Consider the following 72,089-nt stretch of genomic DNA (forward strand, 5'->3'; position numbering starts at 1 on the left):
CACTCTTTTGCCCTTTATGTATCTGTAAAAACTCTTTGGATTTTCCTTTCCCTTCTCTGCCAAGACAATCTCATGTCCCCTTTTTGCCCTCCTGATTTCTCTCATAACTCTACTCCGACAAGCCCTATATTCTTCAAGGGATCCACTTGATCCCAGCTGCCTATGCATGGTTATATGCCCCCTTCTTCCTTTTGACCATGGCCTCAATATCCCGAGTCATCCAGGGTTCCCTACTTCTATCAGTCTTACCCTTCACTCGAAGAGGAATGTGCTCACCCTGAACCCTAATTAACACCCTTTTGAAAGACTCCCACTTACCAGCTCCTAAATGTAAACAGGCTCCCCCAATCAACTTTTGAAAGTTCCTGCCTGATACCATCAAAATTGGCCTTGCCCCAATTTAGAATTTTAACTTTTGGGCCAGAACTATCATTCTCCACGGCTATCTCAAAACTAATGGAATTATGGTCACTGGTCCTCAAGTGATCTCTCACTATCACTTCCGTCACCTGCCCTTCCTTATTCCCCAAGAGGAGGTTAGATTTTGCCCCCTCTCTAATTGGGCCACCCACATATTGAATGAGGAATTCTTCCTGAATACACTCGACAAATTTCTCTCCATCCAAACCCCTAGTGCTGTGGATTACCCCTTTTTGGGCATCTTTTCTTTCACTGGCTAACACTTTCCTGACAGTTAAATCATTCCCAAGAAGGAAATTATTTCCTGCCACTGCTGGTTCATGTTCAGTTCCTACTGTAACAGGGCCTAAAACAAAGCCAGACTCTAGATGGGCCTACCGGAAAAGTACAAACACAGATCCTCCTCCCAGTCCACTGATCAGTGCTTTTGCTTTTATGGAGGACTTTGGGAGTAGGTTTAGGTTTCCTTCTGAAATTAAAGATTAAGTCACCCCTGTGTCCAGGAGCAGTACAATGGACTTGCTCATATTTTTGGGATGGACATGGGACAGGACAAAACTCCGGAAGCTCTCTGGGGGTTTGTCTGGCTCAGACTCAGATAGTGTCATGCCATCCAAAGGGTAAGTTTCTGTAGTGAGAGTCCTTGCCAGCTCTGTTTCATTACCCAATGAGGTGTCCTTCAGGGGACTCATCATATGGAGCTCTATTAGACCAACAGGCTTCTCCTGCAATTCCAGCACTCATGCCTGGAATGGGCTATTTTATTACAATGAGAACACAGTGGCCCCCAGGCGTTCCCTTTGCAGGCCACAGGGAGACTTCTTGCATTCTCTTCTGTGTTTTCTTTTCAAGGTGAGGACCTTTCCTATCAGGATCACACTGCTTAGCTTTCCGATGATCATGGGTGTGATTCGGAAAGGGTTCGTCTGAGATTCCAGGACCATGAGTGAGATCAGAGTTATCTGCTGTATCTCTTGGCTGTGAGGACTCTCTACTCCCTTAAGTGCATCAGCAGGTCTCAGGGTCAGCAATATTTGAACTCCTTCAACATTACCAACTCACACAACCCCTTAGAAGTGCATGTGACTCTTAGCAATATTATTCATCGATCGAGCGTGATTTGATTCAGTTGTTAAAACTCGATGTAGGTTTGTATGAGCTTCTTACAAGTGATCCAGAATTGTTGGTGATATACCTCTGAGATTGATCCATGGGCATTTAGAATATCAGCTTTGGTGTGCTCAAAATTCCTGGATACATTAGGAGGCAGCATGGAGCAGACCAATTGGGTTCTCCCTGACAGCTACCCTTGAGTTGATAATGCCCACACCTCTGATGGCTATTTTAACTGCCCAGCTGTCCTCTCAAAAGGAGCAAAAAATGACTCCACATCACTCTCTTCGAATCTGGGGATGAGTCAAGCATATTTGAAGGCCTGAGGTGCTGGTCCTGGGTTAGGGCGATAGGGGTTATGCAATCGGATAGAGAGAGATTACCCCTCACAGCTTCTAATTCTCGGGTCCCTCTTTCTCTTTGAGCTGCTCGCTCAATTTCCAATTTTTGAAGCTGGAATTCTCTCTCCCTTTCTCCTCCCCCTATTTCCTTGCTCTCTCTCTCTTGCTCTCTCTCTCTCTTTCCCTTTGACTTTCCTTTCCCACATCTCGCCACTCGTTTTCTCTCTTTCCCACTCCTGAATTCTAGCTGTAATTTGGGCTTTACCAGCTGAAATTATCTGGGAGAAGTTATGGCTGATTTATATATATAAAACTGCTCTACCTGTAACGTGAGATCCAAATATACCCCCAACATTGTTCGCACACCATTACGCTTTCCTGGGCAATTTTAACTGGTACTTCCTAGCTACAATTTTCAATTGTTTGGTGATAAGGGCTCCATCCAAAGTTTCACCATTCAAATTCCCTTGCTGGATAAAGATCTGGGCAGCAAATTTGCCATTTTCTTAGTGTGAGGGAAAAGGAATTTGCTGTGGTAAGTAGTTTGATCTTTAAAATTCATTCCACCATTGAATTTGGACACTGATCAAGTTCGAAATGGGCATTCCCGGACTTGAGCTGCCAATTTCTGTTACAAGTAGAAGGGGGCTTCACTTAAATGGTTTAGCCTTGACATCTCCTCTCACCAGTCATCCGTAAACAGGAAAGTGTTCTGATTTTGATTTCCCCCTTTATTAATGGTGATTTGTTTCCCAAAGCTCTGAGGTTTGGGTGCGGTCACATTCTCTATAAAAAGACCCACAGCAAACTCAAGTTAGGATAAACCTAGAGGGTTAGTTTATTACATCCACTCAAACCATGGGAAGAGTGTGTGCAATGTCTTCCTCCACCCTCACTTTTTGGAATTCTCACAGTCAAAAAAAGGATACAGAAAAGAAAGAGGCACAGAGAAAAGTCCACCGAGAAAATAAGAATTATTGTTTCAAGTGAGCACATTAGTCAGGTCTGGCTAAAGTAATGTAAATAGCTTTGTATACTCCTCTTGGAAGTTGGTCTTCTGTTGCCCACTGGGTGGTTAGTGTCCCTTCAGAGATAAGAAGGGGACAGCTTGTTCTTATTGTTTGAGTCATAGGCAACCAAAGCTTCAGTCGTTTTAAAGCTGTCCAATGTTTAAAAATTCATAACTTACCCATGATGCTAGAAATACACTTCATAAAAATATATCGTCTGGTCTTTTCAACATCTTGGCACTGTCTATTGCTGCTTCTTTCTACCTGCAATCTCAACAAAGTGCTGGCAAGTTTAAAGTGATCACCTTATACCAATACAGATTTATCTTCTATAAAACATGTCCAAAGTTTTAGCTTTGATTGTATCAACAAAACAATTGATAACAAGTTGGGTCGCATGGAGTTCAGTGGCAAACTTCCTGTGTTCAGCGGCAAAGCCTTAATCTTAACGGAAAAATAACCTTGTACTTGTAACCACATTGCGTGGAATGAATTTGTGGTCAATTGTACCTTGACATGCTATAGTTCCACAGAGGTAATGTACTTTGTTCTGGGAAAGAACAAATGGGAAACTTGATTTGCAGAGCGTCAGTCCATGTCACAGAACTGAGGATCTTTAAAATTAATCTTCTACTAATTAAACTTTTAACTTACCATGACCTGTCCTGAGGGCAATGGGTTAGTGTATTGTATTGGTCTGCTCAATAGGTCAACTCATTGATCTAAGAGGAGAGAAATTCTCCCCTTGGAGATTACAGGGCTCGAGAGTGTCTGAATTGTGAGAGGAGGTTATCACTGCCAAGTAGGAAAATCTGGATGGATCAGCAGATCTTTCCTTGTCTGATATTTTCATTTGTAAACTGGACTGAACAGATTTTATTAGTGTCACAAGGTGGAGGGAATCTGATTGAAATGCTGGCAATGTAAAGGGTTTTGTTATCTTCTTTCATTGACTCATATCCACTCATCAGTGTAGCTGGCAGAATCAGCGATGACCTATTTCCGTGCTTTGTAACTGAGAGACAGTGAGTGGGGAAAGTTTCAAAGAGGTACAAGAGGAAGTGAGAGGAATTTAAGAGCTTTGTAACTGTGAGACCCGGAGTTTGCCAATCAGATTGACCTGGAGTCTGATAATTCAATGTCCTGATCATGGATCTACATCAGCAACTATTGTGTGGCAAGTTCAAGAACAGGGAAATCACTTGCTGAATGGTGATAGTGATTGTAGTAGGGTAGAAGGGAGCGGTGAGAATCTGAGGATGGAGAAAAGGAGAACTTTCCAAGTGGCAGCGGTGGGGGGGGGGGGGGGGGGGGGGGGGGGGGGGGCTGGCGGGAGAGTCGAAGAGGTACAAGTAGAAGTGAGAGAAATTTAAGTTCTACCACTAAGAAGTAGCAAGTGTAAGGATCCTTCCTGTTTATTTCCTGCCAATTCCCATATTTCCGCTATCTTTTATTTTTGCCGTTACATTTTCGATCCATGGATGATTTATGGACATGTGTCTTCAAGGCAGCCTGTATCTTTAATATAAGCAGAAGAAAGCAATGACCTTTGCCTTTAATTAAAGCATAGGATTTCACAGAGATCACTGTGCTAGTTCATAGATCATAGAATTTACAGTGCAGAAGAAGGCCATTCAAACCATCAAGTCTGCACCGGCCCCTGGAAAGAGCACCCCACCCAAGTTCAACACATCCACCCTATCCCAATAACCCAGTAACCCCACCCAACACTAAGGGCAATCCTGGACACTAAGGGCAATTTATCATGGCCAATCCACCTAACCTGCACATCATTGGACTGTGGGAGGAAACCGGAGCACCCGGAGGAAACCCACGCACACACGGGGAGGATGTGCAGACTCCACACAGACAGTGACCCAAGCCGGAATCGAACCTGGGACCCTGGAGCTGTGAAGCCATTGTGCTATCCACAATGCTACCGTGCTGCCTCATACTGGAGTTGTAGATTGAACGGCACCAATAACAGAAATTGGCTGGGTCTCAGCTTGATTTATTTGGCTGATGGCCAATGAATTGACCGGTAACAGGTGGTAATTGGATCAAATCCCACTGGAACGTTTTTCAGAGCTTTAAGGGTTGTGTTTGGTTACAGTTTTAGGCTTTGCAGCCCCAGAAAGTGGCCTGTTATCCTTTGCTTTCTGTTTTATTTCCAGAAAGGCTGTGTTTCTGAACTGGCAAGGAGCCTGGATGAATCTGTGTATCGGCAGAGTCCAGAACCGACCAATTCGCTCGGCAGCAAGGTAGAGGCCTGAATGCGAATCTTGAGCTGAAGGCCCAGTTTGATGAGAAATAAGTCTCCAGAAAGCCTGATGCTTGTGAGTATTATCTAATCCACAGGGACCTGGAATGAATGAATGACTCCACAAAGAAGACCATTAACGGCTGTAAAACAGACTTTAATCAGCAAACGTGCCATGTAGAAGTGTGCTAAAGGACCACCATCCAAAGCAAAAACTTATCTTTTGCTGTTCATCCTTATTATTATTCACACTTTCCCCCCTCTGTGTTGGTCTGTCTTGTGTGCGTGGGTAGAAGGTGGGACAGTTAAAGTGGGTAGCAGGTATTAGCTTGTTGTTATCCAGTTATGTTTACCGAATATTCCATTGATAGGTCTCGGTATAAGTAAACAGTAATTGCGTTTAAATTTACAAACCTAGTGACTGTGATTATTGGGCAGCCAGGCCCAAGGATTTGGGGTATTTTTATAAGAATTATTTGTGAATTCAGTTGTGACTCTGGGGCATGTGGGGCTGGAATTGACCGACACTAGCCCAGGGTGCCGTAACACAAGTGACTCAAATTACACCATTTACTCTGAGTAAAAATCCCCAACATCTTACCTGTAACGATTAAAACTCCGAAAAAGCTACTAATATCCGGAAGCTCAGCCACAATCACCTGCACTGTTCAAGATCTCACCAATTCCCAGGTCTCACTCAGCCCTTTACCGGCTGCTTCCCCCACTCTGCATGCTGCTGTTGCTGGGCCCTGCAGAGATTATTGATCCCCCATTCACTCCATTCCCCTATCTCCTTGTTCACTGAGCCATGATTCCTGGGCTCTCCCTCCATCCCAAATCTCCTCAGTTTCCAATGCAATGTAATCCCATTAAATAACAAAAGAATTGAGCAGGTTTTTTTTTTCTTTTGAAGTACTTTTATATCCAGAAAATGTTGATTCAATTTCATTATATTTCAAATAGAATCTGTCACAGAATTTCAGAAGAAAAGTGCTACTCTCTGAAATGCTTCCAGTGTTGAGTACAGCACTGGTTCGGTTCAATCATCCCTCTTTCAACACAACCCCAATTGTTTACATGCCCATTTTCCTCAGAGCCTCCTGATTTCCATCCTGCTCCCAGCCCCGACACCTGGGTTTAAGGAATCTCACCCATCAAGACAAACTGTCAGAAATATGCATCGCTAGGTTTCTGCATTTGATTTGTTCCTGTGATATGGGCATCACTGGCTAGGCCATCATGTTGTAGGAACACCTACAGTCTTGTGTGGAAGGCAGTTCCATGATCTTGACAGAGTGACAGTGAAGAAGCGGCGATCTAGTTCCAAGTCAGTATAATGTATGATTCTACAATTCTGCATTGATTACAGAAAGTTAATGTTGTAAAAGATCAAGCCAAGGAAATCTCTGCTGTCGTAACCTCAGACGCTCTTTGCCGAAGTAAGATTATACCATTTGGAATGAAGATTGCTCCATTTGCCTTTCATGGATGGACAAGCCAAGGTATTGCCAATTACACAAGTGTGTTGTGTATATTGATGATCTATCGGTCTACAGGAAAACTTGTGTTGTACACCCACATGCACAATTTAATAGATAATAAAAAGATAATGTGGTGATAAACTTGGCAAAGAGTATTTCCCAAGGCTGAATTCTCCCACTTTGGATATGTTGTTGGCCTAGTTCGAGTTTTACCCAGAAAATCTAAAGTTTAAGCAGTTATGTACTGGAGTGTGAATTGAAACTGCAGTAGGATGCTTAAGTAGGGCTCTGGTGACTGAGGGAGTTGAGTGATATCTTTGTAATTGAGCAGCTGCAGGATATTCTGAAGGGGGAGGGTGAGCAGCCAGGGATTCTGGTCCATTTCGGTACAAAGGACATAGGTAAGAAGAGGGGCGAGTCGTGAAAAAAGAATATAGGGAGCTAGGAATTAAATTTAAAAGATGGATCTTAAAAGGTAGCATTCTCAGGATTATACGCGGTGCCATGTGCTAATGAAAGCAGGAACAGGAGAATCATAGAATTTACAGTGCAGAAGGAGGCCATTCGGCCCATCAAGTCTGCACCGGCTTTTGGAAAGAGCACTCTACCCAAGGTCAACACCTCCATCCTATCCCCATAACCCAGTAACCCCACCCAACACTAAGAGCAATTTTGGACACGAAGGGCAATTTATCCTGGCCAATCCACCTAATCTGCACATCTTTGGACTGTGGGAGGAAACCGGAGTACCCGGAGGAAACCCACGCAGACACGGGAGGATGTGCAGACTCTACACAGACAGTGACCCAAACTGGAATCGAACCTGGGACCCTGGAGCTGTGAAGCAATTGTGCTATCCACAATGCTACCGTGCTGCCCAATGAGAATCAACCAGATGAATGTGTGGCTGGAGAGAAGGTGTAGTAGGGAGGGATCCGTATCCCTGAGACATTGGGACTGATTCAATGGAAGACGGGACCTGTACAAACTGCATGGACTGAATATCAGCAGAGCCGGAACCAATATCCTCACAGAGATATTTGGTAGTGCTATGGACGGTTAGAGTGGCAGGTATAAAAATTATAAGCAAAAAAGTAGAAAGTAAAATTGGAAGGCAGGGAAAACAAGGGCCAGCAACAAATAGGGCCATTGTGGGAGAGGCAGAAAGTCACAAAACATTTATGAAGCACTTAGATGAGCAATTGAAATGCCATAACATACAAGACCAAGTGTTGGAAAATGGGATTTGAATAGATAGGTGCTTGATGGCTGGCAGAGACATGATGGGCCAATGGGCCAGATGCTATGCTGTAAAACTCTATGGTTATGATTCTTCACAAAGGAAGATGCAAACAACATCCCATAAATGCAAGGGAATCTAAGGTGTAATGAGAACGGGGCATTAAAGAATGTTAGCATTACTAAAAATAAGTGCTGGAGAAATTGATTGGACTGAAATCTGATAAACCCCAGGGTCTGATAATCTACATCCCAGCATAGTAAAGGAGGTGGCCTTGGAAACAATAGATGTTTTATAGAATATAGAACAGTACAGCACAGAACAGGCCCTTCTGCCCTCGATGTTGTGCCGAGCAATGATCACCCTACTCAAACCCACGTATCCACCCTATACCCGTAACCCAACAACCCCCCCTTAACCTTACTTTTTAGGACACTACGGGCAATTTAGCACGGCCAATCCACCTAACCCGCACATCTTTGGACTGTGGGAGGAAACCGGAGCACCCGGAGGAAACCCACGCACACACGGGGAGGACGTGCAGACTCCACACAGACAGTGACCCAGCCGGGAATCGAACCTGGGACCCTGGAGCTGTGAAGCATTTATGCTAACCACCATGCTACCGTGCTGCCCTAATTTTTGTTTGCCATCTTCCAAAATTCTGTAGATTCTGGAACAGTCCTGGCAGATTGGAGCGTGATGAATATAACCCTGCCATTTAAAACGGCGGGAGGGGAGAACAGGGAAATTCAGACTAGTTAGCCTAACATCAGTTGTCTCTCATAAATGATGTGATAACAGGGCATTTAGAAAATATAACTGGGGATTAGACAATGTCAACATGGATTTTTGAAATTGTAACTAGTAGAATGGATAAGGGTGAACCAGTGGATGTAGCACATTGGATTTTCAGAAAGCTTTTGATAAAGTTCCACATAAGAATTTAGTGTGCACAATTAAAGCACATGGGATCGGGGGTAATATATTTGCATGATTAAGAATTGGTTAGCAAACAGGAAACAGAGACTAGGGATAAATGGGTGTATTTTGAAGAGGCAGGTGATGAATAGCGGGGTCCCGCAGGGGTCAATGTTTGGGCCCTAACTTTTCACAATGTACATCAATAATTAAATGGGGGAACCATATGTAATATTTCCAAGTTTTCTGATGATACTAAACTTGATGGGAATGTACGCGGTGAGGAAACTGTTACAAGGTTTCAAGCTGATTTCGGCAAGTGGATTGAGTGGACAAATACATGACAGATTCAGTATAATGTGGATAAATGAGAAATTATCCACTTTGGAAGGAGAACCAGAAGGGCAGAGTATTTTTTAAATTATAGATTGGGAGGTGTTGATGTACAAAGAGACTGGGGTGTCATTGTACTTCAGTCACTGAAAGCAAACGTGCAGGTGCAGCAAACACTTAGGAAGGCAAGTGGTATGTTGGCCTTCAGTATAAGAGGACAAGAGTGCAGAGGTAAGGATGTCTTAATGAAGCTGTTCAGGGCCTTGTTGAGACAACACATGGAGCATTGTGTGCAGTTTTGGTCGTCTTACCTAAGAAAATATATACCTGTCATAAAGGCAGTGCAGCAGAGGTTCACGGGACTGATTGTCAGGATGGCAGTATTAACATATGAGGAGAGATGGATTGGCCAGATCTGTGTTCATTGGAATTTAGAAGACTGACTGGGGATCTCCATGAAGCATATAAAATTATGACAGGGTTGGACAGATTGGATGTAGGGGATGTTGTTCCTTCCACCTGCGGGCTCCGGAACAAGGGCTCACAGTCTCAGGATTTGGTGTTGTCCATTTAGTACTGAGATGAGGAGTCAGAGGGTGGTAACACATTGGAATTGTCTGCCACAGATGGCAGTGGAGGCCAAGACGCTGAATATATTTAAGAAGGAAATAGATAGATTCTAAACTTTAAGGGTGCAAAGGGGTATGGGAAGAGTTTGGGAGTATGACATTAATCTAGCGGATCAGCCATGATCATATTGAATACTGGAGCAGAGTTGAAGGGCTGAATGGCCTCCTCCTGATTTTCCTATGGGTGGATACTAATATATTCATCCTGAATAACCTCATCTGGGCTAATTCCAGCCCTTTTTCTGGGCCATGGGCTAGGCAAGCCAGCTCCATGCATCCATGATTGGTATATACCCACCAATCACTATTGAGGGTCATCCTTAGGGAATAATAGTCAGAGCTCCCCATTATCCTTCCTGTACACCACTCTTTGGTTGTTACACCCATAGGTGACAATCTTATTCAGGTGTACCCATAAGATGCAATTCTCACATTCGCCTGCGTCCGGTGGGATGAATCACATGTATCCGGGGTATCGTAGGCTGATCGTCTGCTCTTCAATTGGTGTGGCCTCCGAAATCCAGGGTTGTTGGGACCATTCTGGGATGAGGAGTCGCAGAAAGAAAAGTAGTATGGAGTTCATTCTGGAGTGGAGTTTACGGTAGCATCCGTTATTCGTATTGCAACCCGATTCCCTTCACCCCCCCTTTTTTAAAAACCTCTCTTATAACCTTTCTGAATTATATATGTGTAACCGTCCCTTCCAGATTTTGCAATCCGTGTTAAATGGGGCGCTGTGGGTCGGGTGACTCCTGGGGTGGGGGTGAGTGCCACCCACAGGGGGGGGGGAAATGGGGATACACCAGTGGTTCCGAAATGTGTGAGGACTCTATCGCAGTACTGATCCTGTACTTGGGTGTGCTTGGCTGGCTGGGTGGCTTTCTGGGGAAGAAGTGAGGCAGCTTGGTTTAAATAGTATACGGCAGTAACCTAGCGGAACACTCGCAGGCAAAGCGGTCGAGCACATGTTTGAAAAGATGTACAACCGAATGGCGTTTAACGGTGATGAGGTGTAGTGGCACTCGGGTATGCCAGGTTGCTGGAGTGAGCATGACAGGGAGAGGTGAGGCAGCAAGAGTGTGCTTGGCTGGGATGTGGTACAGGGATAGGGATAGGGCGTGTGGGCGGGCCATGCGTACGCAGAGGTCCGCAAGAGGAAGCGTACAATGGCAGGTCCTACAGGATTCGTGGAATTCCAAAACAGAAAACAACATTGACTGTATGGCATGGAACCGGTGTTGACCCAGAGCGGAGACGAGATGTGTAATTGGACGGAATGAGCTTTATGGGAAGAGGGTGCGTCTGGTTGGGGTAGGCAATTTCAAAGGGAAAAGTTAATCTACTGAGATGAGGTGGGTGTCAACCTGGAACTGGGAAGAGATGTAACCGCACGTGGGTGTGATTGACCGGGGATAGTTGTATGGAGAAGAGGTGAAGCAACATTTTATGTTTCTGGTTGAGGTCGGTGTGGGCAGGTCAATTTCCAAGTGAAGTTAAGAGACTGACATGGGGCGGGTGTCAGTCGGAACAGGGAGGGGTGAGGCAACATTTAAGTATGCCGGATAGTCAGTCAATGTCAAAGGAAAAAATTGATGGCATTGGGTGGGTGCTGACCTGGAACAGGGAAGAGATGAGGCAGCACTTTATAAAAGCAAATTACTGCGGATGCTGGAATCTGAAACCAAAGAGATAATGCTGGGAAATCTCAGTAGGTCTGGCAGCATCTGTAGGGAGAGAAAAGAGCGAATGTTTCGAGTCCAGATGACGTTTGGCAAAGGGTCACTTGGACTCGAAATGTTCGCTCTTTTCTCTCCCTACAGATGCTTCCAGACCTGCTGAGATTTTCCAGCATTTTCTCTCCTGAGGCAGCACTTTGTTTGGCTGGAGTATTTGCACGGGGAAGAAGTGGGGTAGCACGAGAGTGCTTGGCCAGAGTGGCTTCATGGGGGAGAGGTGCGGTAGCGCAAGTGTGCTTGGCTGGCATGGTTTTAAAAGGAAGAGGCGCATCCCTCCTCTGGACACAACCTTCCAACGTGCTGTTTATTGAAGGTTTATGACACAGGATTACGTGGGGTGGATGAAACTCCTTTAGAGGCTCTGGTAATTAGGGTGGATACGTGGAGTGGGCAGAGTGGCTATTTACAATTGGGATGGGTGTGAGGAGTGGGCAGAGCGGTTATTTATAATTGGGGTGGGTGTGTGTGTAGTGGGCAGAGCGGTTATTTATAATTGGGGTGGGTGTGTGTGTAGTGGGCAGAGCGATTATTTATAATTGGGGTAGGTGCATGGAATGGGCAGAGTGGTTATTTACAATTGGGATGGGTTTGTGGAGTGGGCAGAGCGGTTATTTATAATTGGGGTGGGTGTGGGTGTAGTGGGCAGAGCGATTATTTATAATTGGGGTAGGTGCATGGAATGGGCAGAGTGGTTATTTACAATTGGGATGGGTGTGTGGAGTGGGCAGAGCGGTCATTTACAATTGGGTAGGTGCGTGGGGGGGGCAGAGTGGTTATTTACAATTGGGATGGGTGCGTGGGGGGGCAGAGTGGTTATTTACAAGTGGGATGGGTGCGTGGGGGGGCAGAACGGTTATTTACAATTGGGATGGGTGCGTGGGGGGGGGGACAGAGCGGTTATTTACAATTGGGATGGGTGCGTGGGGTGGGCAGAGTGGTCATTTACAATTGGGATGGGTGTGTGTGGGGGGGGGGGCAGAGCGGTTATTTACAATTGGGATGGGTGCGTGGGGGGGGCAGAGCGGTTATTTACAATTGGGATGGGTGTGTGGGGTGGGCAGAGTGGTTATTTACAATTGGGATGGGTGCGTGGGGGGGGGGCAGAGTGGTTATTTACAATTGGGTAGGTGCGTGGGGGGGGCAGAGCTGTTAATTACAATTGGGATGGGTGCGTGGGGGGGGGCAGAGTGGTTATTTACAATTGGGATGGGTGCGTGGAGTGGGCAGAGCGGTTATTTACAATTGGGTAGGTGCGTGGATTGGGCAGAACGGTTATTTACAATTGGGTAGGTGCGTGGGGTGGGCAGAGCAGTTATTTACAATTGGGTAGGTGCGTGGGGTGGGCAGAGCGGTTATTTACAATTGGGATGGGTGCGTGGGGGGGGGGCAGAGTGGTTATTTACAATTGGGATGGGTGCGTGGGGGGGGGGCAGAGTGGTTATTTACAATTGGGATGGGTGCGTGGGGGGGGAGAGTGGTTATTTACAATTGGGATGGGTGCGTGGGGGGGGGCAGAGTGGTTCTTTACAATTGGGATGGGTGCGTGGGGGGGGAGAGTGGTTATTTACAATTGGGATGGGTGCGTGGGGGGGGCAGAGTGGTTATTTACAATTGGGTAGGTGCGTGGGGTGGGCAGAGAAGTTATTTACAATTGGGATGGGTGCGTGGATTGGGCAGAGCGGTTATTTACAATTGGGTAGGTGCGTGGATTGGGCAGAGCGGTTATTTACAATAGGGCTGCGTGTTTCTCTGTTGTTTCCGCTTGCCTGTTATGGTTGTCGGGTTGTCAGGCCATGGCTGCGGCCTGTTGTGCAGCCTGGATGTTTTGTAACAACGCTTTTATGGCGTTCTCATGTGTGAATGCTGGGACTTAGGGCCCAGATAGATCTAACCCAAGTAGGGGTTGTATTCCTCTCATGGGTTGTCCAGTCATGAGTACGTGGGGCAGTGTCCGGTGGAACTGGACACGGAGTTCTGTACTATCATGAGTACGAAGAGCAGGACTTTATTCCAGGAGTGGTCATTTTGCTGAACGGTTTCCAACTCATGGCCGGGATTCTCTGGTCGCCGATGCCGAAATCGCGTTTGTAAATCGGCCGGAGAATCAACAGTCTCCGAAATCAGGGGCGGCGCATCTTCCTCGATGCGCTGCCCCCTCCAAAGAGGCGTAATTTAGGAGTCTGCTGCGCGCTGTATCGATGGCTTCTGGACGTTGCATGAGTTCCTCTCACCGATGCTTCGCTCCCAACCGGCCGAGTTCCCGACAGCGTGGGTCTCTCATGCTATTATTTGTCGGGACCTCGGCGTGGCGGCTGCGGACTCAGTCTAGCGCCACCACAGTCGGTGGAGAGCCAATCCGCGGGCAGGGTAACTTTGGCAGGGGCTGAGGGCACTGTTGTGGGGTGATCCAGGGGTCATGAGCCAGCCACAAGGGGAACCCCTAAGTGTGGCCAGATAGTGCAGGTGCAAGGCAAGTGAATAATGGGGATCCTGTAGATGTAGTGTATCTGGACTTCCAGAAGACACGAGATACATTTCTGTACAATAGGTTAATACACAAGGTTGTGGTGAATGTAATATGATAATTCACACTATGTCTTTGTAAGCGCAGTAGCGTTATCCGACCACTAGGGGAATAGCTCTGGGAATGCTCAGGAGCTTGTACAGGGCTCGACCCTTGGCTCCGCCCATGACTCCTCCCCCTAGTGCTGCTGCATAAATACCCTTGTCCAGAGTCAGCCTGCAGTTCACTGAGAGTTATCAATGGGTAACAGGCTGGCTCTGTAGTAAGTCGATTAAAGCCGATATTCATATCGGAAACACGTGTCTGGTGAATTGATGGTTCCATCAATTTAATCGACTTAAGAACAGTCAAGGTCAATCATGGAATCAGCCCTCAAGCCTTGACGCCTGGAACTCGACCCGCAGGATGCAGAGGCTAAAGAAATCTTCTCCCACTGGCTGCGGTGCTTCAAGGCCTACATGGCAGAAGCGAGCACAGCCGAAACGACAGAGGAACAGAAGTTGAGTCTACTGCACGCGAGGGTGAGCCACAGAATCTCTACACAACTAAACACGGCCTGTTCATATACTGTAGCGCTAGCAGTACTCGATAAGATATATGTGAGGCCCATTAACGAAGTTTACGCATGCCATGTGTTCACGACTCGCCGCCAGCGGCCTACAGAGTCACTCACCGAATTTCTAAGGGTACTCAATAATTTGTCCAATTACTGTAATTATCAAGCGGTTACCGCGGCTGAACACTGAGAACGTGCTGTACACAATGTTTTTGTAGTGGGCCTCAGGTCTAATTATGTGCGCCAACGACTGCTGGAAAAGGGGGCCCAAGACTTAGAAATGACTGTGGAAGCTGCGACCACGATAGAGGTCTCCTTCCGCAGCCTTAACTCGTTCCCCGCGGACCCCGCGACCCAATCATGGGCCCCTGACCAGCGACTCCCCCAGGCCTGTGCTACGCGGCCGCCCAGCCACCATGCTACCCCAACCAGCCACTATGCTGCTCCAGCCTGCCATTTCTGCGGCCAGAACCAGCACCCGCGGCAGCACTGCCCGGCCCGCAACGCGACCTGCAGCAGCTGCGGGTGGAAAGGCCCAAACTCTGCGCACCACTATTATTAGGCCTAGCCTTTCAATGTAACCTCAAGAGCCTCACCCTCAGCTTCAGAGGGCCTCTGCCCCACTCACTATCTGCAGCCTCGCTACGCTGCGAATACCCCCCCCCCCCTCCTCTCTTCGCCAATCTCACAAAGGACTGTAAACCCGTAGCCACTTGTAGCAGGTGGTATAGCCTGCAGGATAGGGTATTTATCAGAGCAGAGGTCCAAAGGCTTTGCGCTCAGTGAGGGGATTATAGAGGCCAGCAATAGTCCCTGGAGAGCTCAGGTGGTGGTCGTTAAGACCGGGGAAAGATTCCGCATGGTTGTCGACTATAGTCAGATCATAAATAGATTTATGCTCCTCAACGCATATCCCCTCCCCAGGATTGCAGACATGGTAACCAGATCGCCCAGTATCAGCTCTTTTCCACGGTGGATCTGAAGTCTGCATACCACCAGCTCCCAATCCGCCCGGAGGACCGCCACTACACGGAATTCGAGGCTGATGGCCGCCTCTTCCATTTCCTCCTGGTCCCTTTCGGCGTCACTAATGGGGTCTCGGTGTTCCAACGAGCAATGGACCGAATGGTGCACCAGTACGGGCTGCGGGCCATGTTTCCGTATCTGGACAATGTTACCATCTGCGGCTATGACCAGCAGGACCACAACGCCAACCTCCACCGCTTTCTCCAGATGGCACAGAAACTGAATCTCACATATAACAAGGAGAAATGCGTTTCCCGCACAACCAGACTAGCCATCCTCGGCTATGTCGTGGAAAACGGAGTCCTGGGTCCAGACCGTATGCCTCCCCCTCCCCCATTGCCCCAAGGCCCTCAAACGGTGCTTGGGTTTCTTTTCCTACTACGCCCAGTGGGTCCCTCAATATGCGGACAAAGCCCGCCCACTCTTTAGGGCCACACAATTTCCCTGTCAGCTGAGGCGCGCCAGGCCTTCGACGGCATCAAGGAGGACATCGCCAAAGTGGTCATGCGGGCGGTGGATGAATCCACTCCATTTCAGGTAGAGAACGACGCCTCAGAGGTAGCTCTTGCAGCCACTTTAAATCAGGCAGGGAGACCAGTCGCATTTTTCTCCCGTACCCTCTCCGCTTCAGAACTCCGACACTCCTCAGTCGAGAAAGAAGCACAAGCCATTGTGGAGGCTATCCGTCACTGGAGGCACTACCTCGCAAGTAGGAGGTTCACCCTCATCACCGACCAAAGATCGGTTGACTTCATGTTTGACAACTCGCAAAGGGGCAAAATTAAAAACGACAAAATTCTTCGGTGGAGGATCGAACTCTCCACCTACAATTACGACATTAAGTATCGACCCGCGAAGCTCAACGAGCCTCCGGATGCCCTATCCCGCGGGACATGCGCCAGCGCGCAGATTGACCGATTGAAAGTCATCCACAATGACCTCTGCCACCCGGGGTCACCCGGCTCGCCCACTACATCAGGGCCCGAAACCTGCCTTTCTCCAACGAGGAGGTAAAAGCGGTCACCAGGGACTGCCCGATCTGTGCGGAGTGCAAACCGCACTTCTATAGACCAGACAGGGCCCACCTGGTCAAGGCTTCTAGGCCCTTTGAACGCCTCGCGATTGATTTCAAAGGGCCACTCCCCTCAACCAACAAGAATGTTTACTTTTTAAACATCGTAGACGAGTTCTCCCGTTTCCCATTCGCTATCCCGTGCCCCGACATGACCTCCCACACAGTCATTAGGGCCCTGCATGGCATCTTCACCCTGTTTGGTTTCCCCAGCTACATGCACAGCGACCAGGGTTTGTCCTTCATGAGCGACGAGCTGCGTCAGTACCTGCTCGATAAGGGCATTGCCTCGAGCAGGACTACCAGCTACAACCCCAGGGGGAACGGAAAGGTGGAGAGGGAGAACGCGACGGTCTGGAAGACCGTCCTACTGACCCACTGGTCTAGAAAGCTCCAAGTCTCCCAGTGTCAGGAAGTCCTCCCAGACGCGCTTCACGCTATTAGGTCCCTTTTGTGCACAGCGACCAATCAGACCCCTCACGAGAGGCTCTTCATTTATTCCAGGGGCACTACCACGGGGGTCTCACTTCCAGCATGGCTAAGGGCACCGGGCCCCGTACTTCTGAGGAAACACGTCAGGGCACACAAAACCGACCCCCTTGTTGAAAAGGCGCGCCTGCTCCACTCCAACCCCCAATACGCATTCGTCGAGTTCCCTGACGGCCGTCAGGACACGGTATCCCTCCGGGATCTGGCACCCACCGGATCCAGCGGCCCCTCTACCCCCACAGAAGGACCTCTCACCCTACACCCCATGCTGCCGCCCCCTCGCGCTCCCGAGCCCGCGAGCTCGCTCCACCAGTTCCGCGCACCCGCGCCAGCCAGCCCCCAGCGCCCCCAGTCCCCGGTCGAACCAGGAGAGTATGAAGCTCGGATACAACCCTCCCTGGAGTCCGCCATCGTACCCCAGCACACAACACCCATCCAGTCACCGCAAGAGGCTGCAACCCTGGTGCTCCGCAGATCACAATGGACAATTCGACCACCGGACAGACTGACGTTGTAGACCACCACCCCGCCGGACTTGATTTTTTTGCAGGGGGTGAATGTGGTGAATGTAATATGATAATTCACACATTGTCTTTGTAAGCTCAGTAGCGTTATCCGACCACTAGGGGGAGTAGCTCTGGGAATGCTCAGGAGCTTGTACAGGGCTCGACCCTTGGCTCCGCCCACGACTCCTCCCCCTAGTGCTGCTGTATAAATACCCTTGTCCAGAGTCAGCCTGCAGTTCACTGAGAGTTCATCAACGGGTAACAGGCTGGCTCTGTAGTAAGTCGATTAAAGCCTATATTCATATCGGAAACACGTGTCTGGAAAATTGATAGTTCCATCAAAGGTAAGATCCCATGAGATTAGGGGTAGTTTATTAGCTTGTATAGTAGACTGGCTAACCGATAGAAGATGGAAGACTAGATTCTCTGTCCTGTGACACCCAAAGTGCATTTCCCAATGGGACACAGAATTGGGCGTCAGGGGAAAATTCGGATCAGTGCCCAATGCGATGCTCTGACCTCCTGTTGCCGCTGGGATCAAGGTTGACGACTGCGCACCAGCGGGGTATGTAACTCAATGCAAATGGCTTTTAATGACCCATTTGCACCCATTTAGCATGCCCTGTGCCCTCAATGATTTACCGGTCCCAAAGCCAGGAATCACGTGGGCGCGGCTCACTTCTGTTATTTACCAGCATGGCCGTGATATGGTGGACCTCGCGGTGGGCCAGGGGGGTAAAATCTCAGGGAACTTGTCCCCAAAGTCTATCTGAGGGCCACCCTCCTGCCCCACAATGCACTACCTACCCATCCCTCCCCGGTCAAGCCCTCCCCCCATGCCACTCCCCAGGGACGCCCTTGACAGGGAGACCCCTTCCAGGGACCCCCTTATTTGAGAGATCCCTCCATGAATAGGGAGACCCTGCAGGAACACCTAATTGAAGGAACTCACCACAGGGACACCCTAACTAGTTGGACCCCCACAGAGACTCACAAACTAAAGAGACCCCCCACAGTGACCCTCTAACTAAAGGAATTCCCCACCAGAACCTCCTGTCTAAAGGGAACCCCCACAGGGCCCCCCTGACTAGAGGAAACCCCCCAGAGCCCTCCCCCCAGAAATGTGACCACTCTCTGCAAGCAAGAGAGCAGTGCAGCCAGGGCAGTGTAACAATTACAACTGTGACACTTACCTAGATACTCCACATTCCTCGAAGGAGCACAGTTGTGACATGTGTTTCAACCCCATTCATTCCTTTCTAGTAGTGGGCTGAGACTGACAGTTTCCAAAAACAGTTGCAGCCTTGATTCATTCATCTCCCTTTGTGGATGAGTGACTCTAAGTGGTGAATCCCCAATGTTTACAATCATCAACCATATCAAAGAGTGCTAAGTGCATTCCAATCACTCAAGCGTGCAATTTCAATGCACTTACTGCTCTTTGATGTGGTTAATGCTTGTAAACATTGGGGTTTCACCAGTTAGAGTGTATATAACATGTGAGTGTATAACGTGCCTCTGGATGCAGTTTGTCTCTGGGTCAATTTGGTGTCTCTGGGTCTATTTCCAGACGCTGAATCTCCCGGTTTCTGGTTCGATTCCCGTCTCTGGGTCTATTCCCTGTCTCTGGGTCTATTCCCTGTTTCTGTGTCGATTCCCTGTCTCCGGGACTATTTTGTGTCTCTGGGTCTATTCCCTGTCTCTGGGTCTATTTCCTGTCTCTGGGTCTATTCCCTGTCTGTCTATTCCCTGTCTCTGGGTCAATTCCCTGTCTCTGTCTGTTCCCTGTCTCTGGGACTATTTTGTGTCTCTATGTCCATTCCCTGTCTCTGGGTCTATTCCCTGTCTCTGGGTCTATTCCCTGTTTCTGTGTCGATTCCCTGTCCCTGGGACTATTTCGTGTCTCTGGGTCTATTCCCTGTCTGTGTCTATTCCCTGTCTCTGGGTCTATTCCCTGTCTCTGGGTCTATTCCCTGTCTCTGTCTATTCCCTGTCTCTGGGTCTATTTCCTGTCTCTGGGACTATTTCGTGTCTCTGGGTCTATTCCCTGTCTCTGGGACTATTTTGTGTTTCTGGGTCTATTCTCTGTCTCTGTGTCTATTCCCTGTCTCTGGGTCTATTCCCTGTCTCTGGGTCCATAAGACCATAAGACCATAAGACATAGGAGTGGAAGTAAGGCCATTCGGCCCATCGAGTCCACTCCGCCATTCAATCATGGCTGATGGGCATTTCAACCACACCTACCAGCATTCTCCCCGTAGCCCTTAATTCCTCGCGACATCAAGAATTTATCTATCTCTGCCTTGAAGCCATTTAGCGTCCCGGCCTCCACTGCACTCCGCGGCAATGAATTCCACAGGCCCACCACTCTCTGGCTGAAGAAATGTCTCCGCATTTCTGTTCTGAATCTACCCCCTCTAATTCTAAGGCTGTGCCCACGGGTCCTTGTCTCCTCGCCTAATGGAAACAGTTTCTTTGCGTCCACCCTTTCTAAGCCATGTATTATCTTGTAAGTTTCTATTAGATCTCCCCTTAACCTTCTAAACTCCAATGAATACAATCCCAGGATCCTCAGCCGTTCATCATATGTTAGACCCGCCATTCCAGGGATCATCCGTGTGAATCTCCGTTGGACACGCTCCAGTGCCATGTCCTTCCTGAGATGTGGGGCCCAAAACTGGACACAGTACTCCAAATGGGGCCTAACCAGAGCCTTATAAAGGCTCAGTAGCACATCGCTGCTTTTATATTCCAACCCTCTTGAGATAAATGACAACATTGCATTCGCTTTCTTAATCACAGATTCAACCTGCATGTTTACCTTTAGGGAATCCTCGACTAGCACTCCCAGATCCCTTTGTACTTTGGCATTATGAATTTTCTCACCGTTTAGAAAGTAGTCTATGCTTGGATTCTTTTTTCCAAAGTGCAAGACCTCACATTTTCTCACGTTGAATTGCATCAGCCATTTCCTGCACCACTCTCCCAAACTGTCTAGATCCTTCTGCAGCCTCCCCACTTCCTCAGCACTACCTGCCTGACCACCTAACTTTGTATCATCGGCAAACTTCGCTAGAATGCCCCCAGTCCCTTCATCCAGATCATTAATATATATGGTGAACAGCTGCGGCCCCAACACTGAACCCTGTGGGACACCGCTGGTCACCGGCTGCCATTCCGAAAAAGAACCTTTTATCCCAACTCTCTGCCTTCTGTCAGACAGCCAATCCTCAACCCTTGCCAGTAGCTCACCTCGAACACCATGGGCCCTCACCTTACTCAGCAGCCTCCTGTGTGGCACCTTATCAAAGGCCTTTTGGAAATCCAGATAGACCACATCCACTGGGTTTCCCTGGTCTAACCTACTTGTCACCTCCTCAAAGAATTCTAACAGGTTCGTCAGGCACGACCTCCCCTTACTAAATCCATGTTGTCTTGTTCTAATCCGACCCTGCTCTTTTAAGAATTTAGAAATCTCATCCTTAACGATCGATTCTAGAATGTTACCAACAACCGAGGTTAGGCTCATTGGCCTATAATTTTCCATCTTTTGTCTTGATCCTTTCTTGAACAAGGGGGTTACAACAGCGATCTTCCAATCGTTCGGGACTTTCCCTGACTCCAGTGATTGTTGAAAGATCTCAACCAACGCTTCCGCTATTTCTTCAGCCACCTCCCTCAGAACTCTAGGGTGTAGCCCATCGGGGCCAGGAGATTTGTCAATTTTAAGACCTTTTAGCTTTTTTAGCACCATCTCTTTTGTAATGGCAACCATACTCAACTCAGCCCCCTGACCCTCTATAATTTTTGGGATATTACTCATGTCTTCCACTGTGAAGACAGACGCAAAGTACTTATTAAGTTCTCCAGCCATTTCCTCGTCTCCCATCACTAGCCTTCCGGAATCAGTTTGAATTGGCCCAATGTCTACTTTGGCCTGTCGTTTGTTTCTTATGTATTGAAAGAAACTTTTACTATCATTTCTTATATTACTGGCTAGCCTGCCTTCATATTTGATCCTCTCCTTCCTTATTTGTCTCTTTGTTAACCTCTGTTTGTTTTTGTAGCCTTCCCAATCTTCTGATTTCCCAGTGCTTTTGGCCACTTTATAGGATCTCTCTTTTTCTTTGATACATTTCCTGACCTCCTTTGTCAGCCATGGCGGTCTAATCCCTCCCTGGATAATCTTTCTTTTCTTGGGGATGAACCTCTGTACAGTGTCCTCAATTATGCATACAAACTCCTGCCATTTTTGCTCTGCTGTCTTCCCCACTAGGGTCTGCTTCCAGTCGATTTTCGCCAGTTCCTCTCTCATGCCCTCGTAATTACCTTTATTTAACTGTAACACCATTACATCCGATTTTGCCTTCTCTCTTTCAAACTGCAGACTGAACTCAACCATATTATGATCACTGCTTCCTAAGTGTTCCCTTACTTTAAGATCTTTTATAAAGTCTGGTTCATTACATAGCACTAGGTCCAGAATAGCCTGCTCCCTTGTGGGCTCCATGACAAGCTGTTCCAAAAAGCCATCTTGTAAGCATTCCATGAATTCCTTTTCTTTGGATCCACTGGCTACGTTATTTACCCAATCCACCTGCATATTGAAGTCCCCCATGATCACCGTGACCTTGCCTTTCTGACATGCCTTTTTTATTTCCCGGTACATGTTGCGCCCCTGGTCCTGACCACTGTTAGGAGGTCTGTACATAACTCCCATTATGGTTTTTTTGCCTTTGTGGTTCCTCAATTCTACCCACACAGACTCCACATCATCCGACCCTATGTCGTTTAGTGCCATAGATTTAATTTTGTTCTTAACTAACAAGGCAACCCCACCCCCTCGGCCCACCTCCCTGTCTTTTCGATAGGTTGTATATCCTTGGATGTTTAACTGCCAGTCCTGAACCCCCTGCAGCCATGTCTCTGTGATGCCTACCACATCATAATCATTCACGATGATCTGTGCCATTAGTTCGTCTACTTTGTTACAAATGCTACGAGCATTCAGGTAAAGTGCCTTAATGCTAACTTTCTTATCATTACAGATATTGGAAGTCCTAAGATGTCCAAAGTTATCCTTCCTTTTTGTTGAATTCCTAGTCTGCATCAAGCTTAAATCCACCTGCCTACATGTTATCCTCCTGCGTATCTTGCCATTTAACTCCATGCTCCCTGTCGCTTTCACTTTCCCTTCCCTCCAACTCAGAAGTTTAAAGTCCTACTGACCACCCTATTTATCCTCTTCGCTAGAACACTGGTTCCAGATCGGTTCAGGTGGAGACCGTCCCAACGGTACAGATCCCCCCGGTTCCAAAACTGATGCCAATGTCCCATGAAGTGGAATCCCTCTTTCCCACACCAATCCCGGTCTATTCCCTGTCTATTCCCTGTCTCTGGGTCTATTTCGTGTCTCTGGGTCTATTACCTGTCTCTGGGTCTATTCCCTGTCTCTGGGACTATTTCGTGTCTCTGGGTCTATTCCCTGTCTCTGGGACTATTCCCTGTCTCTGGGACTATTTCGTGTCTCTGTGTCTATTCCCTGTCTCTGGGAGGAATACAGAGTGTGTGTCTAACTTGCCTCTGGATGTAGCCTGTCTCTGGGTGTGTGTCTCTGGGAGGATGACAGATCCTATCAGTTGGGCTGTTGGGGGAGGGTTCAGTCTCTCGCTCCGCCCCGCTCTATAAATTGCCAAGTTCCAGGTGGTTCACATTCAGTTTCCCCTCTCACTGCCACCGGGACCAGGATGGAGTACAAAGCTGAACAAGTGCCGTTGAATCCCGGCGCCTACCCGTACCAGGGACAGCAGCAGGTCCAGTCCACCGTCATTCCCATGGCCCCGAATGTGCCCCCCGTCCGGGACCACCTGCCCTGGTCCATCTTCAACTTCTACATGAATGTCTGCTGCCTGGGATTCGTGGCGCTGGTTTTCTCCGTCAAAGTGAGTGAGGCCCCGGGGGCGGGGGGAGGGGGGGGCGAGACCCCGGGGGATCAGAGGCCCCGGGGGGGGGAGGGGGGCAGAGACCCCGGGGGGAGGGGAGGGGGGAGGGGGGGGGGCAGAGACCCCCGGGTGGGGGGCAGATCGCTGCCACCATGAGGGGTGAAAGTTATTGTTTGGTGGTTGTGCAGAAATGAGAACCTGTCCGAGTATCTCCCAACTTCTGTTGAAGTTCACAGAGCTGTTAGGGCAGCACAGTGGCGCAGTGGTTAGCATCGCTTCCTCACGGCACTGAGGACCTGGGTTCCATCCTGGCTCTGGGTTACTAGAGGGAGAATGTGGCCTCAGACCCTCGATCGGGTCTGACACCGGGACGCGAACCTCCGTCGGCGGGAGAATCGCCGCCGCGTGCCAGCGTGGAGCCGCGGCCGACAGTGCAGGGCTGCGTTTCGGCGCTGGAGCTGTGTGAAGCACTCCAGTGCCATGCTGGCCCCCTGTGGGCTAATGAATCGCTAGGCCAAGAGGCCCGTTGACACCGGCCTGAAACACTCTGGTGTTTACACTGGTGCCAACACTTAGCCGCGTTTTTGGTGAATCCCGGCCGAAGACCATCGTGACGCCCTTGCCCGGCGGGCAAAAACGGCGCTGGGTGACTCCGGCATCAGGGCCCGCTTATCAGCCTGAAATCTCCCGTTCCGAAAGGGCCAGCAGCGGAGTGACGCTGTATGCGTCAGTTTCACCCGCTGCGGAAGTGGCGCGTCAGTTGACGTCGGGCGACATCATCAATGCCGCCCGGCGTTGGGGGGGTGTAGGGGGTAGGGGTGGTAGGGGGGTAGGGTTGGGGTGGGGGTTGGGGGGGTGGGGAGTGGGGGTTGAGGGGGTGGGGGGTAGGGGTGGAAGGGGGTAGGGGGTAGCGGTAGGGGGTAAGGGGTAGGGGGTAGGGATAGGGGTGGGGGGGTGGGGGTAGGGGTGGGGGGAGGGTGGGGGGTAGGGGGAGGGGTAGGGGGTAAGGGGGTAGGGGGGTAGGGGTGGGGGGGTAGGGGTTGGGGTAGGGGGTAAGGGGGTAGGGGGGTAGGGTTAGGGGTAAGGGGAATAGGGGTAGGAGGGGTAGGGGTGGTAGGAGGGGGTAGGGGTGGTAGAGGGGGAAGGGGTGGTAGAGGGGTAAGGGGGGTGGGGGTAGGGGTTGTAGGAGGGGGTAGGGGTGGTAGGAGGGGGTAGAGGGGGAAGCGGTGGTAGAGGGGGTAGGGGTAGTAGAGTCCACAACCAACACGGCTGGAATAGATGTGAATGCCTTGTTTTTTTTTTAAATGGCGAGTATATTGTGCTGCGTGCATTCTGAGAGTGAGAGAGAAAAATTTTTGCTGCACTCTTGGTGATCCTCATTATTTATTACTCCATTATTATTAGGGGCAGCAGGGTAGCATGGTGGTTAGCATAAATGCTTCACAGCTCCAGGGTCCCAGGTTCGATTCCCGGCTGGGTCCCAGGTTCGATTCCCGGCTGGGTCACTATCTGTGTGGAGTCTGCACGTCCTCCCCCTGTGTGCGTGGGTTTCCTCCGGGTGCTCCGGTTTCCTCCCACAGTCCAAAGATGTGCGGGTTAGGTGGATTGGTAAATTGCCCGTAGTGTCCTAATAAAAGTAAGGTTAAGTTACGGGTATAGGGTGGATACATGGGTTTGAGTAGGGTGATCATGGCTCGGCACAACATCGAGGGCCAAAGGGCCTGTTCTGTGCTGTACTGTTCTATGTTCTATGTTCTATGTAAATGTCTGAACTTAATTATGCCATCTTGCAGAACCTTGAGTTCCCCACCCCACCCCCACCCCTATCCCCCACCCCTACCCCCCCACCCCCCACCCCCAACAACCCGCCCCACCCCAAAGCCCCCCCCAAACTCCACCATGCCATCTTGCAGAACCAACTTTGATTTTCGCTGACGTGACCCGTGGCCACGTCGGCGGGACTTCGGCCCATCCGGGCCGGTGAATAAATAAGCCTAAAAATACAATGGCATCCCGCCGGCGCCAGCCGTTCTCCGAGGCCGGCGGCGGGATTTGAAGAACGCCGTTTTATGGCGGGTGGGAGAATTTTTAACATGGCGGGAGCGGTAATATCGGCGCCACCGGCCGATTCTCCGACCCTGCGTGGGGTTGGAGAATTTTGCCCAGGGTCTCAGGAAAAGAGCGTTCTGACGGCACGACGTGTGGCAACTGTGGCTCCGCCCACTTAAAGCGGCAATGTCCTGCAAAATCCCGACGCTGCCTACAATGTGGCAAGCTTGGTCACTATGCTGCTTTATGCAGGTCTGCTCAACCTACTACCTCTCGTCGCTCCAACCAACTACGCAGGGATGTCCGCTCCATCCAGCCCACAGTCACCGAGTCCAATTCTGACCTGATGCCGGACCTTGACACCGAGGACCCTAAAGCACCATTTTGGGTAGGCATCATTACCAAACACAAGATGCCCCTGTAGACAAACGTCAAGCCTCTTCCGATATTCAGCATTGATCCGGACGACGAGTGGTGTGCCACCCTCACGGTCAACCGATCCCGAATCCAATTCCGCCTGGACACCGGCGCTTCAGCCAATCTCATTGCGCAGTCTGACCTCGAAAGCCTCCATGTCAAGCCTACCATCCTGCCATCAGCCTGCCAGCTATTGGACTATAATGGTAATGTCATTGCTGCCAGTGGCTCTTGCCAGCTTGAAGTGGCGCACCTGTCACTAAAGGCTAACCTGCCATTTGAAATAGTGGGATCCTCCAAAGCCTCCCTACTTGGTGCGCAAGCATGAACCCTGAACCTTGTCCAAAGGGTTCACTCCTTGTAACCCGCTGATGCGCCTGCATCTCAGAACACTGACTTTAGGACGCAGCTGGACGCCATCATCAACCGATACCACGGTGTATTCGAGGGCATGGGCACACTCCCATACACTTATAAGATCTTCTTGAAACCAAATGCCACGCCTGTGGTGCATGCACCTCACAGGGTCCCAGCACCCCTCGAGGACCACCTCAAGCAGCAGCTGCAGGACCTCCAGGACCAGGGCGTAATTTCAAAAGTGACGGAACCGACTGACTGGGTCAGCTCCGTGGTATGCATGAAAAAACCTTCCGCCGAATTGCAAATATGTATTAATCCTAAGGACCTCAACCGCAATATTATGAGAGAGCACTATCCCATTCCAAAGCGCGAAGAACTCACCTGTGAGATGGCTCGCGCCAAATTCTTCACCAAGCTAGATGCATCCAAGGGGTTCTGGCAGATCCAACTCGACGCATCCAGTCGGAAGTTCTGCACCTTTAACACCCCATTTGACCGGTATTGTTACAACCGGATGCCGTTTGGCATCATCTCTGCATCGGACGTGTTCCACAGGATTATGGAACAGGTGACGGAAGGTATTGAAGGGGTTCGCGTCTATGTGGACGACATAATCATCTGGTCTACCACCCCGCAGGAGCACATTGATCGCCTCCAACACGTCTTCCGACGGATCCATGAGCATGGCCTCCACCTCAACAGGGCCAAATGCTACTTTGGTCAAACAGAAATTAAGTTCCTCGGAGGCCACATCTCACAGTTGGGCGTGCAGCCGGATGCAGACAATGTATCTGCCATTAAGGCCATGAAGACACCGGAGGACAAGAAAGTGGTCCTCCGTTTCCTGGGCATGGTCGACTTTCCAGGGAAATTCATCCCTAACCTCGCCTCTCACACCACGGCTCTCAAGAACCTGGTCAAGAAGACGATAGAGTTCCAATGGTTCCCCGCCCACGAACACGAATGGCGGGAACTCAGGGCGAAGCTGACCATTTTTTGATTCGGCCAAAGAAACGAAGATTTCCACGGATGCCAGTCAATCCGGCATTGGAGCAGTGCTCCTTCAACGTGATGATGCCTCATCACGGGCTCCTATTGCATACGCGTCACGTGCAATGACGCCCACCGAACAGCGCTATGCGCAAATTGAAAAAGAGTGCCTGGGCCTTCTTACCGGAGTCGTTAAATTCCATGACTATGTTTATGGACTCCCAAAGTTCACAGTCAAAACAAACCACAGACCGCTGGTCAATATCATTCACAAAGACCTTAACGACATGACGCCTCGCCTGCAGCGCATTCTCCTTAAGCTCAGGCATTACGACTTCTAGCTCGTCTATACCCCGGGCAAGGAGCTCATCGTCGCTGACGCCCTCTGTCACCACACCCTGCGACCCAGCGGCATTCGTTTGCCAGGCTGATGCTGATGTGGCATTCGCTGCATCCAATCTGCCCGCCACGGGTTAACGACTCATCCAGATTCGTCGTGAGACGGCCGACAATCTCCTGCTCCAACGTGTCATGCGCCACCTAACGGACGGGTGGCTCAAGGGCCAATGCCCTCAATTCTATAATGTTAAAGATGACCTGGTGGTAGTAGACGGGATTCTACTCAAGCTGGACCGTATTGTCATCCCGCATAGTATACGCAACCTTGTCCTCGAGCAGCTCCATGAGGGGCACCTGGGAGTGGAGAAGTGCCTCCGATGGGCCCGTGTGCAGTGTACTGGCCTGGAATTACCGAGGACATAGCTAATGTCGTGCTCAACTGCCCAACATGTCAGCGATTCCAGCCAGCGCAACCAAGGGAAACCTTGCAACCCCATGAGTTGGTCACGTCTCGCTGGACCAAGGTGGGCATCGACCTGTTCCATGCGCTTGGCCGGGGCTACATCCTCATTGTGGACTATTTCTCGAACTACCCAGAGGTGGTAAGGTTGCATGACCTCACCTCAGCTGCGGTCATTCGTGTATGTAAGGAAACCTTCGCTCGGCATGGCATCCTGCTCACGGTCATGTCCGACAATGGCCGCTGTTTTGCTAGTCAGGAGTGGTCCAACTTTTCCAGATGGTACAACTTCACACATGTCATGTCCAGTCCCCTTTACCCTCAATCCAATGGTAAAGCAGAGAAGGGCGTGCACATCGTAAAAAGGCTCCTGTGCAAGGCAGCCGATACTGCTTCTGATTTTTACCTTGCCTTGCTTGCCTACCGCTCCACTCCTTTGTTCACCGGCTCAACTACTCATGAATCGCACACTGTGGACGACGGTGCCTTCCATTCATGTCCCGGACCTGGACCACGTTCCAGTCCTTCGCCGGATGCAGCTGACTTGGGCCCAGCACAAATCGGCCTACGACTCTCGTGCCACGGACCTCCCTGCTCTGGCTCCCAATGACAACGCCCGTGTCCAGCTTCCAGATGGTGGCTGGTCCGCCACCGCTGTGATGCTCAGACAAGTGGCCCCCCCCGTTCATTCTTGGTTCGTCTACCGGACGACTTTCTTCTGCGCCAAAATAGGCAGGCACTGTGACTCCTTCCGCGTTCGCCACGTGTTCTTTAGGTCCTGCCTCGCCATCACGATGACCCCATCATGGACTTTGCAGATCTCCCTGTCACTCTGCCACCCTCCGAGTCTGACACAGTCCAGCCCGTCCCAGAACCAGCGGCTCTTGACCCACCCTTGAGGCGGTCAACCAGAATTCGTCACCCACCTCAGAGACTAAATTTATGAACTGCCTGAATTCATGGACTCTCTGAATTGTTTCCTTGCTCTGTTTAATCAACTCACTAGTTTGTACATTGTTGTTCTAGTTACTATTTTGTTGCATACTGTCCATCTGCACTCGACATCTTCCAATCTAAATAGCTTAGTGTTTATGTACATAGTCTTGTAAGTATGCTTGCACATGCCACACGTAGTTAGGAACACTCTCATCATACATTATTTATTACCATGAACACACATTGTTTAAAATAAAAGTTAGGATGTCATAATATACACATCAGTATATAATGGTGCAGAGACACACACTGACTGACACACTGCAAGACCAATCAACACACACAACACAGCAGCCAATCACCACTTAGGGCACGCTCACTATAAAGCCAGAGGGCACTAGTTTTCCCGCTCATTCGGGATGCAGCCTCTGAGACGGACAGAGCTCGCAGCTAGTAGCACAAACCTTCACCACGTGCTAACAGTTTAGACTGGTCAGAATAGGCACAGGTCTTCAGTTAATCTAACATGGTGTTGACCCACAGTGCAAGTATGCTCAACAGTTCTTAGCTTAGTAAAATAGTGTTGTACTATTACAAGTGTTGGTAGCCTGTCTATGTTACTGCTAAGGTAAACGCAGTCTCCACAGACCCAGAGTACCCAACACATCATTTACCACACCACCAACTTGTGTCAAATGAAAAATTCCTGATTATACCTCCAACATTCGTCTTTTGATTCTTAATGTACACTACAAACAACAAGGGACCCAGCACCGATTCCTGCAGTACACCACTGGACAGAGGCTTCCTGTCACAACAACAATCTTCCACCATCACCCTCTGCCTCCTGCCACTAAACCAATTTTGGATCCAATTTGCCAAATTGCCCAGTCTCCCATGTGGGACCTTGTCAAAAGCCTTACTGAAGTCCATGTAGACCAGATCAACTGCACTACCCTCACCTACACAGCTGGGTACCTCGTCGAAGAATTTTATTCAATTACAAATTGAACACATGTAATCTACAAATTTACAGCACAGAAAGTGACCATTTGGCCCATCCAGTCTGTGCTGACTCTCTGAAAGAGCAGTCACGCTCAGTCCCTCACTCCTGTTTTATTGTCCGTAACTCTGTATTCTCAATAATGCTGCCTCAAATCATTCATGGAATCATCTTCCAGCAGTGTTTCCGGTAGAATGTTCCAGATCCCAACAACTGAGTGAAAACATTTCTCTCCATCGCCCGTCAATGTTTTTCAAAGATTTAAAATCTCTGACCTCTGGTTATTGATCCAGTCATCAGAGAGAATATTTTTTCTCTATTAAATTTATCAAAATCTTTCATCATCTTGAAAATGAAATGAAATGAAAATCGCTTATTGTCACAAGTAGGCTTCAAATGAAGTTACTGTGAAAAGCCCCTAGTCGCCACATTCCCTTTATTCAGTCACCTCTTAAATTTCTCTCTTCCAAGGCGAACTGTCTTAACTTTTCCAAATTGTCCTCATAACTGAAGTCCCTGACAACATCCTTGACCAACTTTCTCTGTCACTTCATCAAATAATCCAATCATTTTATCTGATTTGTGTTTAACGATTGAATCTGGCTTTCCTTCATTAACCTGTACATCTTGACATCTGTTCACATCTAGAAGCAATAGTGTTACACATTGAGTCCATGTAATCCACTAACTGAGGAAGGAGCAGTGCTCCGAAAGCTCGTGTTTGAAACAAACCTGTTGGACTTTAACCTGGTGTTGTAAGACTTCTTACTGTGCTCACACCAGTCCAACACCGGCATCGCCACATCACAACTTTAAATATGAAAACCTTTTAGTAGATTAGGCATGTGTAGCCATGCTGGCCACGCAAAATGGACACTGAGCCAAACTAAAATGGAAGACTGCTGGGAAACAGACAGTTTAGCCAGAACAGCAGTCTGCAAAGAGCAGTTTGCATTCTGCAGCAGCAGAAACCAGTTTGGGCTCAGGTGAAAAGACCTTAGCTAGGTGCAAATGGCAAAACGCTTTGCATGCTAATGAGGCCATCAGACTTGAACACCCACACAATAGATACATTTGGTTCTGAATGGACACATTCTAATCAAGACCCAGACATCGAGGCACCAGAAACCTCCAAACAAAAGGACATAAGAAACGCCCCCTCCATCACGGAGACCCCCTCGCATTGGGGAATTAATCCAGTATCGATAAGAAATTGATCCAATAGGTAGAGCCCGCCCGAGAAGAGGGAAGGACAACGGAACCCCTATAAAAGATAGGGACCTCGTGTTGTCCGGTCTGTTAAACCCGTGCTCCGGCTCCGACTGACACCTGGCATCCTGACTCCAGCCGTTGAGCACCAGCCGCCGAAACCGTAAGTTCAACGCTCGCTACGCGATCCAAGCCCACTAGACTCCCAAGTACCAGAACGCTTGCTGAAGGCTGCAGACAAACCAGGACGAAGGCCTCGTTCTCTGACCTTGCCTGTTCCTGTTAGATAAGTATTCTGTTTGCTTAAGTTTAGTTATAGCTTAGTCTCTTAGTGTGCATGAGTATTTATTATTAACTGTATAATAAATATTGATCGTTTGAACTTTACTAATCGGTGTATCGTCTTTATTACTTTGAACTTGACCTTGGAATACTTGTGACGTTGCCTATACGGCAACTGGCGACTCCAGAGCTAAATAATTACATAGAACAGAGCCTAGCAGTGTTAAGCACACGTCGAACTCGGAGGCGTGTTAATACACTCCAATAAACGCGTTTTACGCCCATAGTAAAACGTGCAACATTTAGTGGCGACTCTGGTGGGACCCTGTTGTAAGTGGAAACACCACAGTGTCCAGGACCCTGAAATTTGAATTAGAACTCCAAATTGCAGAGAAAGAAAGAGATCACAAGTATTCAAGGTGTTCAAAATAATAAGCGAAATTCGGAAGTGTGTTTAGTGCATGCGTACTAACAGGGCTGTAAGGTAAAACTGAAAGCTTTTTGTTGCGACAAACTTTCGGTAGTTTTGTGATCGGAAAATAGCGTAAGCCGTACCCTTTTTACGAAACACCACCCCAGCAACCCCCTGTTCCAAATTATAAAAAGAGAGTCAGAGGAAATGGCCATGCAGGCAATGGAACGTCTGATGGATCCAGCAAAGTTTGTGGTCGCAGCGACCAGCAGCAGTAGCAGAGTAGGCCAGTGTCCCACGTGGGAGCTGGAACTCCGCAAATATCTGCAGGGAAAGGGATGGCCCCTTTGGAAAGAGTTTTGTGCAAATGAGGAGACAGGTCCCGGGAGTATAGGTCATACTTGGTGGGAGAACCTCTCTCAGATACACAAAAAGAGTTTAGGTAAAGCACGCAAGCCGATGGCGATTGTGTCCTGCTTGGCACAGTTGCGAGGCGCAGAGGAGGTCATCAGGACGCTCCGGGCAGATTTAGAGGAAAGGAACCGAATGAGTAAGGTCGATGTCAGGGACATCGAGAAAGAAAACCTGGAATTAAAAGGGAAGTTGGCAGAGAAGGATAGAGAGGTGGATGATGCCAAGAGGGCTCACCAGTCTTGTCTAGCTCATCTGAACAGTTCCCAGACCCAGTATGAGAAAGCCTATCAGGACGTGCAACGTGCCGTTCTGATAAGACAGGAATCGGAAAAGCAGGTGGAGGCATTGCAGAGGCAATGTTCCGATCTCAAAGCAGCTTTGAGAGCACTCCATGCTGCAACAACCGAACAAAGACAAAGCACAGTTGACCACGCGAAATGCAGAAAACAGATTGCGGAATTGCAATCTCTGCTTTCGGTGCAGAATGGCTTCCAAAGCACCTTTGGAGCTCAGTTAGATGGGGAAAATGCCCCAGATTGGCAGGAATTAAGCGAGACAGCGCAGCGTTATGTTCAGGGAACATGTGCGCCCGCAGCTCAGCAGAAACGACAGGCACCCCAACCCCCCACAGCTCAGATCATAACCGCACCCATGAATCCCGTAACCACACAGAGGAAAGCCGAATCAGAAGGCACCCCAGACATAACTTACACCACCCCTTTAACAGTAACCCAGCTAAGGGACGCTTGTGAAAAGATCACTCCGTTCCTCCCCACCGCAGACCCCCACCAGTTTTTCGCTAAAGTAAAACAGCAGGCTACCATGTACGGCCTGGATGAGAGAGAGCAGGTTAAGCTCACCGTGCTGAGCTTAGACCAGAGTGTAGTGGCAGCCCTCCCCGACCCACAGAACGTGGCAGGAGGCAGCCTAGAGGAGATGCACACTGCCATTTTAGATGCCATCGGGTACAATAGAGGTGACCCCGTAGAAGGATTGAATAAGTGCAGGCAGAAGAGATCCGAACACCCCACAGCATTCGCAGGAAGGCTGTGGATTCATTTCAGCGCAGTTTTCGGACAGCTAGATAGAGCGCATTTAACCCGCGAAAACATGGTTAAGTGGACGCGCACAATTATCTCACACGCAACAGAAGCAGGACAGAGCGCTTGCAATAGTTACGACCCCTCAGAAGAGGCCCATAACGAAAAATGGGTCCTGAAAAGATTGTCCCGCGCTTGGGAGCAATCGCTTCAGGCAAAAGGAAAAGTTAGATCCCCAGAAGAGGCTCAGGCTGCTGCAGATATCCAAGCAGTCAGAGAGCACCAGAAGCCCGCATGGGTAAATGAAGGCAAGAGCAGCCCTCAACAGAAAGGACAGGAATGCTATAACTGTGGACAGTTAGGGCATTGGGCAAAAGAGTGTAATGCACCCCAGCGATCTCAGAGAGGCCAGCAGACAGGCACTCTGAACCGCAACAAGGCAAAACCCATCCACAATGTAACAGTACAGTCAGGACCCACCAATGTGGACGAGACGAACTGACGGTGTTCGGGCTCCCCCACTTGGGTCTGTGACACACTATGGGACTCATCAGGGAGGCCCGTAGTCACAGCAAAAGTCAAAGGGAAGCCCATAGAGTTACTGTGGGACACAGGAGGATCCCGCACCACCATTAACTCCACAACCACGGCACACGCAGACACGTGGCCGACCACCTCCACCATCACACTTAGCGGGTTCACCGGACACTCGCAGCAGGGACATATCACAGCACCCGTAGCGATCCAGCTAGGGAACATTAGCACAAGGCACCCCGTAGTTTTAGTAAATCTTCCCCGGACAGCAGAGCACATCCTGGGGATAGATTTTATGAACGCTCACAGCTTGTCGTTCGACCCAGTGAACCAGTGTGTCTGGCGAATGGCGAGATCAGACAGAGCCCCAGCCACCCTCACAGTAGGAGACTACGCTAATCGAATTAGCGCAGTGGGAGAGTACTCATTCGACCTGACTACACTCCACACCGACCGACAAATCAAGGCCCTACTAAACAAACACAGGACAGCATTTGCAAGTCACCGTCATGACTGTGGCAGAATGACTGGACAAGTTCATGTTACCGGACAGGACCCCCGACCGCAAAAGCAGTATAGATTTCCCCTCGAGGCAGAGGTGGAAATAGAAAAGGTTATAGGCAGCTTGTTGGACCAAGGTGTACTAAGAACGGTAGCCTCCACCAACAATGCCCCTATTTGGCCAGTGAGGAAGCCCGATGGATCATGGCGCCTGACCATCGATTATCGGGAACTCAACAAAGTAACCCCCGCAGTAGCCCCAACGGTAGCTACTAGTCCCGAGACCATGCTCAAGCAGGGTCTCAACGCCAAGTACTTCACGGTATTGGACATCAGTAATGGATTCTGGTCAATACCATTGGCAAAAGCGTGCCAATACAAATTCGCATTCACTTTTAAAACTCAGCAGTACACGTGGACATGCCTCCCACAAGGATTCCACAATTCACCCTCCATTTTCCACCGACAGCTGGCAAGTGGATTAGAAAAATTTTCCCGACCCGAATGTCTGGTACAGTATGTAGACGACCTACTACTGCAGACGGACACAAAGGCAGAGCACATTTCGCTTCTGGCCGAACTCCTGGAACTCTTAACTGAAATTGGCTGTAAAGTTAACCCGAAAAAGGCCCAAATATTGGAAAGTAAAGTGATGTATTTGGGATCAGTCATCACGCACGGCAAACGCGAGATCGAATTCAAAAGAATAGATTCGATTGTCAAATTGCCCCTTCCCCAAAATGTATCAGCCCTCCGGTCGTTTTTAGGACTGGTTGGCTATTGTCGGAACCACATCGACGGATTCGCGACAAAAGCCGCCCCACTTTCAGACCTCCTTAAGAAAGGAGCCCCCTGGGAATGGCTTCCGCAGCATACAGGCGCTGTGGAAGAGTTGAAACGAGCCCTTAGTGCAGCACCCGCGCTGCTAGTCCCCGACCAACTTTCACCGTACGCAATCGAGGTAGCGAGCACCGATCTGACCCTCTCGGCCGTGTTGCTTCAGGAACGGCACGAGCAGCTAAGACCAGTGGCTTATGCCTCCCGACTGTTAGACCCGGTAGAACAAGGATTTTCAGCCTGTGAGAGGCACCTCCTTGCTGTCTTCTGGGCAGTGCAGTATTTCTCATACATCACCGGACTAAACCCCATCACCATTCTAACCGAACATACACCCACACAGCTACTACTAGACGGTCGACTGAAGGACGGTTCAGTTAGCCAGATTAGGGCAGCTAGGTGGACCCTACTTTTACAAGGACGGGACATTACAGTGAAACGGACACGCACACACACATACTTAGCAGACAACCTCCAATACCCCGGACAGCCCCATGACTGTGAAATTGTAGCTCCCCTGCATAACACAGGACCCTTTTTAGCAAAAACACCCCCCAGGAAGATAGGGAACCCGAAACAAAGCCCCCAGCCCACAGACACGTGTGGACCCTTGAGGATTTATGTAGACGGTTCCTCCACAGTTTTAAATGGTGAGCGTATCACAGGATGCGGCATCTATGTAGAGGACGCGCAGGGGCGCGCTCTCGAAGAGATAGCTCTTAAGTTACCAGATCACTTAGGCGCGCAGGCAGCAGAGCTAGCAGCCATAGCGTATATAGTGGACCACCCCGATTCTTTCCCCAGCCCAGCAGACATATATTCAGACAGCTTATATGTCTGCAATAGCCTGACAGATTTTCTGCCCCTGTGGAGGACACGAGGTTTTGTCTCCGCAGACGGAAAACCCCTTCCATCAGCCCCCTTACTCCAGCATATCCTAGAGAAAGCGAAGGACAGGACCTTCGGCATTATAAAAGTTCGAAGCCACCATAGGTCATCACCCCCTGGGAATGTAAAAGCCGACGCGTTGGCTAAGGCAGGTTCCAGGAGAGGACACTTATGGACCCCCCCAGCTAGCGCACCAGCTAGCGCCCCTGTGAGCGCAGTCCAAGTCTCACAGACTGATATTAAAGATCTCGTGGCAGCACAAAAACAGGACGGAGACCTCAGGGAGGTTTTCAAGGGAAATTTTGTGCCTGCTTACGAGCACTTTAAACACGCACTGACCACACATGAGGGTGTGATCATTAAGGACCAACTTTATGTGGTCCCGAAGCAGGACAGGAATCAGATGATTGCCTTGTTCCATGACGGACACGGGCATCAGGGAATTGATGCAACAACGAGGCACCTCAGGCAACTCTGTTGGTGGCCTAATCTCAGGACTGATGTAACGCACTACATTGAGAATTGCCTGATTTGTGCTCAGAATAACCCGGAGCGGTATTCTAAGAAGGCACAGCTTCGGCATACTCGCCCAGTTAACGGCCCTTGGACAAACCTCCAGATCGATTTTATAGGTCCATTGCCCCCTTGTCGGAATGGCTATAAATACGTTCTGGTGGTGATAGATACCTTTACCAAATGGGTAGAGGCATTTCCCTCACGAACAAACACAGCTAAGACAGCTGCAAAGATCCTGACCCACCACATCTTCACGAGATGGGGTTTACCCCGAAGTATCGATTCGGACCAGGGATCTCACTTTACAGGACGGGTCATGAGGAACGTCCTGACAATATTCGGAATCAAACAGAACTTCCACATTGCGTATCATCCACAGTCCAGCGGGATTGTGGAGCGCATGAATCGGACCCTAAAAACTACCCTCAGGAAAATGGTTCAAGAGAATAATTCCACATGGGATTCAGTGCTCCCATTTGCACTTATGTTCATAAGGAACACTGTCTCCACATCGACAGGATACACACCACACACACTCATGACCGGACGCCCTATGAAAGGTACAGAATTCCTTTTAGGACTGGACATGACAAGCCCCGAAGTGACGGCCCTCACACATGAAAAGGCAGTTAAAGAACTAGTTGAGACTGTGAGGTCTGCACAGATCGCAGCCGCAGTCCAGCTAGGGAAACGCCGACAGCAACGGACTGCCTGTTTCAATAAGACCGTACACACCACAGAATTCCAGGTTGGGCAACAGGTAATGTTATCTGTTTATAACCCCAGCAGTTTTTTGGCTCCAAAATATTCCGGTCCCTACTCAATTTCGGACAAAATTAGCCCCTCCGTTTACAGGATAAAGTATCCTAATGGGAAGACCGCGTGGTTCCATATAAACCAGTTAAAGGCATATGGAACACAGGCCAACCATGCTCACCATGTCCTGCTAGATGCAGCAGAACACTTCACCCCGCCCACCAGAGACACTTTTCCACCATCCCCCTCACAGACCAGTTCATCCACGGACTCGCCCACGACTCCGCCCACATACCACTACAGACCACGCCCCGACACGCCCACAAGCTGCCACAGCAGAGACAGCAGGACAGACACTGACTCTGAAGACAGCGACAGCACACAGCCATACAGCCCACACTGCACCAACTACGACCCCGACTCCAGTGACCCCATGGAAGTCACTTACCTCAAATATCCAGAACCACCACCCGACCCCGACTACCCCGACAACACACTCGACACTACACAATGGCACAGGGACAATTCCTACAGACTTGTCCGCAATGACGAGAGTGACCCCCGGTCACACAACTCCAAAATAGCATGCCTGATCCACACAAGGGTGTGGGATCCGGGAGAGCAGGACGACACGGTGTCTGACTCCCGACACGGCAACCCCTTTGTGACCCTGTTCACAGAGGCAGAATCAAAGTGAGGTGTCCAGATGATGTAAGATAGGAATCGTTTTAGGGAAACGATGTCCTTTCTGATGGAACCTGCACGTATGTTTGTCTTCGTTTTATGTTTGTTTGTCTCAGGATTGTACATTGTTCAGCTGGAGGATGGACATCTTCTTTTCAGCTGAAAAGATTGTGACCACCTCACATACACGTTAGTTTGTCTGCCGAAACTTTTGAGAACTTCGGTTTGATTGGAGATCTTTTCCAAAGTTGTAAGGCCACACGCCAAATAGTTTATCTGCAGATATCTCTGAGAACTTCAGTGATGTCCTCAGTTGGAGCATCTTGGCTCCCTTGGTTTTTTAGGTGCCCCTCTATTCGGCGAAATAGAGGCTGCAAGTCATGGTCAACACATTCGTACCCGTTTCTTTCCAGGTTACTCAGGCAGTGGACAAACGGCACTGAGGACCCGCCCTGTCTGAGAACCAACCCTTGGTCAGCCAAGCTCGGGTATGGCACAGCACGCCCTACCCGGGGATTCCATCCAACTCGTACCCGTAGCGGCCCATACGCAACTCATTCGGATGTTTGTTTCCAAGTTTGTTTTCATTTTACGTTAGGTAGCCCTTCGGCCACCATCCCACATGCTATTTACATCCGGGAACATTCGGATGGTAAATCAGCAAAGCCTGCGAGACGGCTCGCAGAAGGAAGGATTGTTAGGTGTATGCTGGTCTTTAAATTCGCTTTTTGAAAAAAAAAAAAATGAGGGGAGTCACAGGGTGTGACTTAGCCAGTCATTTTAAAGGGTCAATTGGGATTTGAAAGACAGATGCACTAACAAGTAAAGGTCTTAAACTGTGTATTGACAGATACTGTGCTTGATCCCAAAGGTTTCAAAGGACGAGACAGAGGTCGAAGCCAGGATTGTCAATACCGGAGGAAGAAGGAAGAGAAAGAAGAAGAACAGCAAAATGATGGAAGCCCACTTATTACTGTTTAATGTCATATGTATATGTGTGGAAACAAGACACGTTTTCCCCACAACCCCCACCGTAAATGTTTCCATTACAGCAAACCCCCAGTGCTCAGCTCTGATCAGCGAGGTTCAGACCTGGTGTACTAAATTCATGACGTGGTACTCCATGTCCTACATAATCGAATCACTGTTGGTGATCGCGATCCTCATCATCCTAGTGCAGACCCTCAGGTTGAGGAAATGGAAGAGGAGAGCCTCTCGTTCCAGCACCTCACCCATCTATAGAGTGCAATCCCCCATCTTCGGATTCCACCAAACCCCTCAACCCCTCACTGATTACAACACTCTGTAAATAAAATTCAGCCATGTATTATATTGTTCCATACTCGACTGCCGAGTTGGGAAGTGTGATGTTGTGGTGTGAATGGTTAAGATTTTAGAGTGATTAAATGTTTAAGTTAAGGTTAAGGTTAATAGTGATAGGTAGAGGTTCCCAATTGTAGTAATGCATGTCCCTTTTGACATAGGGCCAAGTAGAAATGTTAGTTAAAAAATTTTTTCTCTTCTTCCCATAGTTTAGAACAGAGTAGAACAGGAACTGGCAAGAGGTCAGAACACAAGGAAGGCAAAGTACATAGGTGATCCTTCACAATAGTATGATTGTGAGGATCACAAGGAGGGAATGTAGCCATGCTGGCCACGCAAAATGGACACTGAGCCAAACTAAAATGGAAGACTGCTGGGAAACAGACAGTTTAGCCAGAACAGCAGTCTGCAAAGAGCAGTTTGCATTCTGCAGCAGCAGAAACCAGTTTGGGCTCAGGTGAAAAGACCTTAGCTAGGTGCAAATGGCAAAACGCTTTGCATGCTAATGAGGCCATCAGACTTGAACACCCACACAATAGATACATTTGGTTCTGAATGGACACATTCTAATCAAGACCCAGACATCGAGGCACCAGAAACCTCCAAACAAAAGGACATAAGAAACGCCCCCTCCATCACGGAGACCCCCTCGCATTGGGGAATTAATCCAGTATCGATAAGAAATTGATCCAATAGGTAGAGCCCGCCCGAGAAGAGGGAAGGACAACGGAACCCCTATAAAAGATAGGGACCTCGTGTTGTCCGGTCTGTTAAACCCGTGCTCCGGCTCCGACTGACACCTGGCATCCTGACTCCAGCCGTTGAGCACCAGCCGCCGAAACCGTAAGTTCAACGCTCGCTACGCGATCCAAGCCCACTAGACTCCCAAGTACCAGAACGCTTGCTGAAGGCTGCAGACAAACCAGGACGAAGGCCTCGTTCTCTGACCTTGCCTGTTCCTGTTAGATAAGTATTCTGTTTGCTTAAGTTTAGTTATAGCTTAGTCTCTTAGTGTGCATGAGTATTTATTATTAACTGTATAATAAATATTGATCGTTTGAACTTTACTAATCGGTGTATCGTCTTTATTACTTTGAACTTGACCTTGGAATACTTGTGACGTTGCCTATACGGCAACTGGCGACTCCAGAGCTAAATAATTACATAGAACAGAGCCTAGCAGTGTTAAGCACACGTCGAACTCGGAGGCGTGTTAATACACTCCAATAAACGCGTTTTACGCCCATAGTAAAACGTGCAACAGCATGGAAAAGATATTTTCAGTGGAAAGGCCAGAACTGGGGGTCATAAAGATAAAACACTTGCGAAGGAATCCAATGAGAGAAAGTTGTATTTCTATCACATTTCTCATGATCACCAGATGCCTCCATGGCTCTTAATATAATAATAATAATCGCTTATTGTCACAAGTCGGCTTCAATGAAGTTATTATGAAAAGCTCCTAGTCTCCACATTAGTCTCCACACTGGTCTTGTTCTGCATTACAAGCCCACTGTGCTAAACCAGCCCCTTACAGCCAATTAGGACCAGTCATTATTGAAATATTGAACAATGTGATAATAACTAGGTTGGTATTGTGTGATGTCGATTGAGGAAGAAATATATCCGCCTGGAGACCAGGGATAACTCCCGTGTTCTTCAAAATGGCATCCTGGCATGTTTTGCAGAGGTCAGACTGGGCGTTGGCTTCACCGCTCAGGCAGTGCAGCAGTGTGTTAGCAATGATCCTCCGACAATCCATCGGGCGAAACTGTTCCTATTTGCGGAGGCTGGAACACCGGAGGACACTGATTTAAGTCGGTTGGTAGAAGAAGCAACAATGACATGAGAGTAACCTTTTATTCAGTGAGTGGTTGCGTTCTGAACGATTTTGTGTGAAGCCATAGTTGCGTTCTGAAATGCAGTGCCTCGGAGTCCAAAATACATTTGAATAATTAGCTGTAAAGGAACTATTTGGGGGGCTTAACCCCTTTCATTGCTTGCTCCAAAAATCAATTCAAATTGAGGTCTCCACTCTTGCGAAGGTCTCCACACGCCAGACAAACATGACCCAAGCTGACAAGTAAAGGTTTTTTTTTCATCTCATCTTGGGCTAGATCTGACGTTTGATCTCAGAGAAAAGGCCAGGACGCGATGATTGTGAACACATCCTGGAACAGGAGCATTTTCCTTTACCACAAAGCCCCTTGCTTGAGACCACACAAACTCTAACTTTCCCAAAGTTACCGGAATTTCAAGCGCTGAATTGTCGTGTGCAGCTTACCAAAAGCTTTTAAAATAATATTATCTATAACCACACTTATTTTCTTTTAGTCTAGGGACCGGAACGTTGTTGGAGATGTGGAAGGAGCTCGGCAGTATGCATCTGCAGCCCGAGCACTCAACATTGCCATCAAAGTGCTGGCCGTCCTCAGCTTCATCAGCGTTATTGGCAGTGGCGGACTGGGTATAAAATTATTGGTTGCCAGGAGACAAAGGGGGACCACCCACAACTACAATGTTCTCAGTCAATTTTCGTAACGAATAAATAAAATTTTCAAAAAATACATATGGAAAAAAGGGTACAATTAAACTTTTTGTGGAAAAAATGTGTATTTCTTAGTAATTACAGTGTACATGTACTGTACATATTACTGGCAGTAGATACCAAATGTAAATACAGAATGTTATAATTGAATTTTTAATTTAAATTTTTTTTTAAAGTAATTGGTTGATATTTTTAAATAGTTTACTGCACAATTTACACGTTAACAGATAGTTCAAAAGCACAATAGAGCATTGCATGCAGTCCACTATATTAAGAGCAATCGTTTGTGTTCGCTTGATGATTGTGCGAATCTGCCAATAATTGCTTCTGCACCAATTCATCTAACAATTCCTTTTCAATGGATAGCAACATGTATGATTCCAAATTCTCCGCAGACAGCGAATTTCTTAACCTTGTCTTTATTATCTTTAGTTTGAAAATGTCCTCTCACATTGGACTTGAGTAACTGATAGTGTGCAGGTGACTTTATAAAGTTCATAAAGGTTATCATATGCCTTGTCATGAAGTCTGTTGGATGCCAGAATTTTTAGTACACACGATGGGCAAGTGCTGCAAATTTAACAATTGTTGCAACTGGAATCCATATTCTCACCATCATTAAGCAATAGCTTTAATACATCAAAGTTTGATGTAAAAGAAAACAATTCCAATATTACTTGATCTTTGCTGATTTGTGGAAACAGCTTAATAATACCTTCCAATGCTTTATCTTCAAGGCCCTTCTCTGCAATAGTTTTAAACCTTGCTGGGTCCAAGCAGGACAAATCTTTATACAACTGTTTGTGTTGTACAAAGCGTGATTCTAGTGACTGGACAATGCAATCCATTATTAGGTTAAACACATTTACTCGAAAATCAGCTAGAGAATCTGAGGAATTTCTTTCATCATCAATAAGCTCATCTGCCATTCTTTTCTTCTTCCTCTGCCTCTTAACTGGCAATGCTGTTTCCAACGCATCAATTTCCAATGTCACTAAAGCCATGTACAAAGGGTGATGGATTACTCAAAGTGTTGGGAAACTCAAAGGCTAAGCAGTATGAACAATATAAGCATCTATTTTCTTTGTTATATAGAACATAGAACAGTACAGCACAGAACAGGCCCTTCGGCCCTCGATGTTGTGCCGAGCAATGATCACCCTACTCAAACCCATGTATCCACCCTATACCCGTAACCCAAGAACCCCCCCCTTAACCTTACTTTTTTAGGACACTACGGGCAATTTAGCATGGCCAATCCACCTAACCCGCACATCTTTGGACTGTGGGAGGAAACCGGAGCACCCGGAGGAAACCCACGCACACACGGGGAGGACGTGCAGACTCCGCACAGAGAGTGACCCAGCCGGGAATCGAACCTGGGACCCTGGAGCTGTGAAGCATTTATGCTAACCACCATGCTACCGTTTTCTTGGGACTGAGTCATTCATAATTTTTCTCTCATACAAACGAGCATCAAATGGCAGATCATCAAGTGGCTGAAGTGGATGTTCAGCAAAAAACTGTTTTAGCTTTGCTCGTGATGGATATTGGAAGATTCCAGTAATTGATCTTTCATTTTCTCGCGTAGGTTCATTTAAAGGATGTGCTTCAGAAACCAAGTCATTTATGCTTGAAGGAATATCTGATTCCCTGTCACTAGTTGAAGCTATGTGTTCAGATGTTGCAACTACAGGCAGTACAGATACCGGAACAAGGAAGCCATAAGAAATATTGGGCCTGGGTTGATTAGTAATGGATGCACTTGTATTTGTCTCTACATTCAAAGTAGCTCTTCTCTGTTCTTGTAACTCGCATGTCATTGCATCATCACCATGAGCATTGTTTCTTGCTTCTTGATTATTTGTTGCAGAACTGGATATTGATGTGGATTGTGCTTGTGGTATTATAAACTCTGTAATAGGCCTGCATCGCTTGGCTGATTCCTTCCTTTCTACTTCTTTTTGTTCTTTGCGTTTTAGTGACCCAGATTTTTGCTTTTTCTTTTCCATGCTGGTTGGGGTAATATTCCTGAAATAAAAACTTAATTAAAAATAGCTCACATTTGGAAAAATGAATATTGATGATTGCAAGAATAACTTGAAGGAATGCCAGATAAACCCCTACTTTTTTTTTTTTCTTTTTTTTTTATAAATTTAGATTACCCAATTATTTTTTCTATTAAGGGGCAATTTAGAGTGGCCAATCCACCTATTCTGCACATTTTTGGGTTGTGGGGGCGAAACCCACGCAGACACGGGGAGAATGTGCAAACTCCACACGGACAGTGACCCAGAGCCGGGATCGAACCTGGGACCTCAGCGCCGTGAGGCGGTTGTGCTAACCACGAGGCCACCGTGCTGCCCTGATAAACCCCTACTTGATAAAAAATATAAAATAACTTACTTACACTTCAATAGGCTATGTTCATTAGTCAACACTACTGTGGCCTATACAGCTTCAGAAGAGGAGACAATCCACTGTCCAGTGTTCACACCAGCAAGCAACTGAGACAACTGTTGAAACTTAGAAGTTTGGTCCGACTATAGTAAGACATTAAGAATGGTCCCACGACCAAAGTTAACTTGTCCAGTTTGATACCAGTGTAGTGTTACAAGTCGCAACCCTTTCAATTTACCGATCATGGCTTATCATTTCAATGTCTTTGACCTCATGATTCACGGTCAAAGGTACCACTTCTCCTTTTCGGTGACCTCACGACCCTATGTACTGCTTGATATCCTTTCAAGTTGCCGCCCATCTCAAATCACGAACTGTAACTTTATCTTTAAATTCACACACTCTTGCTGAAAACGTGGATTTCCAACTATGTCCGACCCGGGTGAACCAGCCCCCCCCACCCCCGTTAAACATCCGTTTAACACTGCTTCGTTCCTTCATACACTGAGTGATTATTTGTTTGTTTCTTCATTGCATTTTTATTTGGTATTGCTCTTTTTAAAAACAATTATATTTTATTAAGTTAGAATACAAATCACACGAAAGAAGTTGGAGATTTATCTATCTAATTAATTATAATTTTTAAAGAACATAGAACACTACAGCGCAGTACGGGCCCTTCGGCCCTCGATGTTGCGCCGACCTGTGAAACCATCTGAAGCCTATCTGACCTACACTATTCCATTTTCATCCATATGTCTATCCAGTGACCACTTAAAGGCCCTTAAAGTTGGCGAGTCTACTACTGTTGCAGGCAGGGCGTTCCACACCCCTACTACTCTCTGAGTAAAGAAACTGCCTCTGATATCTGTCCTATATCTATCACCCCTCAATTTAAAGCTATGTCCCCTCGTGTTGGTCATCACCATCCGAGGAAAAAGACTCTCACTGTCCACCCTATCTAACCCTCTGACTATCTTATATGTCTCTATTAAGTCACCTCTCAGCCTTCTCCTCTCTAATGAAAACAACCTCAATTCCCTGAGCCTTTCCTCGTAAGACCTTCCCTCCATACCAGGCAACATCCTAGTAAATTTCCTCTGAACCCTTTCCAAAGCTTCCACATCCTTCCTATAATGTGGTGACCAGAACTGCACGCAGTACTCCAGGTGCGGCCGCACCAGAGTTATGTACAGCTGCAGCATGACCTTGTGGTTCCGAAACTCAATCCCACTGCTTATAAAGGCTAGCACACCATATGCCTTCTTAACAGCCCTATTAACCTGGGTGGCAACTTTCAGGGATTTATGTACCTGGATGCCGAGATCTCTCTGTTCATCTACACTACCAAGAATCTTGCCATTATCCCAGTACTCTGCATTCCTGTTACTCCTTCCAAAGTGAACCACCTCACACTTTTCCACATGAAACTCCATCTGCCACCTCTCAGCCCAGTTCTGCAGCTTATCTATGTCCCTCTGTATCCTATAACATCCTTCAGCACTATCCACAACTCCACCGACCTTCGTGTCATCTGCAAATTTACTAACCCATCCTTCTACACCCTCTTCCAGGTCATTTATAAAAATGACAAACAGCAGTGGCCCCAAAACAGATCCTTGCGGTACACCACTAGTAACTGAACTCCAGGATGAACATTTGCCATCAACCACCACCCTCTGTCTTCTTTCAGCTAGCCAATTACTGATCCAAACCGCTAAATCACCTTCAATTCCATACTTCCTTATTTTCTGCAATAGCCTACCATGGGGAACCTTATCAAACGCCTTACTGAAATCCATATACACCACATCAACAGCTTTACCCTGATCCACCTGTTTGGTCACCTTCTCAAAAAACTCAATAAGGTTTGTGAGGCATGACCTACCCTTCACAAAACCGTGTTGACTATCGCTAATCAACTTGTTCTTTTCAAGATGATTATAAACCCTATCTCTTATAACCTTTTCCAACATTTTACCCACAACCGAAGTAAGGCTCACAGGTCTATAATTACCAGGGTTGTCTCTACTCCCCTTCTTGAACAAGGGGACAACATTTGCTATCCTCCAGTCTTCCGGCACTATTCCTGTCGACAAAGACGACATAAAGATCAAGGACAAAGGCTCTGCAATCTCCTCCCTGGCTTCCCAGCGAATCCTAGGATAAATCCCATCTGGCCCAGGGGACTTATCTATTTGGACATTTTCCAAAATTGCTAACACCTCCTCCTTTTGAACCTCAATTCCATCTAGCCTGGTCGACTGAACCTGCATGTTCTCCTCGACAACATCGTCTTTCTCCAGTGTAAACCCTGACGAAAAATATCCATTTAATGCTTCCCCTATCTCCTCTGATTCCACACACAACTTTCCACTACTATCCTTGATTGGCCCTAATCTTACTCTAGTCATTCTTTTGTTCCTGATATACCCATAGAAAGCCTTAGGGTTTTCCTTGATCCTATCCGCCAATGACTTTTCGTGTCCTTTCCTCGCTCTTCTTAACTCTCCCTTTAGGTCCTTCCTGGCTAACTTGTAACTCTCAAGTGCCCTAACTGAGCCTTCATGTCTCATCCTAACATAAGCCTTCTTCTTCCTCTTGACAAGTGCTTCAACTTCCTTAGTAAACCACGGTTCCCTTGCTCGACAACTTCCTCCCTGCCTGACAGGTAAATACTTATCAAGGACACGCAGTAGCTGTTCCTTGAAAAAGCTCCACATTTCAATTGTACCCATCCCCTGCAGTTTCCTTCCCCATCCTATACATCCTAAATCTTGCCGAATAGCATCATAATTGCCTTTCCCCCAGCTATAATTCTTGCCTTGCGGTATATACCTATCCCTGCCCATTGCTAAAGTAAACATAACCGAGTTGTGATCACTATCACCAAAGTGCTCACCTACATCTAAATCTAACACCTGGCCGGGTTCATTACCCAGTACCAAATCCAATGTGGCCTCGCCCCTTGTTGGCCTGTCTACATACTGTGTCAGAAAACCCTCCTGCACACACTGCACAAAAACTGACCCATCTATAGTACTCGAACTATAGTATTTCCAGTCAATATTTGGAAAGTTAAAGTCCCCCATAACAACTACCCTGTTACTCTCGCTCCTGTCGAGAATCATCTTTGCAATCCTTTCCTCTACATCTCTGGAACTATTCGGAGGTCTATAGACAACTCCCAACAGGGTGACCTCTCCTCTACTGTTCCTAACCTCGGCCCATACTACCTCAGTAGACGAGTCCTCAAGCGTCCTTTCTACCGCCGTAATACTTTCCTTGATTAACAATGCCACACCCCCCCCCCCCTCTTTTACCATCTTCTCTGTTCTTACAGAAACATCTAAATCCTGGAACCTGCAACAACCATTCCTGTCCCTGCTCTACCCATGTCTCCGAAATCGCCACAACATCGAGATCCCAGGTACCAACCCATGCTGCAAGCTCACCCACCTTATTCCGGATGCTCCTGGCGTTGAAGTAGACACACTTCAAACCAGCGTCCTGCTTGCCGGTGCCCTCTTTCGAACTTTTAACCCTATCCCTGACCTCACTACTCTCAACATCCTGTACACTGGGACTACAATTTAGGTTCCCATCCCCCTGCTGAATTAGTTTAAACCCCCCCGAAGAGCACTAGCAAATCTCCCCCCCAGGATATTGGTACCCCTCTGGTTCAGGTGAAGACCATCCTGTTTGTAGAGGTCCCACCTACCCCAGAATGAGCCCCAATTTTCCAGGAAACCAAAACCCTCCCTCCTGCACCATCCCTGTAGCCACGTGTTCAACTCCTCTCTCTCCTTATTTATCACTTCACTAGCACGTGGCACGGGTAACAACCCAGAGATAACAACTCTGTTTGTTCTAGCTCTCAGCTTCCACCCTAGCTCCCTGAATTTCTGTCTCAAATCCCCATCTCTCTTCCTACCTATGTCGTTGGTACCTATATGGACCACGACTTGGGGCTGCTCCCCCTCCCCCTTAAGGATCCCAAAAACACGATCAGAGACATCACGAACCGTGGCACCTGGGAGGCAACACACCAACCGTGAGTCTCTTTCGTTCCCACAGAACCTCCTGTCTGTTCCTCTAACTATGGAGTCCCCAATGACAAGTGCTCTGTTCCTCTTCTCCCTTCCCTTCTGAGCAACAGGGACAGACTCTGTGTCAGAGACCTGTGCCCTATTGCTTACCCCTGGTAAGTCGTCCCCCGCAACAGTATCCAAAACGGTATACTTGTTATAGAGGGGAACGACCACAGGGGATCCCTGCACTGCCTGCCGGTTCCCTCTCCTTCCCCTGACGGTAACCCATCTACCTTCTTCTTTTACCTGAGGTGTGACTACCTCCCTATAACTCCTCTCAATAACCTCCTCCGCCTCCCGAATGATCCGAAGTTCATCCAGCTCCAGCTCCAGGTCCCCAACGCGGCTCTCGAGGAGCTGGAGTTGGGTGCACTTCCCGCAGATGTAGTCAGAAGGGACACTAGAGGTGACCCTTTCCTCCCACATTCTGCAGGAGGAACATTCAACTGCCCTAGCCTCCATTCCCACTGAACTAACTTCCCAACTACAGAAAAATAAAAATAAAAAACTTGTTAGTTTAGCAATCCAACGGACAGAACTTTTTTTTTGGTTAGAGGAGGAGGATGGGTGGTAAACACTACATAAGTACTGTTTCGGGTAAAGCTGTCACTCGAGAACAGCCCCTTCACAAACCACCTTCAACTTACGCTGACCGCACTGCACGTATGCAAATCTCCCCGGAACAGCCAATCAGAAGCTCTGCTCTACTGCCCCCTGCTGGATGCTTGACTTCCGTCGAACTCCTCGGGTCACTGATGCAGGTGCACCTTCAACTTACGCTGACCGCACTGCACGTATGCAAAGTAAGGGCCCTTCAGAGATTCACTGGCCCCTTCTTGGCTCTCCGGGCCCCGGACCGATGTACCAGCTGAACCAAGACTACTGCTTGATATCGTTTGAAGTTGCCGACCATCTCAAATCACGAATTGTAACTTTATCTTTAAATTCACACACTCTTGCTGAAAACATGGGGCGCGATTCTCTGCTGCCCACAATGGGTCGGAGAATAGTGGGAGGGCCGTCCTGACAATTTTCACGGCCTCCCGCTATTCTCCCCCCTCCCTCGGGCCGACCCCCGACACGAATCGCTGCTCGCCGTTTTTTCCGGCGAACAGCGATTCTCCGCAGGTTGATGGGCCGAATACCGCGGAGTTTACGGCCGTTTTCACGGCCGCAATCACACCTGCTTTCAGCGTTCGTGAAAACGGCCGCAAAGTGCCCGTCCCGGACAACCATGGCACCGATTGGCATGGGTGGCATGGGCCTGCGATCGGTGGGCACCGATCGCGGGCAGCGGGTCCGATACTCGCGCGCTATTTGTTCTTCCGCCGCCCCGCAGGATCAGTCCGCAGGGTGGCTGAGGGGCATGACGGCCCGCGCATGCGCGGGTTTGACGCATCTGCGTGATGATGTCATCCACGCATGCGCGGGTTGGAGCCGTCCAACACGCGCATGCGCGGCTGATGTCATCGTGCTCGTCAGCTGGCGTGACGCTTGGCGCGCGGACTTAGCAACGGTCGCTAAGCCCACGATGCCGTGCTTCACGGGGCCCCGCTGCTAGCCCCGCCCGGAGGGGAGAATTGGGTCCCGGGAGGGGGCGCGGAGGCTGGCATGAAACACGGCCAGTTTCACGCCAGCCTTTACGACTCGCCGCATTTGCGGAGAATCGCGCCCATGGAATTTTCTTAATTATGCCTGACCCGGGCCTCCCTATTCCACATCCTTCCACTACCTCCCCTGCTTCGTTCCTTTTCATGCACTGCTTATTTGTGTCCGGTTCTCTTTTTTTTCTTATTCCTTTTTATTACTAAAACAGTTGTCTGTGTTTGTTTCTTTATTGCATTTTTATTTGATATAGGGGGCCCACTTTATCAGGGGCCCACTTGCCATCGGGCAAGCTGACACCCTGGCCAGTCCGCCACTGGTTATTGTGTGTATGGCGGTGGCGTTAAACGTGGATTGAATCCAAACAACTCCCGAGATTGGAATTGAACCAAATGGGGAGCAGCATCTCATTTCCTTGTTGGAAGCCTCTTTATGCCTGAACTCTTTTCAGAGCTCCTAAACGCGCTCTCGGTTTCTTATTGCATCTTTCTATCGATAATCTATCTGTAGTGCTGGAATATTAAATGTCATACTAACACAGATTTATTTTCCAGAAAGTGTGGCCAAAGTGCGACCTTCATTGTATGAATAAAGCGATTGATGACAAGTTGCGTCCATAAGCTTCTTGTGTACCACTGTAAAGGTTTTCTCCTGACCGTAACAATAAGCTTTTACCACAATCCAGAAATGGCTCAGTGGTTAACTGCACCCTGAAATGCTGTTGTTCAATTGGAGTGATGCACTTAGTTCTGGGAAAGGCAGCTTTGTGGATTCCCAGTCAGTACCACAGGAGGGTTTTCAACATTCAGATTCAGCTCGTTATATTCTGGAGTTGCTTTGTGTTGATCTGCTCAATAACTCAATGAAATGAAGGAAACCTCTCTCCTTGGAGGTTACAGGGTTCCAGGCGTGGAGGAGGTGTCTGAATCATGTGGGACAATCTGGATGGAAGACTTGGTCACCAGCCGTTGTTGTGCGACAAGTTCAGGAAACATGAGTGTGTGGGAGTGGGTTGTGCGGATGGGAGTGGGGTGGGTTGGGTGGATAGGGTGGGTGGATGGAGTAGTGGGGGGGGGGGGGGGGGGGGGGGTTGGGTGGATGGGAATGGTGAGAGACCAAGTCCTGGGGATGGATTCACAGATACACAACCAGAGATGGAAGGAAAGTTCTCCCAGTAACAAATAGCAACTGAAGTCATACAATAAACTCACGGCAATCATCTCAAATCTGTCACCTGTAATTAGAATAATATTATCACCCACTGACACCCAGAAACGCAGGCACAATTCTGACACTGCACACGGTCTGGCCAGTCCCCAAGTCTCACTCAGCCCTTTACCGGCTGCTGCTCCCACTCTGCAAGTTGTTGTTGCTGGGGTTCTGCAGGAAGTATTAATGGCTGCAATACTCAGTCATTGTATGAGTTGATTGAGCAATTTGCTTCAGCTGTTCAAATTTAACACAGATTTGTGTTAGCTTCCTACATGTATTCCAGAGTTCTTGACAATATACCTCTGGGAGTAACTCGTAGCATTTAGAATGTCAGCCTTTGTCTGCTCATAATTCATGAACCCATCAGAAGGCAGCATGGAGCTTGGGCTTTCCCTGACCTTAAATGAAAAATGTCCACACCTCTGATGACTATTTTAGCTGTCTGGCTGTTTTCTCAAAAATAACAAACAAATGACTCCACATTACTCTCTTCGAATCTGGGGATGAATCAAACACATTTGAAGGACTAGTCCTAGATTAGGGAGATAGGTAATTGAAGTCACCATAGTCCCAGATGCCCTTAGGCTGAGTGGGGAGAGCTGCACTGACTGGTGTTGATTCCGCTTGAGGATCACCACATCTCAGGCCAAGAGTAAGGTTAATACCCCACTGAGATTTCCCTTTTTAGCTTATCATTTATCTTAGACACTGATCAAGTTCAAATTTGGCATTCCTAGATGTGAGCTCCCAATTTCTGTCAGGAACAGAGGGGGTTTCCTTTGCACAGCCCTGATTTCCCCTCTCGTGACTCATCCATAAACAGGAAAGTGTTCTGATTTTGATTTCCCCTCTATAGGTGGTGCCGATTTATTTTCCCAAAGCTCTGTGGTTTTGGTGTGGTCATAAGAGTAGATGGTGGCATATTAGTATTGTCACTGGACTAGTAATCCAAAGACCCAGAGTAATGATCTGGGGACCCAAGTAAAAATCCCACCATGGCAGGTAATGGAATTCAAACTCAATAAAATACCTGGAATTAAAAGTGTAATGATGACCATTAAACCATTGTTGATGTTCATAAAATCCCATCTGGTTTACTAATGCCGAAGGAAATCGGCCATCCTTACCTGGTATGGCTTACATATGATCCCTGACCCACAGCAATGTAGTTGACTCTTAACTGCCTCCTCATGGCAATTAGGTACGGGCAATAAATGCTGGCACAGCCTGTGACACTCACATCCCAAAACTGAATTAAAAATATATATGTTCGATAAATAACGCCACAGCAAACTCAAGTTAGGATAAATTCTGACGGCTCATTTATATTGCACACACTCAAAACACAGGAAGAGTGTACGCAATGTCTCTCCCTTGCCTCCACCCTCCACTTCTTAGGAATCCTTACAGTGAAAGCGGGATACAGAAATGAAAGAAGTACAGAGAGAAATCCACAAAGAAAATTAGCATTAATGAATCATGGTGAGCACATTGGCCTGGCTTATGTAATGTAAATAGCCCTGGTATACTTCCTTTGGAAGTTGTTCTTCTGGAGGTCACCAGGTTGTTGGTGTCCCTTCAAAGATAACAAAGTGGCAGCTTCTCTGAATGACAGAAAATTCTTATTGTTTGAGTCATAGCCAACCATAGCTTCAGTCATTTTAAAGCCACGGTACAATTTTTTAATTTTATAAATTACAAATGATTTTTAAAAAGTATTCACTTATGGGTGTGTGCACGCTGGTTAGGCCAGCATTTATTGCCCATCTCTAGTTGGCCTTCAGAAAGTGGTGGTGAGCTGTCTTCTTGAACCGCTGCAGTTCCTGAGGCGCAGATGACGTATACATAGTTTATAAAAAAGTAGAGTGAGCTCTTAGTCCCTGGCACTCTTCAACATCTTAACCCACTGTCTATTGCTGATTCTTTGTACCTGCAATCGCAACAAAGTGCTGGCAAGTTTAAAGTGGTCACCTCACAGCAATACAGGTTTATTTTCTATAAAACGCCTCCAAAGTTTAAACTTTGATTGTATCAATATAACAGGTTGGATCTGATGGCGTTTAGTGGCAAACTTGCTGTGTTGAAATGTAAAGACTTTTTCTTAACAGTAAAAATAACCTTGTACTTGTAACCACATTGCATTGAATGCACTTGTGGTCAATTGCACCTTGACGTGCTATAGTTCCACAGAGGTAATGTACTTTGTTCTGGGAAAGAGCAAATGTAAAACTTGATTTGCAGAGCGTCAGTCCATGTCACAGAACTGAGGATCTTTAAAATTAATCTTCTACTAATTAAACTTTTAACTTACCATGACCTGTCCTGAGGGCAATGGGTTAGTGTATTGTATTGGTCTGCTCAATAGGTCAACTCATTGATGTAAGAGGAGAGAAATTCTCCCCTTGGAGATTACAGGGCTCAAGAGTGTCTGAATTGTGAGAGGAGGTTATCACTGCCAAGTAGGAAAATCTGGATGGACCAGCTGATCTTTCCTTGTCTGCTATTTTCATTTGTAAACTGGACTGAACAGACTTTATTAGTGTCCCAAGGTGGAGGGAATCTGATTGAAATGCTGGCAATGTAGGGTTTTGTTATCTTCTTTCATTGACTCATATCTACTCATTAATGTGGCTGGTAGCAAGGAGCAGAATCAGCGATGGCCTATTTCTGTGTTTTGTAACTGAGAGACCCTGAGTGGGGAAAGTTTCGAAGACGTACATGAGGAAGTGAGAGGAATTTAAGATCGAACACGGAGACGTAGCAAGCGGGTTCTCCCTCTGTCCCAAATCTGCTCAATATTCCAACACAATGTAATCTAATTAAACACTGTGCTTTTCATAGAAAAAGAATTGTGCAGAGGCCTTTGTCTTTCAAAGTAGATTGATATCTAGAAAATGTTGATTCAATTTCATAACTTTGTAAATTACATTTCAAGTAGAATCTATTGCGAAGTTTCAGAAGATAAGTGCTGCTCTGTGAAATGCTCTTGGTGTTAATTGTGGCACTGGTTCATTGAAATCATTGCCCTTTCGACACAACCTCAATTGTTTACACGCCCATTTTCATCAAGTCGACCTGATTCTGTACCTGCTCCCAGCCCCTACACCTGGACTTAAGGAATTTCTCCCATCAGGACAAACCATCAGAAATGTGCATCACTAGGTTTCTGCTTTCCATTTGTTCCTATGATCTGGGGGTTACTGGCTAGGCCATATTGTTGTAGGAACACCCACAGTCTTGTTAGGAAGGCAGTTCCATGATTTTGACAGAGTGACAGTGAGATCGTGACAGGGTGATCGAATTTCAAGTCAGTACATTGTGGGCGGGATTCTCCCCTACCTGGCAGGGCGGGGGTCCCGGTGCCGAGGAGTGGCGTGAACCACTCCGGCGTCGGGCCGCCCCAAAGGTGCGGAATCCTCTGCACCTTCAGGGGCTAGGCCCGACCTGGAGTGGTTTGCGCCATGCCGGATTGCGGGGAAGGGGCTTGGCGCCACACCAACCGACGCCCCCGAAGAGTTGGCGCATGCGCCGGAGTGCCAGTGTGTGCTGGCGTCATCACAGCGCATGCGCGGGAGGATCCGTCTCCACATCGGCCATGGTGGAGGACCACAGCGGCTGATGCAGTGGGATAGAGTGCCCCCACGGCACAGGCCCGCCCACGGATTGGTGGGCTCTGATCGCGGGTCAGGCCACCGTGGGGGCACCTCCCGGGCTAGATCCTTCCACGCCCCCCCCCCCGAGGACCCCGGAGGCCACCCGCGCTGCCAGTTCCCGCTGGTAAGGACCTACTCTAACGGGTGGACATTTGGCCCATCGCGGGCCAGAGAATCGCCGGGGGGCGGCTGCCAATGGCCGCCGACTGGCGTGGCGAGATTTCCGCCCCCACCAAATCTCTGGTGCAAAATTTGGCAGCCAGCGGGGAGGGGATTCATGCCACCCCCCCCCCCCCCCCCCCCCCCCCTCCCCGCCGATTCTCCGACCTGGCGGGGGGTCGGAGAATCCCGCCCTGTGTGTTTCAACAATTCGGCAGTGATTACAGAAAGTTGATGCTGTAACAGGTCAAACCAAAAGAATCTCTGCGTTTGTAACATCAGACGATCTTTATCAATGTAAGTTTAAACCATTTCAAAAGCAGAATCATAGAATCCCTACAGCGCAGAATGAGGCCATTCGGCCCATCAAGTCTGCACCGACCCTCCGAAAGAGCACTCTACCTGGGTCCACTCCCCCATCCACCCGATCCATCCCTGTAACCCCATAACCTAACCTGCACATTCCTGGACATGATGGACAATTTAGCATGGCCAATCCACCAGATACCTTTCAAAGATGGTTATTTCTGACTTTTGTGTATATTTTGTTTTCTTTTTAAATTTATAATACCCAATTATATTTTTTCTCCAATTAAGGGGCAATTTAGCGTGGCTAATCCACTGAACTGGCACATCTTTGGGTTGTGGGTGTTAACTCCACACAGACACAGGGAGAATGTGCAAAGTTCACATGGACAGTGACCCAGGGCCGGGATTCGAACCCAAGTCCTCAGCGCTGTAGGCTGCAGTGCTAACCACTGTGCCACATGCTGCCCCTTATTGTGCCTATTGATGACCTATTGGTCTACAGTTAAACTGGCTTACACCACCTACATACACACTTTAATAGATAATAAAAAGATAATTTGGTGATAAACTTGGCAATAAGTGAGTTTCCCCAAGGCTAAATAAAGTCTCCTATTTTGGATATGTTGTTGAGTTGGTTTGAGTGTTATCCAGAAAATCTAAAGTTTAAGTCTTTATGTACTGGAATGTGACTCTGAACTGCTGTAGAGTGCTTAAGTTTGAGTGTGGTGACTGAGGGAGTTCAGTGAGGAGGGAGCAAGGTGAACCTTTCATTTTCTACTTCTTCTCAGGAAGCAGAGCAGTAGCCTTGTTAAATTTACCTGGTGAGTATTTATGCTGTCCTTAATATACCATAAACTAGAAGAAGTAAAAGTAAAGGGAGAAATGTAAGCATTGCTCGGCCATGTGGAATGTGTGCAATGTGGGAGGTCAGGGACATGCCCAGTGTTCAAGGTGTGCAGGTAGTGTTCCAGGTGAGATCCACGTTTCAGAGCTGGAGCTGTGAGTGGAGTCACTGTGGAGCATCCGTAAGGACAAGATCTTTGTCCATAGCATGTAGAGTGAGGGGGGTCACACAACAGGTAATGAGTGCACAGGTAGAAAGGGAATGGGTGACCACCAGATGCAGTAAAAGTACTAAGCGGGTAATGTAGGAGACCTCCGGGTCCATTTCCTCTCTAACAGACTTTCTGGTTTGGCTACTGGTTGGGGAGATGGTTTCTCAGGGAGATGCAGCAAGAGTCAGGTCCATGGCTCCACAGGTGATACAGGGAGACATTTAAGTTGGGGGAGAGAGACAATAAATGTAGTCATAACCATGGACAGTATAGTTAGTGGCATAGGCGCTGGATCGTGAGTCCCGAAGGTTGTGTTCAGGTTTGGGATATCTTACCTGGGCTGCAGAGGAACATGGAGTGGGAAGTAAAGATCCAGTTATCCTGGTCCATGGAGGTACCAACAACATAGATAGAACAATGATAGAGGTTCTGCTGAAAGAATATGAGTAGCTCAGTGCTAAATTAACAAGTATAAACAAAAAGGTAATAATCCCCGGATTACTACCTGAGCCACGAGCTAACTGGCACACGGTCAATAAGATTAAAGAGGTAAATGTGTGGCTCAGAGGTAGGTATGGGAGAAATGGCTTTGAATTTCTGGGACAATGGCACCAGTACCGGGGAAGGAAGGATCTGTTCCAATGGGATGGTCTTCATCTGAATCATGCTGGGACCAGAGACCAGGCGAATCGCAGAACTAGCATTGTAAATTAAATCATGGGGGAGTGGGGGAGGGGGGGGGGGGGGGGGGGGGGGGGGGGAAAGAGGAGAGAGTTCAGTTGTCTGAAAAATTAGAAAACCAAATTTAAAGGAGAAGGTAGGAGGGCAGGTTAATGATGAGGACTTTAAACTAGTTAAAGGTGGGGGGAAGGGGTTGCTCCGGAGAGGTTAGTAAAGTTTTCGGAACAAGTAATAGTACAGAGAGTATGGAAAACAGCAGGATTCTAACTTCAGCTACAGAAGATAAGGGGATAACTATGAGAAGGGGGACAGTCAATGCGGGACTGAGGGTGTTGTACCTAAATGCGTGCATGAATACGAAACAAGGTAAATGAGCTTGTAGCGCACATTGAAATTTGCGGGTGCAAGACTGTTGGCATCACAGAGACGTGGCTAAAAGGGGATTAGGGCTGGGATCTAAATATCCAAGGATGTGTGTCCTATTGAAAGGACAGGCAGATGGGCAAAGGGGGTGGGGTTGCATTGATAGAAGGAAATTAAATTAAATCGATGGCAAGACGTGATACAGGGTCAGACAGCATAGAATATGTGTAGGTAGAGTTGAGGAATCGGAAAGGAAAAAAGCCTTTTTGGGAGTCATGTACAGGCTCCTTAGCGGTAGTCAGGATGTGGGGCAGAAAATAAATCAGGAGAGAGAAAAGGCATGCAAGAAAGGAAATATTACAATAATCATGGGGGACCTCAATATGCAGGTGGACTGGGAAAATGGTAGTGGGTACCAAGAAATGGAATTTGTGGAATGTCTGTAAGATGGTTTTTTAGAGCAGCTTGTGGTAGAGCTCACTAGGGAACAGGGAGTTTTGGATTTGGCGATGTGTAATGAGGCAGACTTGATTCGGGAACTTAAGGTAAATGAACCCTTAGGGAGCAGTGACCACAATATGATCGAATTTACACTGAAGTTTGAGAGGAGAAGATAGAATTAAATGTAATGGTATGATGATTGAGTTAAGGTAACTACAAAGACATGAGGGAAGTCCTGCCCAGAGTTGATTGGTAGGGGAGCCTTGCAGGGAAGACACTGAAATAACAATGGCAGGAGTTTTCAGGGTTATTTGGGAGGCATATTCGTCCGAAGGAGGAGGAAACTTGCTAAGGGGAAGATGAGCCAACCATGGCTGACAAGAGAAGTCAGGGACAGCATAAAGCAAAAGAAAAAGCATACAAAGTGGCGAGGGTTAGGGGGAAGCCAGAGGATTTAAAGCAAGTAGAAGACAACTAAAAAAAAGCAATAAGGGCGGAGAAAATGAAATATGAGTGTAAGCTAACTAGTAATATAAAAGTTTTCTTCACTATACAAAAGGTAAGAGAGAGGCAAGAATGGATATTGGAACATGAGGAGGGAGAAGTAGCAATGGGGAACAAAGGAATGGCAGAGGAACTGAATAGTTACTTTCCTTGTGGAAGACACCAGTAGGATACCAGAACTTCAAGAGAGTCAGTGGGCAGAGATGAGTGCAGTGGTCATGACTTTGGAGAAGGTTCTGGGGAAACTGAAAGGTCTGAAGGTGGATAAATCACCTGGACCAGATGGACTACACCCCAGGGTTCTAAAGGAGATAGCTGAGAAGATTCTGGAGATTTTGGTGGTGATCTTTCAGGAATCATTGGAGTCAGGGAGGGTCCCAGAGGACTAGAAAATGGCTAATGTAACACCCCTGTATAAGAAGGGAGGGAGGCAGAAGATCGGAAATTACAGGCTGCTAGCCTGACATTAGTCATTGGTAACATTTTAGAGTCCATTATTAAGAATGAGATTGCGGAGTACTTGAAAGTGCATGATAAAATAGGACTGAGTCAGCACGGCTTCATCAAGGGGAAGCCATGTCTTACAACCCTGTTAGAATTCTTTGAGGAGGTAATGAGGAAGTTAGACAAAGGAGAGCCATTGGATGTCATCTATTTGGATTTCCAAAAGGCCTTTGACAAGTTGCCAAACAGGACGCTGCTAAATAATATAAGAGCCCATGGTGCTGGGGACAAGGTACTGGCATGGCTAAAGGATTGGTTGACTGGCAGAAGTCAGAGAGTGGGGATAAAGGAGTCTTTTTCAAGATGGCAGCCAATGGCTAGTGGTGTTCAACAGGGGTCAATGTTGGGACCACAACTATTTGCAATAAACATTAACAATCTGGAAGGAGGAACTGAAGGCACTTTGCTAATTTTCCAATTTTCTGGGCCCTCTCCTGGTGATTGTGGGAGTGCTGCTCCTGCCCAGACACAGAGAGGGCATCATTAACCACACGCTTGGGTCACAGTGCTGGGGGGAGGGTGAAAGGTGAGTGGGAGAGCAGATGGAGGGTTGGGGAGTGCAAAGATTCCGTAGGGAGGAGCGAGGAGGTGGTGGTGTCAACTTATCCATGTGTCGTTGACCTTCTTGCGGCACTGGAGGCCAAACGCCTGGCCCGAATGTATGACTGCTGCCACTTAATCCCAGGCGGCATTGGCTGCCCTTTGACTCAGCTTCCAGGACCCTTGGGGGAACAGGACATCCCACCTGTCCTCCACCGCATCTAGGAGCCTCCCCAGGTCTACGTCTCCAAATGTTGGGGCTGGTCTTCTCGGCGCCATTGCTGCAGCTGAGTGTGATTGGCTGTGCTGTTTAAGTGCTGCTCGACCTTGTTAGCCGGGGGTGGGAGGCGGGGGGGGGGGGGGGCGGGGGGGGGTGAGCTGGCAAGCACGGTCTTCGAATCAGCAGCGAGCCTTCATGTGCGGTGTGAAGCCCATGGGACCTTCTTCAGTGGGCCAAATAGAGTTGAATAGCGTTCAATGGAAAAAAGAGTGGGAGAGCAAAAGTGATAGGGGTTATATTGTAAGGGAAATGGTCAGACATTTCTGCGGCCACAGATGTAACTCCAGGATGGGTATGTAACATCCCAGGTGCCAGGGTCAAGGATGTTACAGAGCGGCTGCAGGGCATTCTGAGAGAGCAGCCAGATGTTGCGGACCATGTTGATACAAAAGATGCATTTGGACAGATATATGAACGGACGGGGAACAGAGGGAAGTAGATCCTTGGAAATAGGCAACAGGTTTAGATAAAGGATCTGGATCGGCACAGGCTGGGAGGGCCGAAGGGCCTGTTCCTGTGCTGTAATTTTCTTTGTTCTATAATTAAGAAGGAGGGTGACATCCTGAAAGCAGAATACATGGAGTAAGGCAACATGTCAAAGGTAGCAATCTCAGGATTACTCCCAGTGCCACGTGTTAGTGAAAGCAGGAACAGGAGAATAACCAGATGAACGTGTGGCTGGAGAGATGGTGCAGTGGGGAGGGATTTGGATTCCTGAGGCATTGGGACTGATTCTGGTTAGGCGGGACTGGTACAAGCTGGCTGGTTTGTACCCCAGCAGGACTGGAACCAATCATCTCACAGGGATGGTGGTGCTGTTGGGGAGGGTTTAAACTAGAGTACCAGGAGGGATGGGAACCTGAGCAGGTAGACCACAAGAGAGAAGCAAAGATATAAATGAGAGACAGAAAGTTAGAAAGTAAAATTGGAAGACAGGAGGAACAAGGGCTAGTAGTAAATAGGGCCAGAGTACAATGAAAATGAAACAGGCAGAGCCCCAAATGACCATAGGTTGCTTTTCCCTTTGAGAGAGAGAGATGACTGGTGGTGGTTTAACCTAAGGGTGAACACACCTCAGGCAAGGGATAAGGTTGAGAAGGTGGGCCCCACCTTCATGAAGGCCCTTCATGGTAATCCAGTATAAGAAATGAACCCACGCTGTTGGCATCGCTCCGCATCACAAACCAACCATCCATACAACTGAGCTAACCGACTCCTGCATAGTACAATAAAATGTGTAAAAAAAAAAATTTTTTAAGTCTGAAGGTAGTGTATCAAAATGCACAGAGCATTCACGATAGCATAGAAAACACAATCTGATATAAATAGGTATGATATGATTGACATTATGGAGATATGACTGTCCCTCTTACCCCAAAGGAGCTGAATGCCAGAGCTGTGGTGAGAGTGACTGCCCTTGATATAATAATAATCTTTATTGTCACAAGTATGCTTACATTAACACTAATGAAGTTACCGTGAAAAGCTCCTAGTCACTACATTCCAGCACCTGTTCGGGTACTCTGAGGGAGAATTCAGAATGTCCAATTCACCTAACAAGCATGTCTTTCAGGACTTGTGGGAGGAAACCGGAGCACCCGGAGGAAACCCACACAGACACAGGGAGAACATGCAGACTCCACACAGACAGTGACCCAAGCCGGGAATCGAACATGGGACCCTGGTGCTGTGAAGCAACACTGCTAATCACTGTGCTACCATGCCACCCAGAGGCAGCATTTGACCACGTATGGTATCAAAGAGTCCTAGTTAAACTGGAGTCAATGGGAATTGGGGAAAACTCTCCGCTAGTTTGAGTCATACCTGGTACAAAGGAAGATGGTTGTGGTGGTTGGAGGTCAATCATCCCAACTCCAGGACATCACTGCAAGTGTTCCTCAGGGTAATGTCCTCGGCCTGACCATCTTCAGCAGCTTCATCAATGAGCTCCCTTCCATCATAAGGTCAGAAGTGGAGTTGTTTGTGGATGACTGCAGAATGTTCCGCGTCGTTTGCGACTTCTCAGATAATCAAGCAGTCCATGTCCAAATGCAACAAAACCTGGACTTACGCTGACAAGTGGCAAGTTACATTTGTGCCACATAAGTGCCAGGCAATGACCATCTCCTACAAGAGAGGATCTGACCACCGCCCCTTGACATTCAATGGCATTACCATCGCTGAATCCTTCACAATAAATATCCTGGGATTACCATTGATCAGAAACTGAACTGGACTAGCCACATTAATACTGTGGCTATGAGGGAAGTCAAAGGTTAGGAATCCTATGGCGAGTAACTCACCTCCTGATGATCCAAAGCCTGTCCACCATCTACAAGACATCAGTCAGGAGTGTAATAAATACTCTCCAATTGCCTGGATGAGTGCAGCTCCAATAACGCTCAAGAAGCTCAACACCATCCAGGGCAAAGCAGCCCGGTGGATTAATCCCCCTTCCACAAACATTCAAACCATCTGTGGTGAATGTGATTCACACCGGATTATAATGTGTATATACATGTGTCTATATTGTAAGTGCAGTTGCACTATCTGACCACCAGGGGAGTAGCTCTGGGAATGCTCGAGAATTGTACTGGGCTTCTCCCTGGGCTCCGCCCAGGACTCCTCCCCCTGGAGCTGCTGTATAAAGATCAGTGCCACATGGTCAGCCGGCCAGTTCACCGAAAGTTCAATGGCTAACAGGCTGGCTCTGTTGTGAGTATATTAAAACCGCTATTCTAATCCTACAAGCACATATCCGTAGAATTGTTGGTTCCAACAATTTAATATACTCAGGAAACAGTCGAAGAAATCATGGAAGCAGCCCTCAAGCCCAGACACTTAGAACTTGACCCACAGGATGCAGAGGCTAAGGAAATTTTTTCCCACTGGCTGAGATGTTTTAAAGCCTACCTGACAGAAGCCAGCACCGCCGGAACAACGGAGGAACAAAAACTCAGCCTACTGCACGCGAGGGTAAGCCACAGAATTTCCACACAGCTGAATCCGGCCGGTTCTTACACCGCAGCGCTGGCAATACTGGACAAAATGTACGTTAAGCCCATTAACGAGGTTTATGCACAACACGTGTTTATGACTCGCCGTCAGCGGCCTACAGAAACGCTAGCCGAGTTTGTAAGGGAATTGAACAATCTTCCCAATGACTAATTATCAAGCCGTTACCGCGGCTGAACATAGGGAGCTTGCTGTGCGGGACGTTTTCGTGGCGGGCCTTAGGTCTAACTATGTGCACCAAAGACTGCTAGAAAAGGGGGCCCAGGACTTATACACTACTGTGGAGGCTGCTACCACTATGGAAGTTTCCTTCCGCAGCCTCACCTCGTTTCCTGCTGTTTTTGAAAACTCACCACTATTCTTAGAATTCCCCTATACCAAAAAGGGCCAATATTCTAAATGGTGAACAGGGATTCTCACTCCCTGACTCCGATGCAGGCTTCGGTGGGTGCTATTCAGGTCAAACTATATTTTCAAGTTAACCCCCAGTATAACCCATACCTTCACCGAAGATTTTATCTACTTACCACTTAGTAGCATCGATGTCCTGGGTCCTGCATTGCTAAGTAAGTAACATAGACTTTCAGGAATAAACCACTTTTTCAGGTTAAGTTAAGTTATTTTATTATTATATTTTTTCTTTTAAAAGCTGCAAACACTTTCTTTACAGAAAGGTAAAAAGATCTTGCTTCTGGATCCTGCTGGTTGGTTGTAGGGACCTTCAGGCCCACCTTGACACTCAATCTTCTTTAAATTCTGGTCATTTTGGGATGTATTCGCTGGTTAGCTCTGTTGCTGTGTCTTGTTGATCCATGTACTGAGCTATAAGAGCTAACTCTGCTAGCTATCTCTAAGCTGACGCTAACTCCTGTTTGAATTCTAGTCTTCCTTAGATGTATAACAGTTTAAACTCGGCTGCTTGCCTTGTCTTTCCCATGACCAAGCTCTCTCTCTCTGAGTTCTCCTCCCCTTCTCTCCTGTTGCTGTTTTTTTGTTGTTGTTCTTCTGCTTCTGCTCCCTGGGTTCATATTCTCTTTCTAACAATTATTACGTTTTTAGAGCCTTATTGTAAATTAACTTATTTCCCTTTGATTGTTAAAAAGTATCTTCGATGTAAACATTTGAATACAACTAATTATTCATTTTGGGCATAACGTCACCTCTCAGATCTGATTACATTGTCCTTTGTGATGTTCAAAGTTCCTTTGGTTTCAATAGGTGTTACTTTTAATTCTGTGATTTCGAATCGTTTAATTTTCCAATTGTCCCCAGCTCATAACTTTGCCTTTGATTTTGACTTTAAATTATATCTCTCGTAGACAGGTCGTCTCCAATTTTCTTTTAATTGACTTGATGTTCGTAGAATTTTACACTTTAGAATTGACACCAAATTCGACTGAGCATCACCCATCCTTTCCAGCTGTTTACTAAGAGAGTTTATTTCAATTAAGGTGTGAGACTTTGCTTTTAGCTGTATGCTAAAATTTAACTTGGTTATGACTTGAAAGATCTGCCTGTTTTAAACATTCGTCACTTAATTCAATTGAAACTCTCATCCATGCCTTTCCAGATGCTTCCTGAGATAGTTACATTCCATGAAGGTGTGAGCCATTGTTTTAGCTTACCACATGAAACCTGTGTGATTGATAAGCCTGCTTGTGAGAAAGAATCTGCATTTTATAATCCTGCTCTTTGCAGCTGCTATTAACCTTTTGTGGGATCTTTCCCTGTATCCTCTCAGACCAGATATTGCCAGACTTCCATGTTTCAAATGACACATTTTTCTGTATTTTCAATTACGCCGCGGACCCCGCGACCTCATCGTGGACCCCCGACCAACAGTCCCCCCAAGCCTGTGCCGCACGGACCCCCAGCTACCGCGCTGACTCTGCTGCCCCCGCCAGCTACTCGGCTGCTCCAGCCTACCATTTCTGTGGCCAAAGCCAGCACCCTCAGCAGCACTGCCTGGCCCGTAACGCGACCTGCAGCAGCTGCGGGCGAAAAGGACACTATGCCAGAGTGTGTCTGGCGAAGAAAGCCCCAGCCTCTAACTCTCCTACGGTCAAAGCACTTGTTCTGCCCCAGCCTCTAACCCTCCCATGGCTCAAAGCACTCATTCCCTGAATTCACAGGCCTGCAGGCCCCGAAATGCTGCAGCCTGTAAGCCGACTCTGCCCCCACCCAACATGTGCGACTCATGGGGGCGGCCATCTTGGCAATCCTCCTCCATGCGGCCGGCCATGTGTGACTCATGGGGGCAGCCATCTTGGCAATCCTCCTCCATGCGGCCGGCCATGTGTGACTCATGGGGGCGGCCATCTTGGCAATCCTCCTCCATGCGGCCGGCCATGTGCGGCTCATGGGGGCAGCCATCTTGGCAATCCTCCTCCATGCGGCCGGCCATGTGCGGCTCATGGGGGAGGCCATCTTGGGATCCATCGCCTTCAAACTCTGAAACTCACCTCGACGACTACGAACTCAGAGGGCAGTCATCACGGGGCCACTCCAGCACAGCTGATCGAGCCGCCGACTACCCGCAACTCAGCGCAGTCACCCTGGATCAATCCCGCCCCAAGCACCTACGAAGTTCGATGGCGGAGGTCCAGATCAATGGGTACAGCACGCCATGCCTCTTTGACTCCGGGAGCACCGAGAGCTTTATACACCCAGAGCTGGTAAGACGCTGTTCGCTTTCTATTTTTCCGGTGAGCCAAACTATCCCCCTTGCCTCAGGCTCCCACTCAGTCCAAATCCAAGGAAGCACCGTTGCGACGCTCACAATTCGAGGCGCTAGTTATTCGAAATTTAAACTTTATGTCCTGCCCGACCTCTGCGCGCCACTCTTATTAGGCCTAGATTTCCAGTGCAACCTCAAGAGCCTCACCCTCAGCTTCGGCGGGCCCCTGCCCCCACTCACTATCTGCAGCCTAGCCATGCTGCGCATCTCCCCCCCATCCTCTCTTCGCCAATCTCATTCCAGATTGCAAACCAGTAGCTACTCGCAACAGGCGATACAGCCTACAGGATAGGGTCTTTATCCTGTAGATAAAGTGAGGGGATCATAGACCCAGTAATAGTCCCTGGAGAGCTCAGGTGGTGGTCGTCAAGACCGGGGAAAAATTTCACATGTTCATCGACTATAGCCAGCCCATAAATCGCTTTACGCTCCTAGACGCGTATCCCCTCCCCAGAATTGCAGACATGGTTAATCAGATCGCCCAATATCGGCTATTTTCCACGGTGGATCTGAAGTCTGCATACCACCAGCTCCCAATCCGACAGCCACTATACGGCATTCGAGGCCGATGGCCGCCTCTTCCATTTCCTCCAGGACCCTTTCAGCGTCACTAACGGGGTTTCGGTGTTCCAACGAGCAATGGACCGAATGATAGACCAGTACGGGCTGCGGGCCACGTTTCCGTATCTAGACAATGTTACCATCTGCGGCTATAACCAGCAGGACCACGACACCAACCTCCACCGTTTTTTCCAAACAGCACAGAAAGTAAATCTCACTTATAACAAGGAGAAATGCGTTTTCCGCACAGACTGGCCATCCTCGGCTACGTCGTGGAGAACGGAGTCCTGGGCCCAGACCCGGACCGCATGCGCCCCTCTTAGAACTTCCCCTCCCTCATTGCCCCAAGGCCCTCAAACGGTGCTTGGGGTTCTTCTCATACTACGCCCAGTGGGTCCCTCAATATGCGGACAAAGCCCGCCCACTCTTTAAGGCCACACGATTTCCCCTGAGGCGCGCCAGGCCTTCAGCTGCAAAAAGGAGGACATCGCCAATGCAGCCAAGCGGGCGGTGGATGAATCTACTCCCTTGCAGGTTGAGAGCGACGCCTCAGGCAGGGAGGCCCGTTGCATTTTTCTCCCATACCCTATCCGCTTCAGAACTCCGACACTCCTCAGTCGAGAAGGAAGCACAAGCCATCGTGGAGGCTCTTCGTCACTGGAGGCACTACCTCGCAGGTAGGAGGTTCACCCTCATCACCGACCAACGATCGGTTGCCTTTATGTTTGACAACTCGCAAAGGGGCAAAATAAAAAATGATAAAATCCTTCGTTGGAGGATCGAACTCTCCACCTATAGTTACGATATTAAATATCGACCGGGGAAGCTCAACGAGCCCTCGGATGCCCTATCCCGCGGGACATGCGCCAGCGCGCAGATCAGCTGTCTGAAAGCCATCCACGTTGACCTCTGCCATCCAGGGGTCACCCGGTTTGCCCACTACATCAGAGCCCGAAACCTGCCTTTCTCCAACGAGGAGGTAAAAGCGGTCACCAGGGACTGCCCGATCTGTGCAGAGTGCAAACCGCACATCTATAGACCAGACAGGGCCCACCTGGTCAAGGTTTCTAGGCCCTTTGAACGCCTTGCGATCAATTTCAAAGGGCCACTCCCCTCCACTAACAAGAACATTTATTTCCCCAACATCATCGACGAGTTCTCCCGATTCCCTTCTGCTATTCCATGCCCTGATATGACCTCCCACACAGTCATTAGGGCCCTGCATAGTGTCTTCACCCTGTTCGGCTTCCCCAGCTACGTGCACAGCAACTGGGGTTCGTCCTTTATGAGCGATGAGCTGCGTCAGTACCTGCTCGACAAGGGCATCGCCTCGAGCAGGACTACCAGCTACTACCCAAGGGCGAATGGACAGGTGGAGAGGGAGAACGCAACGGTCTGGAAGGCCGTCCTACTGACCCTCCGGTCTAGAAAACTCCAAGTCTCCCAATGGCACGAAGTCCTCCCAGACGCGCTCCGCGCAATCAGATCCCTCCTCTGTACGGCTACAAATCAAACCCCTCACGAGCGACTCTTAATTTTCTCTAGGGGCACTACCACGGGAGTCTCACTTCCGGCATGGCTGAGGACACCAGGCCCGGTCCTCCTGAGGAAGCACGCCAGGGGGCACAAAACTGACCCCCTTGTTGAAAAGGTGCGCCTCCTCCATTCCAACCCCCAGTACGCATTCGTGGAGTTCCCGGACAGTCGCCAGGACACAGTATCCCTTCGGGACCTGGCACCCGCTGGATCCAGACCCCCCCCCCACCCCCACTGAGGTACCCCTTACCCCGTTCCCTATGCTGCCGCCCCCTCGCGCCCCCGATTCCGCAAGCTCACCCCACCAGTTCCACGCACCAGAACCAGCCCGCCCCCAGTGCCCCCAGTCTCTGGTCAAGCCAGAGGTGTATAAAGTTCGGACGAGACCCGCCCCAGAGTCTGCCATCGTACCCCAGCTCTCAACACCCACCCAGCCACCGCAAGAGGCTGCAACCCCGGTGCTCCGCAGATCGAAAAGAACAATTCATCCACCGGACAGACTAACTCTGTGAGCCACCACCCCCGCTGGATTCGATTTTTTTCACAGGGGGTGAATGTGGTGAATGTGATTCACACCGGATTATAATCTGTATATACATGTGTCTATATTGTAAGTGCAGTTGCACTACCTGACCATCAGGGGGAGTAGCTCTGGGAATGCTCTAGAATTGTTCTGGGCTTCTCCCTTGGCTCCGCCCAGGACTCCTCCCCCTGGAGCTGCTGTATAAAGATCAGTGCCACATGGTCAGCCAGCCAGTTCACCGAAAGTTCAATGGCTAACAGGCTGTCTCTGTTGTGAGTATATTAAAACCGCTATTCTAATCCTACAAGCACGTGTCCATAGAATTGTTGGTTCCAATACCGTCGACCATCGAATAATAGCGGAAGCCATGCGTACCACCTACAAGATGCACTACAGCAACTCACCAAGGTTCCAAAAACAGCACCTTCCAAACCTCCAACCCCTACCATCTAGAAGGACAAGAGCAGCAGATATCTTGGAACCCCACCACCTGGAGGTTCCCCTCCAAGTCATTCACCACCCTGACTAGGAAATATATTGCCGTTCCTTCGCTCTCGCTGGCGCAAAATCATGAAATTCCCTCCCTAAGAGCACTGTGGTGTACCTACACCTCAGGTACTGCAGTGGTTCAAGAAGGCAACTCAGCATCACTTTCTCAAAGGCAACCAGGGATAGGCAATAAATGCTGGCCTAGCCAGCAACGCACACATCCTGTAAATGAATTTCAAAAAATGACTGAAGGCTGGGAACTGAATATCTAAGTGCATTCAAAATTTTGGAAGGCTAGACAAAAAGGGAAAGGAGTTGGGGTGATGTTGTTAGTTAAGGAGGAAATAAGTGCAATAGTGGGATGAGATATTGGGCACAATTCTCCGGATAATTTCTAAGTGTGGTAGCGAGCGGGAATTGCCGCGAGCTTCCCAGAGCTTGGCCCAACGAAACCGGCAATGCAATTCAATGTTAATTGGTCGACTGAACAAGGCCTCACAGACTTCACGCTGCAAATAACGCCTTGCCAGCTGATTCACCGGGACCGCGCTCGCCAGCCCCCCCCCCGCCCCGCTAACAAGGTCGAGCAGCACTTAGGCTGCACTTGCTCAGCCAACCCCAGCCAGCTCGCAACAATGGCGCCCAGGAGGCCGGCCCCAAGTTTCAGGGATGCTGACCTGGGGATGCTGGAAGCGGTGGAGACCTGGAGGGATGTCCTGTTCCCCCATGGGTCCTGGAGGGTGAGGTATAAAGCAGCCAGTGCTGCCTAGGATGAGGTGGTGGCAGCAGTCAGTTCCAACAGTCTGACCAAGAGGGCTGCCCAGCAATGCAGGAAGAAGATCAACGACTTACACCGGGCAGCATGAATGAGCAGACACCAATGCCCCCCACACCAGCCCCCCCCCCCCCCCCCCCCCCCCAAGGGAGCATCCAACCCTCCAAGTGACCCGCAGCCCTTTCACCTCCCCTCCCCCCAACCCTGTCTTCAAACCCCCTCTCCCACCACTGAACCACACGTGCAGCTAACTATACCGTGTCTCTGTCTCCGGAGGAAAAGCTCTGCCACAATCGGCGGGGGAGGACCAAGACCGGCGGCGGTGGCTGGGGGAGTTGGGGCACTCGGGGGCTGGCACCACCGAGAGTGGGGTATTGTACAGCACATTAAAGAACTTTTTGCACAACCATTATGATGCCTCTGTCACTTTCTTCCACAATGCGGGTTGACCCCCGGACCCTTTGCCCATCTCTCCAGTCATCCCCTCCTTCCCGTGGTGCTCACTCACCCTCTGGCCGTGGACATGTCCCCGGAGCTGTGTCCCATCCCTGGATGTTTGGATGTTGCGTGTGTGGTGTTGCCTCCCATATTGTTCAAGCACAATGTCCAGGCATCAGGGTGTGATTGCGTGCTAGGCAATGACTCCCACATGTTGCAAGACCCGTCCACCCATGGGTATCCACTTGGCACGTGTCAAGTGCTCACTGAACCATGATTCCCAATTCTCTATTAGCGATAGCCTTCAGCCAGAGGCCTCAGCAGTCGGTGGGAGTTATGGGTGATCGGTGGAGCAGACAGGCAGGGACAAGGGTTGCCTCCGGAACAGACGCACACGATCCAGGGGCTGGCATGGTGGTGCTGCGAGTAATTACCTCCCAGTTGCCACCCGAGCCCCCCCCCCGCCCCCCCCCCCCCCCCCCCCACCGCCCCCCCCCCCCCCCCCCCCCCCCCCCCCCCCCGCGCCGCCGCCGCCACACTGGGCTTAAGTGGTGATGATTGGTATCGCCACCCTACGGCGAGATCCCAATTTTCCCTATGGGTGCGGGCCGGTTGCATCGCAGACTGTTTGGCACACGGCATGGATCTCTTTTTTGGCCACTCCCGCCTATTCACTGGCCTCGGTGTGCTTGAGCGAGAGCGCAACGAGGCCGGAGAATCGCTTCCATTGATGCATAAGGTGCAAAATCAGTCGAGGTGGAACAAAGAAGCAATAAGGGATGGAGAACATTAGTGGGAATTTTCAATAGGCCTCCAAACAGAAGTGGTAAGGTAGAGTATGGTATTAAAGAAGAAATTAGTGATGCATGTAAGGGTGCTGCAGTAATCATGGATGACTGTAATCTACATATAGATTGGGGGAACCAAATTAGCAATAATACTGTGGTGGGTGAATTCCTGCAATGTGTACAAGGTGTTTTTTCACACCAGTATGTTTTGGAACCAATGAGGGAACATACTAACCATTTGTATTATGCAATGAGAAGGGGTTAATTAATAATTTTGTTGTGCAGAGTCCTTTAGGGTTCAATGAATAGAACATGATAGAATTCTTCAGTAGGATGAAACGTCAAGAGTTCCAATCTGAAACTAAGGTCCTAAATATAAACCAAGGAAGCTACGATTGTCTGAGGCATGGCTAAGTTAGATTGGGGAACCTCACTAAAAGGCATGACGGTGGATAGGCGATGGTTAACACTTAAGGGTTGAATGTATGGATTGCAACAGTTATAGATTCCATTCTGGCACAAAAACACAAAAGTGGCCCAACCATGGGTAACAGAACGAATTAAGGGTAGTATTAGATCCAAAGTGTAGTCATGTAAATTTGCTGGAAAAAGTAGCAAACTTGAGTATTTGCAACAGTTCAGAATTCAGCCAAGGAGGACCACTGGCGGATTAAGAGCAGAAAAATGGAGTAAGCAAGTTTCATGAAAGCAAACTGTAAAAGGTTCTATTTGTATATAAAAAGAAAAAGATGAATGAAGACAAATGTCCTTTCCAGTCTAAAATGGGAGAATTATCGATAGAGAACAAGGAAAGGGCAGAGCTTTTATAAATCTCTGTTCAAACTTATTTCATCAGAACTATTTTGCCTGTTAAGAGTTGAATATCAATGTCCTCCGAAGGGTAACACTTTACATACAGTATTAATTTCCAATTGAAGGGAAGGAACATTAGCAGATAAATGCTTAAAACAAGAATCAAAAGATTTGTTTTAAACTTCTAGAAAGAAAAATATAAAAGAAATGAATTAAGAATTAATTCCCCAATACAGATACTTTTTCTCAAAAACAGCAATCTCAGGACTGAGTCTAAATCATATTTTTAATAATAATAATAATATTTATTGTCACAAGTAGGCTTACATTAACACTGCAATGAAGTTACTGTGAAAAGCCCCTAGTCGCCACATCCGGCACCTGTTCGGGTACACAGAGGGAGAATTCAGAATGTCCAAATTACCTAATGGCATATCTTTCGGAAGAAACTGGAGCACCCGGAGGAAACCCATGCAGACACGGGAGAACGTGCAGACTCTGCACTGACAGTCACCCAAGC

General features: G+C 48.4%; 1 protein-coding gene across 1 annotated transcript; it reads left to right on the forward strand.

The window, feature by feature from the left end:
* Positions 1-23,355: 23,355 nt before the first annotated feature.
* On the forward strand, positions 23,356-42,106 carry LOC119971016 (dispanin subfamily A member 2b-like). The gene is made up of 2 exons (XM_038806131.1): positions 23,356-23,599; positions 41,884-42,106. The coding sequence occupies exons 1-2, from the start codon at positions 23,405-23,407 to the stop codon at positions 42,088-42,090; spliced, it is 402 nt and encodes a 133-aa protein (XP_038662059.1). The 5' UTR covers positions 23,356-23,404; the 3' UTR covers positions 42,091-42,106.
* Positions 42,107-72,089: the final 29,983 nt, after the last annotated feature.

Source organism: Scyliorhinus canicula, chromosome 9 (genome assembly GCF_902713615.1).
Source record: "Scyliorhinus canicula chromosome 9, sScyCan1.1, whole genome shotgun sequence".
NCBI lineage: Eukaryota > Metazoa > Chordata > Chondrichthyes > Carcharhiniformes > Scyliorhinidae > Scyliorhinus > Scyliorhinus canicula.

Coding starts and splice junctions, on each gene's coding strand:
- LOC119971016 (XM_038806131.1), top strand. CDS start 23,405: ATGGAGTACAAAGCTGAACAAGTGCCGTTGAATCCCGGCGCCTACCCG. Junction 23,600..41,883: donor CGCTGGTTTTCTCCGTCAAA/GTGAGTGAGGCC, acceptor ATTTTCTTTTAG/TCTAGGGACCGGAACGTTGT.